The sequence below is a fragment of the Olea europaea genome, chromosome 1 (assembly GCF_002742605.1).
Source record: "Olea europaea var. sylvestris chromosome 1, O_europaea_v1, whole genome shotgun sequence".
Taxonomy (NCBI): domain Eukaryota; kingdom Viridiplantae; phylum Streptophyta; class Magnoliopsida; order Lamiales; family Oleaceae; genus Olea; species Olea europaea.
In genome coordinates, this window is record NC_036237.1 from 6,875,929 (window position 1) to 6,936,876 (window position 60,948).

General features: G+C 33.9%; 3 protein-coding genes across 7 annotated transcripts; all 3 read left to right on the top strand.

Moving 5' to 3' along the window:
• The first annotated feature begins 5,713 nt into the window (after nt 1-5,713).
• Nucleotides 5,714-12,618, top strand: LOC111403718. Its single transcript, XM_023032325.1, has 5 exons — nt 5,714-5,896; nt 6,996-7,011; nt 7,971-8,041; nt 12,376-12,431; nt 12,546-12,618. Exons 1-5 carry the CDS (start codon nt 5,714-5,716, stop codon nt 12,616-12,618), a joined length of 399 nt encoding a protein of 132 aa, XP_022888093.1.
• Nucleotides 12,619-15,901: 3,283 nt separating this feature from the next.
• LOC111391548 (BAG family molecular chaperone regulator 7-like) lies at nt 15,902-20,772 on the top strand. The gene is made up of 3 exons (XM_023016816.1): nt 15,902-16,799; nt 19,226-19,507; nt 20,345-20,772. The coding sequence occupies exons 1-3, from the start codon at nt 16,059-16,061 to the stop codon at nt 20,573-20,575; spliced, it is 1,254 nt and encodes a 417-aa protein (XP_022872584.1). The 5' UTR covers nt 15,902-16,058; the 3' UTR covers nt 20,576-20,772.
• Nucleotides 20,773-32,736: 11,964 nt separating this feature from the next.
• On the top strand, nt 32,737-58,572 carry LOC111391631 (trehalose-phosphate phosphatase A-like). 5 transcript variants are annotated; one of them, XM_023016963.1, is made up of 10 exons: nt 32,737-33,098; nt 33,657-33,713; nt 34,399-36,526; nt 37,668-37,777; nt 37,949-38,388; nt 38,727-38,781; nt 38,866-38,961; nt 39,064-39,120; nt 39,220-39,321; nt 58,051-58,572. In XM_023016963.1, exons 5-10 carry the CDS (start codon nt 38,369-38,371, stop codon nt 58,102-58,104), a joined length of 384 nt encoding a protein of 127 aa, XP_022872731.1. In that variant the 5' UTR covers nt 32,737-33,098; nt 33,657-33,713; nt 34,399-36,526; nt 37,668-37,777; nt 37,949-38,368; the 3' UTR covers nt 58,105-58,572. The 5 variants fall into 5 exon arrangements, 3 of the variants coding, with proteins under 3 accessions (XP_022872731.1, XP_022872794.1, XP_022872678.1); XM_023017026.1 differs by having other exon boundaries at nt 38,216-38,388; XM_023016910.1 differs by having other exon boundaries at nt 37,668-38,388.
• Nucleotides 58,573-60,948: the final 2,376 nt, after the last annotated feature.

The following is a 60,948-nucleotide window of genomic DNA, read 5'->3' on the forward strand; positions in this document are numbered from 1 at the left end:
TAGGCGGAGTTCACTTTTTCCAACAAATATGGCATTTCGTAGGACTATGATTTACTTCAAAACTTTCAATAATAATTAACTTTTATCTTTCTAATTGTTTTTTCACTTCAAATATACATTTCATAAGGACTAAAATTAAAAATAAAAATTGAAAAAAAAATTCCACTTACCAGCCGACAAATAGGTCAAAAGCTTTGTCGGCGAAAGATAAACCTTGCCCATCAAAATTTTTGTCTAGAAATTAACTTTTATCTTCCTCATTATCTTTTCACTTCAAATATACATTTTATAAGGACTAAATTTAAAAAAAAAAATTGAAGAATTTTCCCTCTCATTATTAGCCTACAGATAGGTCAAAAGTTTTGCCAACAAAAAATATATCTTGCCCATTAAATTTTTTGTGGGGAAAAGTACAAATTTTTGTAAGCACGAGTCTTCCCATTATTGAAAATTTTGAAATAAATCATAGCCCTGCGAAACATCATATTTGTGGGGAAAAGTGAACTTTGCCTTCAAATTTTAATTTGTCAATGAAAATTTTGTAGGAAAAAAGATAAATTTCTTGTAGTGATTATAGTACCAAATGCACTTTTAGGAGCTTAACAAAGTAAATATATTCAATGAATAAGATATTGTATAATAGTGCTAATTGAAATATTTGGAGAGTTTTAAATTATTATTAATTATTAAAAGATTAGGAAAACGATTAATTTAATAAACAACTATTTATATAATGGTACAATACACTACAGCTAAATTAGATGAACAATACAATATAGCCAAATTAAAGGTACAATGTATTACAGTCAAATCAAATAGATTCTTATTCCACATCAAAAGTTTATAATAAAATGCTTGGAGATGTCTTCTATAAATAAGTGAGTCAATAAATGGGCAAGCAATTTTTTGGGCCATTCAATCTAATTGGCTAAAAGTTAAAAAAGATGATTTTTTTTTTTTTTAATTGGAATAAAGCTACTCAAACAAGAATAGGAATAGGGTTTGGTGACAGTTACTATGTGGCAGCGCCTATCTCGTTGATTTTTTTTTCTTTTTTTTTTTCAAATTGTCCAATAAAAAAATGACACGTGTCTCCTTGTTTTGAATTATGTCATTGACCCAATTTCATTTAGCAGGTTGTTTTAATTATTAAACTTGTTTAAGAGTTGAGGAAAAAAGTTAATTTCAACATTGATTTTATTTTTCTAATTTTTTAAATTTTGGATCGGATATTAGATAATATAGCAAATTAGATATGAATTTAACAATAAAATATTTGTTGGATTATCAAAATGGAACGAATCAAATAATTATTCTCATTGGATTGAATTGGATATTGACAAATCCAGTTTACATCCGATCCAATTTACCGCCATACTTATATCTTGATTTTGAGTAATCCTTTGGCAGACAAGTCAAAATATTGAAATAACACTTTAACTCATAATTACCTAGAATTGGCCAAATATGCAGAAAGCACTCAATTATTTAAAGCAAAAATAAATCCCTAACCATACCTGACAGTGAACTTTTAATTCTAATCCTAATTGCGCACTTAGTCCCTTGTCTTTTCTAAAAATAAATAAAATAAAACTGAAAATGATAGGAATAGAAACATCCCAAAATTGACAAGCAACTACACGAGAATTTGTTTCGTTGTAATTTATGCATGTATAAATTAACGTTATGTGTATGTATTACTTATCAAGATCGAGAATACAAAGAGTTATCGTGTGCATTTTATAGTTATCAAATATGTGAATGTCAATATTTAATCAATAAAGCTTGAAAATTTTGTCTATAATAAAGGACACGAATTTGAAGTGGGATGATGGGAGTTATCATATTGAGTAATGTTATTCGACACCACCTGTATAAAGCAACAGTCTAGATGGCAATTGCACGATATTAAATAATATATTTACTTAAATGTAATGTCACATATTCAATGTCGTCACTTAGATTGATATTCTAGCACCGTTAGTGTTAAATATTATTATTCTATCATATTTCCTTCCATTTGTCGAAATATGTGAATGATAAGTTTCAATTTAAAGCAAATCTTTTGATATCCCAAAATTTCAAATTTTGTTATTAGTGCAAAATAGGAAGAATAAATTCTATACCACAAGGGTATATATTAAAATTTGTAATATAAGTAATGATATTATGATCAAAAAGTGTTTTTCCAGCCTATGCATAGTGATGGCAATGGGTCGAGTCTCGACTCGACCCTTTAACCCACGAGCTAGGCTTAGGCTCGTGGTTCGTGAAAAACAAGCCAAGCCCACGAACCCCTCGCGAGCTCGTGTTTTTTTTTTTTTTTTTTTTTTTGGCACAATTTTTGCACTTTTTTTAAAAAAAAAAATTCATATTTTTGGGTTCGTCAAAATGGCTCGTGGGCCTTGTGCCCAGGCTCAACTCGTGGGATCGAGCCCCCTGCTCGGCTCGGGCTCATCATCCGAGCCGCCCACGAGTCGAGTTTTAACGAGCCAACGAGCCGCTCGACCCCTTTGACATCCCTTCCTATGCATTTTTAAATATTTTACAAATTAAATCCTGTTTGATGTAGATTAATATCAGATTTTGACAAAAGTTGTGAGTCTTATGAAATATGTGATTAAAATTAATTATTGACTTTTACTTTAAATTTTAATTTGACAACAGTCTACTCCAAAAAGAGACTAAAAGGTGTATATATTTGGGATCTTTGAAAACTTTTGAAGATTTAAAAAGTTTAAGTATATTCAATCGAGGTTTTCAAATATTTTTTAAAAGTTAGGTGTATTCAATTGAGATTTGCATAAACTTTTAAAAAGCCTCTAAAAATTATGGGGTAGTTAATTGAAAGTTTTTAGAAGTTTCCGTAAGTTATGATGTATTCAAATAAACAATGATTTTGTGGAGAATTCTATTGAACTTTTGGAGACTTTTTGTTGAAAAATATAGATAGCAAATTTTAGAGAAAAACTCTCATATACTCTGAGATTTGTGAAGATTCCAAGGTAGAGAATATAACGCCTTTTTTTTTTTTTTTTTAATTGTAGGATTTTCTCATATCTCTTCAATTCATTACTATAATTATTCTATGATTATTTTATGAGCATGTTTGACCCCCATTTTTTTTACAAAAATGCACTTTGGAATATTAATTTGATAGAAAAAGTGTGGTAATAAAATAAAAATAAGTTTTGAATTTACAAGTAATATTAGTTTATTAAAAATAAGTGATTGAAAATAAGAGATAGAAAAATGTATTTTGAAAATAATGGGAACCAAACAATGACTATATGTACATTATTATTTTTGAATTGAAATTATATGCAATTGATTCAAAATGTAAAATTCCATGTAATCTATCAATTCTTTTTTTTTTTTTTTTTTTTGTTAAAAAAAATTTATTTTTTTTAAATTTTTTTTTTTTTTTTTTTTTTTGGTCAAGAACAATTAGTGTTCTTAGAATTTTTTGTTAATTTCGTAAAAAAAAAAATGTTTATGTTATTATGTAAACGTTTTTATTACTTTATTTACACCAAAATTGAATGACTGAAATGTAACTAGTGACCTTACCCAAAAAATAAAAAAATAAAAATTGTGGGCATCATGTAGTAGAGATATTGTAAATTTTCATGTATATAATGAAATTATAGGATGAAAAACCTTTTAAAATCCCCAAAAATCTTTAATCATACTATACATAAGTCCATGAAAGTTTTTTTTATTAATTTTAACAAATTCATAGAAATCACTTAAAAGTTCATAAAATTCACAAAAGTCACCCACTTTGAAAAGTCTATAGAAGTCTTTAAAAGTCTCAATTGAAAACATTGTATATGTAGTAAATACTTATTAGTAATTACTAATTTTTTTCTTTCCTTTTGCTATTTTTTAATTTAAAAAGAGTTTTTTTTTTTTTCAAAATAATCTTTACTTCACAATCAAAATAAGCAATTGTTGTAAATGGAAAGTCCATTAAAGTTTATTGGCGAATAACATTTGTACCCCTGTAGCCCTAGAAATTATTACCATTGTATCCCTAATTCTTATCTATAAATATAGGGTTTTGATTTTCAATAATAGACATAAAAAGTTTATTAAGTTTTCTCTATTCTCTTTTCCTCTCATTTTATAACACGTTATCAACATGAAACTTTTAGAAGGTAGTAATTTTTTTCATAATCATCTATCACGTATATCGAAATTAATTTGATAATGCGTGAATTTTACATATACATATGTTGAATCTGCAATACGTGATCTCATCTTTCTCGATCATTATGTTTTCTTTGTACCTCTCTTTGAATTAATTAATATTTTTTTCCTTTACATCAATCCATGTGCATTTTTATGGAGATATATTTATGTTAAATCAATTGATATGCATTAATTTATGTTCATATACCCTCCTTATATTTGGATTAGCCCTTTACGTTCTACACATGCTTATAATTTTTTTGGTTTAATTGGTCAATGTTCTTTGTAAGCAAGTTTCAATTCCAGATCTCTATTTTGGCTGATTCCATATATATATATAATATACAATTAACAAATAACTGTACTCAACTCATCTTTTCTCTCAAATCCATTGGTTTCTGCAAATTTCATGCCTTAATTGGTTAATACTAATTTAATTCTTTTAATTGTACATAATTAGAATTTCGTGCCATAATATGTGAATAGGTTTCTACATGTCACCATTTTTTTTTATTTTACTCGACTCACGTTATTAATTCAAAATAATATTACATGTGTTTGTATATTAATTAATGGCGAGCAATTGGATGTATTATCATTTTTTTATATTTAGTTATGAAACATTACATTAAATTTATTTTTAATCATTGTTGCTCCTGAAGTAACACGACATTATAATTAATATTCCAGAAAAATATTAATCATAGATCTATTCGTTGTTGCTCCAGAAGTAGTACAACATTATAAAAATATTATTTGATCCCGAAGAGCATAAATTATAACTCTCAATATTCCAGAAGAATATTGACATATTGCACTTGAAAAAATAATAGCAAAATATAATGTGCTCCAAAAGTAACATATGTTTTGAAAAACATATTATTTCAAATTAGTGTTTATCCCTAAAGGAAAACATGTAACTTAAAGTTATGTTGATATTGACTATTTGATTGACATGTGATGACTAATCATATTCTTCGAAACTAATTATATTTTTTTATTCTGTAGTTAAACAAATGGCAAACATTACGAAACTTGAGTTTGCTGCACTTGACATATCTGGTAAAAATTATCTGTCATAGATACTGGATGATGATATCCATCTCGTCTTAAAGGATCTGGGAGAGACAATAAAAGAAGGAAACAATGAATCCCTGCAGGATCGTGCAAAAGCACTCATTTCCCTCCGTCACCATCTTCACGATGGATTAAAAATTGAATATCTCACTGAGAAAGATCCACAAGTTCTTTGAAAAAAGTTAACTGAAAGATTTGATCATCAGAGGACTAAGTCCTCCCCAAAACTCGTTATGAGTGGATGCACCTTCGTTTGCAAAACTTTAAAACGGTTAGTGAGTACAATTCTGAATTATTCAGAATATGTTCAAAGTTGACTTTGTATGGAGAAAAAATCGCCGATGAAGATATGTTGGAAAAAACTTTCTCCACCTTTCATACCTCGAATATGCTCCTGCAGCAGTAATATCGTGAGCGTGGTTTCAAAAAGTACTCAGAACTTATGTCTTGCCTACTAGTTGCTGAACAAAATAATGAATTGTTGATGAAAAATCATGGATTACGTCCAACTGATTCTGTACCATTACCTGAAGCAAATGGTACTACATTGTCTGAAGCAAATATAATATCAAAACAAGGATGCGGACGTGGACGTGGACACGGATTTGGACACGGACACGAATATGTACGTGGAATAAATCATGGAAGAAATAATCAACAAAGTTATCAACAACAAGACAATAAATTCAAAAGGCACAAAACAAACGAGAGTGACAAATCTAAAAAGGAGCATGGAGAAAGTTGCTTTAGATGTGGAATGAAAGGGTATTAGGCACGTACGTGTCGTACCTCAAAACATCTTGTGGATTTCTACCAGAGATCAATCAAGGGAAAAGAAAATTTGGAGACTAATTTTACTGATTATGATGATCCAATTGATGTGACTCATTTGGATGTGTCCGATTTCTTTACTGATCTAAATAGAAATATTGATCATTTGGTTGGGGGTGGTGTGATAAAAGATATAGATTAATTTACTAGTATTTCTTTCGTTTTAAAAATTCAGTTTGAAATATGTTTTTACTTTTCCGCACAAGAAATAAAATAAAACTCTATTATACACCATTTATTTCATAATATTAAGTAATGTTTACTTCTTTAAATCTAAATTTAAGTTTTTTTTTTAAAATTTTGTTTATTTTGCTATATTTATAGATTCATGATGGATAGTCAAGACAACTGCTTAATTGATAGTGCAACTACACATACTGTTTTTCAAGACAAAAAATACTTTTTTGACTCAATATTAGCTGAAAATAATGTTAACACGATATCGGGTGCGTCGAATATCGTTGAAGGCTCCGGAAGAGCTTGTATTATTTTACCAAATAATACAAAATTATATATTGACGATACATTTTATTCTAGTAAATCGAGAAGAAATTTTCTTAGTTTTAAAGATATTCGCTGCAATGAATATCACATTGAGATGATGCAAGAAAATAATGTTGAATATCTTTGCATCACTTCTTTTGTATCTGGTAAGAAGCAGATAAAAGAAAAATTTCATACACTCTCGTCTGGCATGTATTTTACATTTATAAAAATGGTCGAATTAAATAATGTTACGAACCAAAAGTTCGTTGATTAAAAAAGTTTTGTACTTTGGCATGATCGATTTGGACATCTAGGAGCCATAATGACGCGTCGAATAATAAACAACTCACACGGACATCCTTTAAAGAACCAGAAGATTCTTTTATCTAATGATTATCCATGTATAGTTTGTTCACAAGGCAAGTTAGTCATTAGACCTTCAACTACAAAGGTCAATATTGAATCTCCAACTTTCTTGAAAAGAATACATGGAGATATATATGGGCCAATACACCCATCATGTGGACCATTTCGTTACTTTATGGTATTAATTGATTCTTCTACAAGATGGTCACATGTTTGCCGACTTTCAACTAGGAATGTAGCATTTGCTAAACTACTTGCTCAAATCATAAAATTGCGAGAACAATTCCCCGATTACTCAATCAAGACTATTCGTCTTGACAATGCTGGTGAATTTAGATCACAAGCATTTGATAATTATTGTATGTCAATTGGGATTGAAATTGAACATTCAGTTGCACATGTTCATACACAATGGTTTAGCGGAATCGTTTATTAAACGTCTACAACTTATTGTTAGACCATTACTTATGAAAACAAAACTCCCAACTTCTGTTTGGGGTCATGCCATATTACATACTATATCATTGGTTCGTATAAGACCAACTGCCTATCATCAATATTCACCTTTGCAACTTGCATTTGGTCATGAACCTAATATTTCTCACCTACGGGTTTTTGATTGTGCTATCTAATTTCCTATTTCACCCTCACAATATACTAAAATGGGTCCCCAACGAAAATTTGGGATTTATGTGGGTTTTGATTCACCGTCTATTATTAGATATCTTGAACCTTTAACGGATGACTTATTTACTGCACGTTTTGCAGATTGTCATTTTGATGAAATGACTTTCTTAACTTTGGAAGGAGAAAAACTACATCCTGAAAAACAAGATAAAATTTCTTGGAATGAGACAACTCTATCTCATTTTGATCCTTGCAGCAATCAATGTGAACAAGAGGTTGAAAAAAATCATTCATTTGCAAAGAGTTGCAATTCAACTACTTGATGTATTTGTTGACACGAGAAAAGTGATAAAGTCATATATTCCAGCAAAAAATTAATGTCCCTGCAGGACAATCTGCTGTGGCAAATGAATCTCAAATACACCAGAAGCGTGTTCGACCAGTTGGTTCAAAAGACTCTGTACCTCGAAAAAGAAGAGTACAGGAGAAAAATCAACAAAAAACTTCAAAAGAAATCACATTATAAAATATTGATCAATCAAATATTAAATGTATGGTTCCTGAAGAACCAGAGGTGTCCGAAAATAATGAGATCTCGATAAATTATATGATATCTCATAAATTATGGGAACGAAATAATATTGTTATAGACAATATTTTCGCCCTTAACATGGTTATTGATATTATGCAAAATGAGGATCCTGAACCACAGTCTGTTATTGACTGTCGAAATAGAAATGATTGGCCAAAATGGAAAGAAGTCATACAGGCAGAATTGAATTCTTTGGAGAAACGAAAAGTGTTTGGACTAGTAGTTCGAACACTTGAAAATGTAATCCCTGTTGGATACAAATGAGTTTTTGTACGAAAGAGAAATGAGAATAATGAAATTACAATTTACAAAACTCGACTAGTGGCTCAAGGTTTCTCCCAAAGACCGGGAATTGATTATGAGGAAACATATTCTCCCGTAATGGATACCATCACTTTTAGGTTCTTAATTAGTTTGACCGTGTCACAAGGACTCGATATGCGCCTTATGGATGTAGTAACTACCTACCTAAATGGTTCACTTGACAGTGACATATATATGAAAGTTCCTGAAGGATTTAAGGTGCCAAGAATAAATGATACATGTCTGAGAACTATGTTCTCAATTAAATTGTAAAAATCATTATATGGATTGAAACAATCCGGACGCATGTGGTATAATCGCCTTAGCAAATATTTGCTAAAAGAGGGTTATAAAAATGACAATATCTGCCCATGTGTTTTCATAAAGAAAATAAATATTGGATTTGCAATTATGGCAGTTTATGTTGATGATTTAAATTTAATTGGAACTCCTGAAGAGCTCAACAGAATTGCAGATTATTTGAAAAATGAATTTGAGATGAAAGATTTGGGGAAAACCAAAATTTGTCTTGGATTACAAATTGAACATTTTCCAGAGGGATTATTTGTTCATCAATCTATTTATACAGAAAAAGTCTTGAAACACTTTTATATGGATAATGCACATCCATTGCCATCACCTATGGTTGTTCGATCACTTAATGTGAAAAAAAATCAATTTCGTCCACTTGAAGATGAAGAAAAGATTATTGGTCCTGAAGTACCATACCTTAGTGCAATTGGAGCATTAACTTATCTTACAAATTGCACTCGACCTGATATAGCTTTTTCTGTAAATCTTCTTGCAAGATATAGCTCTACACCAACTCAAAGGTATTGGAATGGTGTTAAACATATTTTTCGTTACTTAAAAGGTACTATTGATATGAGACTATTTTATTCTCAAAAGTCAGGATCTGCTTTAGTGGGATATGCAGATGTAGGTTATCTCTTTGATCCACATAAAGTTAAATCACAAACAGGATATGTGTTTACACGTAGAGGAACAGCTATATCATGGAGATATGTGAAGCAATCATTGACAACAACATCCTCAAATCATTCTGAAATTATTGCAATCCATGAAGTAGGGCGAGAATGTGTATGATTGAGGAATATGACCCATCATATCCAATCATCATGTGGATTGATTTCAACAAAAGATAATCCAACAATTTTGTTTGAAAATAATGCAGCTTGTATCGCACAACTCAAGGGAGGCTATATCAAAGGCGACAGGATAAAACATATTTCTCCAAAATTCTTTCATATACATGATTTTCAGATGAATGGTGACATTGATATTCAACAAATTCGCTCAAGTGACAATGTGGCCGATCTATTCACAAAAGCGCTGCCAACATCTACATTCAAAAAATTAGTTCATGAGATTAGAATGTATCGACTCAAAGATTCTCAGTGATTAATATTAGGGGGAGTAGCTGTACTCTTTTTCCTTCGCTTAGGTTTTGTCCCATTGGGTTTTCCTAGTAAGGTTTTAATGAGGCAGCATTTAATTTTAATACTCCAAAATAGCTGTATTATTTTTTCTTCATTTGAATTTTTTTCTCACTGGGCTTTTATCAAACAAAATTTTAATGAGGCAGATATTTTGTAATATGTTATTAAAGGGGGAGTGTTGTAAATGGAAAGTCCGTTAAAGTTTATTGGTGAATGACATTTGTACCCCTATAGCCTTAGAAATTATTACTATTGTAACCTTGATTCTTACCTATAAATATAGGGCTTTGGTTTTCAATAATACACACAAAAGTTTATTGAGTTTTCTCTATTATCTTTTCTTCTCATTTTATAACAATATATATATATATATATATATATTTTTTTTTTTTCATATTACTTATAAGTAAATACATTAAGTTTTTATACTTAGTTAAGCATAAAATAAGATTTTATTTTAAAGTAAGTAATTAATTTTATTTTAAAGTAAGAAAAGTATTTTTTTTTTTCGAAATTGTGGGAAAAAATAACTATTTTGAATTTTACTTACTCGCACTAATGAAAATGCCCGTTGAGAGAACACATCTAGAGCATGTTTTGTAGAGATTTTAATTCAATTAACATCAATTTTTTACGCGTTATTTCACCATTTCAGCCATCATTTTTGAATTCTTCTCTCACAGGTAGGACCAACTTTATCTCTAGCAGTCAAAGAATCAATTAACAAAATCTCTATCAAACAAGCACCTAATTAGATAGGGGTCATGTTCCCACGACATTTTGGAGCCCTCGTTTGATGTCCATTAAAAATAGTGTGTTGGGAAAAAACAAGTTTTGAAATTGTGATTTTTTTTAGAATGAATGTTTTAAAAATAGAAAAAAATTTAAATTTTTTGTTCGGTAGTGATTATAAGAATTAATTTTTGATTGTTAGAAAGAAAGTGGATTCCACCTGTGAGTGAGGAAGTAAAAAATAACGATTAAAAATTTAATTTTTTAGAATGAAAAATTACTATCAAACGGGGTTAAAAATAGAGCCCTGTTACAGCAACAAAGCTGGGGACAGGTGGCCGAGGTGTCGCGACAGGGGCCCTTGATCTGATCAAAATATCAGATTAAGGGCCAAGGTGGTGCCACCTCGACTCCTATCCCAAGTCCTATTACAAGGCCCTGTCGCTTTAGTGTAAGCCTTACAAATATATGATTGAAAATATTTTTTTTTAAAATAATGATAGACAAACAAGATTTAGGTTTCGTTTGGTACACATTAATGTAAAAATGAAAATAAAAAATATAGTCGTTACGGACTCCACATAAGAGATAAAAATTCAAATTTGATGGTTTGATATGATGAATAACGGTTATATTTTTTATTTTAACCCCCGTTTGACCCCCATTACCTGAAAATAAAAATGGGGGGAATATTATTTTTTAGAAAAATGAGTGGTTGAAAAAGAAGGAAAAGTTTTTGATTTACGTGTAATATTATTTTATGGAAGATTGTGTGGTTGAAAATAGGAGAGAGAAAAATGAAATGTAATGTAATTAAGCCCCTGTTTGATCCCCATTAAATTACATTCCATTACATTCTATTTTTCTCTCTCCTATTTTCAACCACATAATCTTTCATAAAATAATATTACACGTAAATCAATAATTTTTTTTTTTCAATCACTTATTTTTTCAACAAAATACTAGTTCTCCTATTTTCATTACAAAAAATGAGGGCCAAATAAGGGCTAAATTTAATGGGATAAAACGGGGGCTTAACGAGGAAATAATGAAAACAAACGGTGGCTTAGATTCTCCTCGGGTCACTTTTTATTGAAACTTTTTTATTGAAAAAGACATGCTCTGTGATTAACATCACGTGATGTCAAATCTTTACCTGATTTTAGACAAAGCTGAGACCGAATCCAAAGCAAGTCCCATCCTTTTTTTAGACTTTGTTTGTCTATCATTATACCATATTTTATCACATAATTCTTTCATAGAACTCATTTTTAATCCCATATTTTTTATTAAAATAATATTATATATAAATCGAAAAACTCTTCTTCTTTTTCGAACATATATTTTAACATTAATCACTATTCCATAATACATTACTCGCAAATAATGAGACAAAGACACCCCTTAATCAATCCTCAATCTCTTGGACTTTAAAACAATTAAAATAATGATTTTCTGCGCAAATTACTCTAGTACGTGAAAATAAAGACAAAAATTTTGTTTATTGTGCCTCTAATCCTTGTCAAATAGAGTTTTTTTAAGAATAATTTTTGTAGAAAGTATTTTTTTGAATAATGAGTAATTGAAAAATAAGAAAATATTATGAGTTATGTAAAAAATTATTTTAAGAAAATAATGTGTATTTCATAATAAATTTTAAAAAAACGAGTCTTAGAAATTTACGAACAAACACAAGCTTAATAACAGGCAAAAGCTTGGGAGCTTCTTTTGCCCCTTATGTGGTGTCCGAGTTGGTGGAATAGGTGAGCGCAGATATCTTTGATCACGAGTTCAATTCCTCCTACCAATACTTTCTCGATAGAGCTTGTTGCTCCAGACTTGTCTAGTGCGATTTATCTGACTGGCATGATTTGCAGGTTATTGTGTCGGCCTGAGGGTTTACCCAGTGCGCACTTGAAGGATAGTGATTACGAGTTTTTCTGTCATTAAAAAAAAAATGCCTTGGGAGGACTTGTAACATTGCACATGTTTCATGATATTTCTTAACTACTTTGAAAAATAATTGAAAAGTCACGTTCAAGCAAGATCAAACATCTTTTAAATAACAATTTAGCCCTTGTTTGAACCACATTATATTATTAAGAATGCAATTTTGAATAGTGTATTAATGAATATTGTGTGGTTAAAAAATTTAAAAAAAAGTTTTGAATTTGTAATATTCTTTTATTGAAAAATGTGTCATTGAAATGATATCAAATAACTATTTAAGAATGTATTTTTTTGAAAAAATGGAGCTCAAACATAGCCATAAATTTGTCATGAAAAGCGTTTAGTGTTGGATTGATAAAAATTCATCAATTTTTATTGAGAATTAGATAGCAATCAATTCAAAGAGAATAAAACATTCAACAACATGCAAAATTTATAGAGATTCGCTTCAATATGGAATTACGTCATCTCCTATCGCCAAAATAATTTGTTATGATGAAAAAAGAGTTTGTAGAAGAATATTACACTACCATTTTCTCTAACATCTCTTTATCTCTTTTTGATTATAATAATAAGACCTAAGAACGGTTCCTTATTTTATAATATATATTAGGGTAAAATCGAATTTTACAAGCAATCCAATTTCTTAATAGAGTTCTACAAGGACTCCGGCCCACGACCAGCTCCGCGAAATTATAATAATCAGGATTGACAATAATTATACTCCTCGGTTTAACAGTTCCACATTAAAAAAACTTCAATTTTAACCACACAATTTATGAGACCTTAATTTTCAATCGCATTTTCATTAACTTCTATCAAAATTACTTAAAAATGATAATTTTAAGTTCAATTTTACATAATGTGCTCGTTTGAGAATATATTGATAATATAAATATATTTTAAATTAATATTTGACTTCAAATTATGAACTCAAAGAAGCACATATACTCATATAGTGAATAAATTACTTACTTCGTGTTTGGTTCCACTAAAATGTGAATAAATTCAAAGCCAACACTTATTAATTTTAATTGCACATTTTATATAGACTCCGTTTGATTTTCATCTTTATCAAAATATATTTTTCTCTCTTTTTTTTTAATCACATATTTTTCATTAACATAATGTTACACGTAAATAAAAAAATTCTTTATTTTTGATCTACATATTTTCCATCAATTTATATTTTAAAATTCATTTTCCTCATAATTTAAAAATTTTCAATCATATATTTTTATCAATTTTTATCGAAAGACGATCCAACATTTAGTAGACCATTTCAACACCACCAAAATGTTTTATATTTGTCAGGCAATAACTAGTGAGAATGATGCACCCACGTGCCTTGCAATAAATCTAAAAGATTCTTTCGTCTCTGTGCTTTTTCGTCTTCTCTTCAAACACAGTGCAACCCACCAAGTCAAGCAGGTTCCAGCTGGTTCAATTTACCCGTGTTCCAACATCACTCCTCACCCTGCATTTCTGAAGTCCGATAAAAGATTAATAATATAAAGCCAATGCCTGGTTTGAACCTAGAGTTCGTTTGATTGCAATGATGAAATTTAAATGAAAAGAAAATAAATTTCAAGAAATTGAATTGCTTAAAACTTATGTTCTTATAAATTGTCAATTAATGTGTTTAATTGATATATTTTTTCATCTGAAAATGTTGGAAATTTCTATCTTTTGATATTCGTTTGACTTAATTTTTCATAGAAATTGTCAATTAAAGGGACAAAATTTGTTGCAATTGAAAGTAAAATTTATTCCGATTCACCAAAAAAAAAAAAAAAGGCTGGAAAACCAATTCTCACCAAAATGGTGAAATTTGATTTTCCACAAAACCATTGAAATGACATGTGTGGAGGAAAGTTGGAAAATATATTCAATGGAAATTTCTTGTAATCAAACACAAAAAAATGGTGGATTTCCATGTTAAAGATAATAATTAATTTTAATTACATAATTTATTGATTTTATATTTCATCAATGATTATTGAAATACACTAAAAAAAAAAAAAATAGTGAATAAGTTGACAATTGACTTATCCACCTGAGCCCATTATCTCCGTTTGGTAAATTGTAGCGGCAATAGTTTGTAGGGCTTCGTGATTCCATCTTATGGATTATTCTTATTAAAAGGAGTAATTTAAATTTTTATAAATTGATCTATATTTTTATTTTTATTTGATGTGAAATTATATCCTTAACATGTCCCAATATGAGTAGGTCAATCTTGAAATCTGCATACTTATTTCTTTAGTGGTAATCGGATTGAATCGTTTGTTGTAACTGAATGGACTCTAGTACACTTAAAATTTTATTTTAAAATGTCAACCTTATTAAAATGAGTAATTTAATGACAAAAACAATAAAAGCAAATCACATTAGGATGTATCAAGCCAAGTCAGGACAAATAGCACAATCTAATTGACATCTACGCTTCATAGTGAAAATAAATTACTAAGAAGCAAGAGATGGATTACCTTTTGCTGAAATTGTGAAATTTAGCCCATCGAGCACAAGTGTTCAAGGTTCAAATTTCGACAGTATAACCTTTTAAATGGTTATATTTGAAATTTTCAAATGCAAGCTTAACGCAATTCTCAACTTAAGTAGTGTAAAAAAAAGACCGAACTATCTTGAATTTAGATGATCCAATCACATTTGCACCCCAAATTACTATGATTTGTAAATTTCACCGTCATCTTGATTGGTATCATGCACCATGTTATGTTGCATAACATTATTTGATATCAAAAAGTAAAAAATAAAAAAAGTGAGATCCCGTTCAATTATTATGAGCATGTTCGGTACTGTTAGCCGTCATTTTTGAATTCTTCTCATGCGGTTATATTTGAAATTTTCAAATGCAAGCTAAACGCAATTCTCAACTTAAGTAGTGTAAAAAAAAGACCGAACTATCTTGAATTTAGATGATCCAATCACATTTGCACCCCAAATTACTATGATTTGTAAATTTCACCCTCATGTTGATTGGTATCAAGTACCATGTTATGTTGCATAACATTATTTGATATCAAAAAATAAAAAATAAAAAAAGTGAGATCCCGTTCAATTATTATGAGCATGTTCGGTACTGTTAGCCGTCATTTTTGAATTCTTCTCATGCTAAAACAAAATTCACTATATTTCCATCGATAAAAAAATCAATTAACAAAATCTCAACTAAACAAGTTACTGTGCCCACCGAAAACATTTTTTCTAACCACAATCATCCTCGTCTTATTTAAAACCAAATCCACTTTAATATTTCGGCATTATTATTTTTGTTGCAGTCACACCTTCATCATTCCTTCTCTTTTTGACTCCCAGTCTCAAAAAGTTCCTTTATATTCGTCTTGTCACTCTTCAAATTCACACATCAGTTAGCATAAGCAATATCTCACTGGATTTTCTTAGTGAAGAAGCTAAAAATGAGCAGATTCAGGAGATTCGAGCTTGTTGAACGCTCACCATCCTACTTTGTTGAAGAAACCTCCATTTTCGATCACCCAAAAACCCTTAAAATGAGCCCACGTTTTTCTTCATTTCCTGTCTTTGAAGAAGATGAGCTTGACTTGACTCAGGACCTTTTAAACACTGTCCCATCCCCAATTTTTGATCTCCTTTCACCATTCAGTCATTTTGAGAGTATTACTGATCTGATCCAGATCGAAAAAACCCCGTTCTACACCTCAACTCGCCAAGTCAAGCGCAGAGCTGGGCTTGGCTCGGATTTCTACTTGCACTCGCTTTGTGATCGGGTTTCAGCTTTGGAGCTGGGGTTTGGACGGCGGGTGAAGGCGGAGGAGAAGAAGAAGAAAATCGGGGAGAGGAAGTACACATGGACGGCGGAGATTAAGAGTCCGGAGAAGGAAGGAGTTGATAGGAAGTATAAATGGATGGCGGAGATCAAGGACTCGAAGGATCAGAAGAAGGGTTTGGAGAAGAGTTACAAATGGACGGCGGACATCAAGGGGAAGGGCGAGGACTCCCCAATTGATCGGACGTACACGATTAAAGTGTCAAATGCAGGCGACAGTGATGGATCGGAGAAGAAAGAGACGAAGAAGAAGGATGAGAAAGCGAAAGAGAAGGCAAAATCGGCGGCGCCCAGAGCTCGCATTGTTGAAATTGAAGAACCATCTGATCATGGGGCCGTTGTTTTAAGGCAGGTCCGTATAATCAATCCTATGATAATGACAATAATACATTAATAAATTCATATACTTTTTAGGGTTTGTTTGAAGGACATTATTTTCAAAAAAATACATTTTTGATTTGATATCAGTTCAATCACACATTCTTCAATAAAATAATATTATACACGAATATAAAGCTTTTTCTCATTTTTAATCACACATTTCTCGTTAATTTGACATGAACAATGTATTTTTTTTCTAAAATGTGGCTCAAGAAAGGCTTAATAGATTATCATCCATTGTTAGGCTTATTTTTGGGTTTTCACTTTTGACTTGTTGATGCTAATTTATTTATTATTATTATTATTGTTATTGTTATTGGGCCATCCACATTTTTTATAAATATATCTCACTCTAACTCTAAATTCGTCCCTAATAAAATTTTAAAAATTTTAAAAAATATTATTTACACGTCATATTCCAATATGGTTTTTATTAAATTCATTCATTAAAATACTATATATCCACGAAAATTTTATATATTCATCCTACTTTAAACACATTTGTATCACTGTAGATTCGATCAATCCTAAGACCACAAGCTCTTAAACCAAACGTATTAAATGTATGAAATATGATCGAAGGTGAACTTATTGAACATTAATTTAACATTAAACTAATTCTTTGTATATTGAAGTTCTGAATATTAGAATGCTTCAAACATCAAAAGCTATAGAAAGAAAGAAGAAAGTTCGATTAATCAAGCTGAATTTTACTAACTTTGTTGGCTACAATTATTCTTCTTTCTTGATTAACTGATGAAACTGCATCAGATTTTGTTTTGCGTTCTTTGAAATTCGATATGATTACCGGCACAGAAATCACATTTATGGCCACCATCACCTATAATAATATTCATGTATTTTTCTCTATCTATTAGGATTCTTTTTAAGCATAAATGAAAATAAAAATTAATGGATCAATTTAGAGTTATGTATTTTTATTTAAATTTGTTTTTAATGTGTATTTAAGTAAATTTTCATAGGATTTAAAATGTAACAAAATTTAATTTTAAAAAGTGGATGTATATATAAAAAGTATGGATGGAAATAGTGGTACCCTTATTATTTTTAGTGGTATTCAACAGTTCTTGAATGTGGCTTTTGCATAGATTTGAGTAAATTTATGCTGCGAAATTTTTTGAGTGTCTTTTAGAGCACTAGATCTCAGCAGAATGGCTGGTAAAATTTGATTCTTTGGTATATGAATCATTTATTGTTGAGAATGTTGTACAGTTTTGATTTCTTAAAGATTAGAAAAATACTAGATGTGGCAATTTGATTTGTGCTAAAAAAAGTTGGAATTATTGGTGGTGACAAAATGTTATGTTGGAGCCATTGAGGAATTTCAAATAGAGAATGAGTGGCTGTTGTGCTTTACAGAAGTTGAAGTTCATCCTATGACAGACAAACCAGTTCTTTCAGCATTATTGCAGATAATAATAATTTCTTAATACAAAAAACCTATCAAATGCCTCATTTGTGCCTGTAACAGAAGTTTCTCAGCATAATGTACTCTGGATGTATGGTTCCGAATGTCATCATCAGGCAATAATGTTTACTTTTTAGGAAACTACATGTTTAGAAGAACCATGTAATTGAAGAATAACTCCTTTGTGTATTATAGGATTTTTTAGGATAACTTTTCGGGTTCTTGTGTTTGTATTTTATAAAATTCTGTTATGTTTTTCATTTCCTTTCTCTCGTGTGCATTCATATCTTTTAAGCTACGGATTATGGTAACGATTTTAGATTGAATGCAAGGTCAAGAACTTCAGCTGAAATTATGTCAAGAATATTGTCTGTGCTCGCTCCAATAAACAGCAACAAACTATCCGATAGTTACAATAAACATCATTCAGACTTCCGTATAAATTTTGCAGCTTTATTCAATCCATCTCTATCATCTATCAAATTCTCCAGGAATCCTTTCAACCTTTTGATGCTATGTTATTACTTCCTCCCTCATGAAATAAAAAGCCAGAGTAGTTCTCAATTGGGGATTCCGGTCTTTTGTCTTCTTCTTTTTTTTCCCTTTCAGATTATCTCTTTTGTATTGATTTTGTGTAGATTCCATACCTCTTTACGATGTTATACTCGTCTTATAAGAGCAGATTATTGTATTTTAAGCTTTCACCCATGGGAGACGTGTGATTATTTCATGCCTTTTCAAAAAGAATGGAGTCCCCGAACAGAGACTCTTGAGTTGGAAGAAAGCAGAGTACAAGATTGCATTCCGCCTATCCCATTCAGAATAGACTTTTTTCAATTTAAGTTTTCAATAAAATTCCTTGGATGATTTATCTGTCTGTTTACAAAGTCATATGCATTTTGGTTTTAAATTGATCCTGATCCACGTTTAGTTTAACAATAGCATATTCTTGATTTTTGTGGTCACAGGCATTTGCCAAGAGAGTGGAAAAAAGCAAGGGGAAGAGGAAGGTATTGTCTCCACTGGATGCAGCGGCATTGATACAGTTGAGCTTCAGGGCTTACCTTATTCGTAGGTCACAGGCTCTGCGTGCGCTTCGGGAACTGGCCATTGCCAAGACCAAGTTGAAGGAGATTAGGGCCTTGTTCAACAACTTCTCTTATCGTCGTCGCATTTCCCACGATGCAGAAGAGCGCCAGAGGTTCTCGGAGAAGATCATTGTGCTGCTTCTCACTGTTGATGCTATTGAGGTAGCATAGATTGACAACTTATTTGTTATTCAGAAATTTAAGAATGGATACGGTGTTCACATTTCTTGTACTCAAAAGTATGTTTGAGTAAGCTTAAGAAGTTCACTTGCAAGTAATTAAATTAATTTTAATATAACAAATTGTTTTGTTAGGTCAGTTGGAAATAAAGAAGTTACTTATTGTGACTGTAAGGTAAAAATCACTTTTAAGGTAAGTTACTTATCTTTAATTAAAAATTAGAAAATAGTAAGTTAACATATTTGGTAACTTGTACTTCTTTTTAAGCTTAGCCAAATATACCCACAGACATTATTTGGTTTAGAGTAGTCCAACACTTTTGGCTGACTAGTTACCATGCATGTGGTTGACAACAAGACTGATAATTAGGAAGCTGAGATCGTGAGTTCATCATTGTTTGTTGTTTGGGTATAATGTGCAAAACAATTAAATTTACTTTACAACTTTTTGACAGTAAAAAAGAGTCATTTTTTGGAATTCACAGGGTTCAGTTCTATGCTTAGATCTTCTTCGTGCCCATTTATGAGTTATTTGTGCACTTGAGTGATGAACCTCATCATTGATAAATGCCATTTTAGTTTCTGTGTAAAATGCCTTTCTCAATATAAACCGACTATGCTATCTTAGTTGTTAGCATGTATACTGTTTGTGCAAATGACACTGGCAGATGGCTTTCTTGCTCCTGGAAACTGCAACGTTTGTCATTTGCTTCTTTTTACACAGGTTTATATGCGTTGCCCTAATTTATTGCACTAGATTTCTTGTGTGCTTATTTCCGGATATGCAATGTTGACAAGTAACTTGTTCTGTGTCTATTAGGGAGCTGATCTGATGGTTCGATCTGCAAAGAAGTCTATGGTGGACGAGCTGGAAGCAATGCTCGATGTTGTCGACCCCCATCCTCCTGGAAAGTCTCTGTCCATGAGGAGGAGGACATTTGATATGCCTGATGGTGCCATTAATAAGGAACTTGCAGCAGGCGTTGCGCAGGTGGTTCAAATGATCGATCAAGACATGAATGGCCCTGAAAAATTTGAAGCGTGCTTGTAAGTCCAGGTTTAATGTTGGTGAGTCTGTTGTGGTAGGAAGACATATGTTTATTAAGTATCAGTACTATGTTATTCGGGCAACGGATTTTATCTGATGAGATTTTCTTTACCACCTGAGAGAGTTTATAGTCTTCCTCCGTTTGTCTTTGTGTCTGTGGATGCTATAATTAATAACTATGTTTTCCTTTTTATCGTTTACTTTGCACTGATGGATTCTTCAATTTCTATTATGAGATGCATCAAGTTGTTTGGTCATTGAAATTCAATTTCATTGCAAAACTGATTGCTGTGTTATGTCCCTTAATAATTTAAATATTAGACGACCCTTTGAAAAATTAGCTTTAAGATTTAAGGGCACTAGTCTCCCACCTCAGAAAAAGCAGAAAAGTTTTTCTCCCGTAAATACTCGATATTTTTTTTTCATAATCTCATTATTTATCTCCTGTAAAACCGATATTTTGAAGCACTTTTTCAACAATATTTCATTTGTACAATATGTTGTCTATCTTCTTTAAGGTCTCGTTTGGTACCCATTTTTTCAAAATATTTTTTTTTCTCTCTTCTTTCAACTACACATTTGCGGCTGCTGCTATTAGATGATTGTAGTTTTATTCCAAAAGGGTAACATATTAGGTCTAGTAGAAAACTCCTCGTAAGCCCATCATTTACCAAATGTCTTGATGAATGTGAGACTTTGTCAAGTCTCTATGTAAATTTCTGACAACTTAAGTTGAGAAAGTTGCTACACGTACAAGATATGGATGACAAGTGGGAAGTCTATTGAAAACCTAAATCCATGCATTGAGGGAACCGCAAACTTTCTTTTCGACTAGAAACCCTTATGTAAACCTTCGAATTAAAGAAGATACATTTATATAGGAGTTTTAGATGAGCCATAGGCTCAGGCAATACAGCCAAGTTGAAGTCGCCAAATTGTGAGAGGCTACTTTCAAATATACTGAATAAGACTCTATGTTTCTTATTGTGAGAGGTTCTCTTATTAAATAGAACCAAATCAAACTAAATATGGTAAATGAATAAATTTATATGGTACAATATAATTATAATATAACCGTAATATTTTGTAATCTTTGATGATCGTCACAATCTTTTATTTAACCTCATTAACACCCCCTCAAATTGATGCTATTAATTTTCAATCTTGAACTACGACGATGACAATACTTATATCCACTAAAAAGAAATTCAAATCAGAGCAACCAACTATGAAAACTAACTACGGCGAGAAACCAAGAACAACAAAAATAGTGCAGAAATAACCAAAAACAATTTCAAAGCCATTCCAGAGAGCTCAGTCCTCAAGAAGAATTTTCAAAACAAATTGAAGAAGTGTGCCAACACACACAATGAGCTCTATCTGTAGGGAGAACTCAGTCGAATACATAATTTGCGTTCCGACAAAAGCTCTAATACCAATACACCGGCCAAAAATCTAGCAATATATCGCTGACTAAGATACAGCAATTGGAAGAAATTTCACCAAAGCCTACACCAAAAACTCAAAGTTGATCCTTTTTCGAGAATCCAAAATGCTAGCTCATCAGTTGAGCAACCAAAATCCAATGATTTGCACCATCATGTCTCTCTCATCCCTTCACGTTTTTTTATATAAAATTGTACTTTATCCCATGTTATCCAAGGAAGAAATTTCAACCCACAATAAACTTAATCAACCAACTTAACTAAAGTCACCCGAATTATGCTAATAAATCAGCCCAGATAATGCACCAAACGATCATCAAACTAACGTTAATAAAGCAATCCAAAACTGGCTAAGCAATGCAGCCCAAATATGAAAAAACCCAAAAATTAACCAAAAACGAACAGCCCAAATTAAGAAATTAAAAGCCTCAACTCAAACTCAATTATATTGTTCTTATGGCCAAATAAAAATTCCAACCCACCAAACCATATTCAGTCCTTTAATCCCAGCCCCATTATCACTTCAAACCCTAGCCCAAGATGCCCGCACAAACTTAAAATTTATAACCTACACTCAGCCTAAAATCAAATCAACTAAGTAACCATAAGTTAGCGGAGTTATTCTAAAGTCCATTAACACGATATAACCCAAGCCCATTACACAATATTTTCAGCCCAAACAAAAATCACCCCACCTTCAACATAAGCTGACCCATTAACCAATCCAATCCATTACCTATTAACCCAGCCCATATCCACCATCTGCAACCTCCAAACCATATTCCAATCTAACCCGCCACCAACCACATCTGCTAACTCTCCACACCGGTTGCTACTGTATTAAGCACAGTCGCCTTCTCAACCCCACTTGTTGTCACCAATCCGCCACCACCTCTGCCACTCCAACAACCACCACCAAGCCTCTACTGTGTAATATGTTGGAAAAAATGAATAAATGACTCACTTTTGACAGAATTTTTTGTGGGATCTGTTGATCCAATTTGGAAGATCAAACTTGATCCGTGTTCTTCTCCGTGAGAGCATCAAAATCATATATTTACTTGTCAAAATTGATGAATGGATGAATGAGAAATTTGAGCTCAAAGATTACCACTGAAAGATAATTTATGTGGGAAAATAATGTTTGTCCCACATAGGAAAAATATGAAAGTAAGAACTACTTTAAATATGGTTGCATATTGGAATGACGTAATCATGTGTAGTATAGAGGCTCTCTCCACGTGCGCCCGCAGGGGGTGCAAATCACGGATCGAAATAACCTTCGGACCTTGAACTTGTGTACGGGCGCGACTTGCGTACATGAATATTGGACCGAACGGAGCAAAAATTGACCCGTTTGGAATGTCCACGTTTTGTAATTTTTTTCTTGCTTTCTCCACTGACTCTTGAGTTTTTGAAACTGCAGACACTGATGTAACTCCAATGGTTAATAGACAGATTAAATCTATATAATTAAACTCAGTTTCCAGCAATTTTCACAGATGAAAATCGTCCTCTACCTCTCTGCACTGTTCATAAAAATCACAAGCACTTTCTGTCCCTGTCCAATAAGGTCGTTGTGATGATATTGTTCAGGCGCTAAATCAGTTCGATGGAGTAGTTTCTGTAGTGCTCAGATTCTACGAATTTTACCGTTGTATCCTGAAAAACAGACGCTCGGACCAAACTTCAAGCACTTACGATGAGGGGGCGAATCTATTTTAATGAAACTGTGCTCGCACAGGCCTCGAGTTGAAAATTTATTTATCTTCTACAATTTACATATTTGCAATTTATCTGAAATTTAATCCTATGTTTCGTATATTTTGCAGTTTATTTTGTTATCTGTGATTCATGTAATTTATAGATTATTGTCTATTCGTCAAAAGAAAAAGAATCGAAAAAAAGTTATTTTGCTAACAGTTTAATAAGTGCAAATTCGGTATATTTAAGATACATATATGATATTTTTATTTGTAAGTGCAAATTCTGTGTTATTTTAGTTATGAATATAAACAGTATATGCACAATCTGTATGTGAAAATACGGCATATATGAAAAGGATAAAGAAAATATGTACACATATGGTCAAATGCATATACAGTAAGGTACAAATATGGTAAGTTACCTGCAAATACGGTAAGCTGCATATATGGTATGCTTAAAATCGGTATCTAAACTACATATACGGTATATGATAATTCGGTTTCATTAACACTACCATATTCTAACAAAACTAAAACAGATTCTTAAGAAAAAAATTGGTTTCTTATATTGTTAATTTAAGAAACTAATTTTTTTGTTTGACTTTTAGAAATGGCAACCGAATCGATCAATATAGATTTGACCCAAAATGTGCCTACTGAAAATCAAGTTGTGGGCTCTGCTGTGGCTCAAGGGCCAATCTCTGTTGTGGGTCAAACTGTGGCTAAATTGTCAAGTCATGTTATGAGTCAAACTGTGGCTCCAACAACTGGCCATACCGTGAATGTTCCGGTTAATCATGGAGAAAAATCGAAGAAATTCAATGACTTGAATTTCAAAAGTTGGCAGCAGAAAATGCTATTTAACTGAGTACTTTGAATCTTGTGAGATTCTTGACTGAGACTGCTCCAAAACTCAATAAGGGTGAGGGAGATGTTCAAGCAATCAGTGCACTTGATACTTGGAATCATTCGAATTTTCTGTGTCGAAACTATATTATGAACATCTTAGTAGACACACTATACAATGTGTATAATATTATGAAAACTGCTAAGAAGGTGTGGGAGTTTCTGGAACGAAAATATAAAATTGAGGATGCTGAAGCTAAAAAGTTCATTGTCGGCAGATTCTTAAATTATAAAATGGTGAACTCCAAAACAGTTATCAGTCAAGTGCAAGAACTTCAAGTGATTCTTCATGAAATTCATGCCGAATGGATGATGTTGAGCGAAACTTTTCAAGTGGCTGCAATTATTGAAAATTTTTCCCCCGCATGGAAAGATTTCAAGAATTAATTAAAGCACAAATAAAAGGAAATGAACGTCGAAAAACTAATTGTTAGACTTCAAATTGAAGAAGATAACAAGAGTTCTGAAAAGAAGTATTTTAATCCTGGTATGGCTAAAGTCAATGTTGTGGAGTTTGGTCAAAGTAGTAAGATCTACAAAAATAAGTCTGGGTCATCCGGTGGCAAAAGGACCAAGCAAGGACCGAAATGTGGAATTTCTAAAGACGAAATTTCAAGGAAAATGCTTTAATTGTGACAAAGTGGGACATAAGTTTTCGGACTGCAGATTGCCAAAGAAGAAGAAAAAATCAAATATGGTTGACTAAATGGCACAAGATGTGTCGGAGCTAAATTTGTCAGCCGTCATTTCTGAAGTGAACATGATGGGTTCAAACCCTAAAAAGTGATGGATTGACACTGGTGCTACGAGGCATGTGTGCTCTGATAAGGAGTTACTTGCAACGTTTGAAGCAATTGAGAATGGGAAAAGTTGTTAATGGAAAATTCAACGACTTCTGAAATCAAGGGTCAAGGAAAAGTGATTCTGAAGATGACCTCGGGAAAGAAGCTGATACTTAACAATGTACTATATGTGCCGAAAATTCGCAAGAACCTAGTGTCCAGCCGCTTTTGAATAAGCATGGTTTTTGCATTGTATTTGAGTCAGACAAAGTTATTTTGTCGAAAAGTTAAATGTTTTTCAGAAAAGTTATGTTTTCGATGGTATGTTTAAATTGAATGTAATGGTTGTTAAACTAAAAATGAATGAATCTTCTAATTTGTGGCATGATAGGCTAGGACATGTTAACTATGATATTTTACGAAAACTAGTTAACTTGAATTGCATACTTGAATTCCACATCGACTCCAAACATAAGTTTGAAACTTGTGTTGAGACAAATTGATAAGGTCATTATTTAAATCAATTGAATGGAGCACAAAACTACTTGATTTAATTCACAGTGACGTATGTGATTTAAAATTGGTACAAACAAGAAGTGGCAACAAGTATTTCATTACTTTTGTCGACGATAGCACCAAATACTGTTATGTATATTTGCTAAAAAGTAAAAATAAAGTCATAGAGATTTATTCTCTATAAGAATGAAGTTGAAACTCAACTCAATAAGAAAATTAAGGTACTAAGAAGCGATCGAGGTGGTGAGTATGAAGCAATATTTGTTGAATTCTATGTACAACACGGAATTATATATGAAACCATTGCACCTTATTCATCGCAACAAAACGGTATTGCTGAATGAAAAAATCGTACTTTAAAGAAAATGATGAATGTAATGCTAGTAAGTTTTGGGTTACCTCAGAATATATGGGGGGAAGATGTGCTGTCAGCAAATTACCTTTTAAATAAGGTGCCCTGAAAGAAAATGGAAAAGACTCCTTATGAGTTATGGAAAGGAAGATATAGTCTTCCTATAAATACTTACGAGTGTGGGGATGTTTTGCTAAAGTGGTCGTTCCGATACCAAAAAAGGTAAGGATATGACAAAAAACAGTAGATTGCATCTTCATTGGCTATGCACACAATATTAGTGCTTATTGATTTCTTGTGTATGATTCTAAAATCCCAGACATACACAAAAACACGATATTGGAATCAAGAAATACTTCATTCTTTGAACATGTATTTCCATACAAATCCAAAGAGGAAGCAAGTTCCTCCAAACGAATATATAGATTATGACCGAACATAGTCATGACGACGAACTAGAAGAGGAGATTGATGTTAGACGTAACAAATGGGTAAGGACAGAAAAATCGTATGGTCCTAATTTTTTGACCTATATGCTATAAAGTGAATATCATAATTATCAATGAGCTGTGAATTTCTCGGTAGGATATCAATGGAAGGATGCCATTAAAAGTGAAATAGATTTCATATTGCAAAATCATACATGGGAGCTAGTAGATCTTCCTTTAGGAAGTAAACCACTAAACTATAAATGAATTTTCAAAAAGAAAATGAGAGCATATGAAACTATCGAAAAATACAAGACCATGTTAGTAATAAATGGTTACAAATAAATAGAAGACCTTGATTACTTTGATACATATTCTCCAGTGACAAGAATAATATCTATTAGGGTGATACTTGCGATTGTCGCTTTGCGAAATCTTAAAGTACATCAAATGGATGTTAAAACTGTCTTTTTAAATGGAGATTTAGAAGAAGAAATCTATATAGAACAATCCGAGGGTTTTCATCACTAGGGTAGGAAAAGAAAGTTTGTAAATTGGTGAAGTCACTATATGACTTGAAATAAGCACACAGACAATGGCATGAAACATTTGATAATGTCATGATAGATGGTGAATTTTAAATCAATGAGCGTGACCAATGTGTTTTCGTCAAAGACACTAAAGATGGTTATATCATTTTATATTTTTACGTTGACGACATGCTTATTGTTGGTAGTTACAATAAGATGATTGAATCCACTAAAAATATGTTAAATTCGAGATTTAACCTGAAAGATATGAGTTTAGTTGATATTATACTTAGAGTCAAAATCTCAAGAACATCAGATGAGCTTGTTCTAAATCAGTCACATTATGTGGATAAAATTCTAGAAAAGTTCAATAAGGATGATACTGGCTTGGCTAGAACACCGATAGATACAAGTCAGCATCTATCTAAAAACAAAGGTGAAAGTATCTCTCAAGTAGAATACTCGAGAGTTATTGAAAGTCTAATGTACTCGATGTGCTGTACAAGATTAGATATAGCCTACACGATCAGTAAACTGAGTAGATACACAGGTAATCTAGGAGCTGATCACTGGAGAATAATAGTAAGAACACTAAGGTATTTAAGATATATTCGTGACTATGGACTACATTATACTAGATATCCAGCGGTCATCGAAGGATACGGTGATGCTAATTGGATATCTAATATAAAAGACTCAAAATCCACCAGTGGATTTGTATTTACATTGGGAGGTGCTGCCATATCGTGAAAATTCTCTAAGCAAACAGTTGTAGTCAGATCTATGATGAAATTTGAGTTTATAGCTTTAGATAAATGTGTGAAGAGGCCGAATGGTTGCGCAACTTCTTAGAGGATATTTCAAAATGGTTAAAACATGTGGTAGCAATTTGCATATATTGTGACAATCAATCAACAATAGGAAGGACACAGAGTAACATGTACAATGGTAAGTCCATACATATATATCGTAGACACAATACCATAAGACAACTACTCTCAATTGGAGTTATCACTATTGACTATGTAAGGTCAAAATATAATATTATGGACCCGCTAACCAAAGGGTTAAATAGAGAGTTAGTTGGGAAACTATCAAAAGGAATGAGATTTAAGCCTTTGAATGGATAAGTAATTACAAAGGAAACCCAACCTAGTTGACTGGAGATCTCAAAATCTAGGTTCAAAAGGACAACCTAATTGTAAAGACTTAATAAAATTACTGTGGGGGTGTTACCTTCTGTCCATTCCTATAATGTAACAGTGATGCCCATAAGAATGAAGAATAAGCAATAGGTTTTTAATGATTCTTATGTGTCGAAAATTGAGCAAAGTAATGCGGGTTATTTGTAATAAGAAATCACCTATGTGAGAGAGAAGTGAGGCCGCTTCTAAGAGAATTGTGTGGGACTCAATTCTTAAGAACTCTCATAGAACCAGACATACGTTCATTGTCAAAACAAATATAATAATGATAACTGAATTGTGTTAGGAAGAATCATGCGTGGAGTATATCATCGTTTACATAAACAGCAGAATAATTCAAGGACAACACATCTACTGGTCAGCTAGTTAGGTAAATATACTTTCACAAGGGAAGGTTCAAAGGGTAATACCTACCTATCCTATACAGGCTTCAACCGTTGAATTTTATCACCAAGTCTTGTGTCTCTCCAAATTTTCATTCATGTAGGGGATTGATGGAAAAATGAATAAATGGCTCACTTTTGGCAAAATTTTTTGTGGGACCCGTTGGTCCAATTTGGAAGATTAAATTTGATCTGTGTTCTCCTCCGTGAGAATATCAAAACCATATATTTGCTTGTTAAAATTGATAAATGAGAAATTGGAGCTCAAAGATGACCATTGAAAGATGATTTATGTGAGAAAATAAGGTTTGTCCCACATAGGAAAAATATGAAAGCAATAACCACTTTAAATTTGGTTGCACATTGAAATGATGTAATCATGTGTAGTATAGAGACTTTCTTCACGTGGTGCATAGGGGGGTGCAAATTATGATCCGAAATAGCTTTCGGACCTTGAACTTGTGTGCGGGCGCGATCTGCGTACACGAATGTCGGACCAAACTGAGCAATAATTGGTCCATTTGGAATGTCCACGTTTTATAATTTTTTTCTTACTTTCTCCATTAACTCTTGAGTTTTTGAAACTGCAGAAATGATGTAACTCCAATGGTTAATAGACAGATTAAGTCTATATAATTAAACTCAGTTTCCGATAATTTTCACATATGAAAATTGTCCTTTTCCTCTCTGCACTGTTCATAAAAATCACAAGCACTTTCTGTCCCTGTCCAATAAGGTCGTTGTGGTGATATTGTTCAGGCGCTAGATCAGTTCGCTAGAGTAGTTTCTATAGTGCTTAGATTTTACGAATTTTATCGTTGTATCCTGAAAAACAGACGTTTGGACTAGACCTCAAGCACTTATAGTGAGGGAACGAATCTATTTTAAGAAAACTGTGCTCGCACAAGCTCGGGTTGAAAATTTATTTATTTTCTGCAATTTACATATTTGCAATTTATTTGAAGTTTAATTCTATGTTTCGTATATTTTGTAGTTTATTTTGTTATTTGAGATTCATGTAATTTATAGATTGTTGTCTGTTCGTCAAAAGAAAAAAAATAAAAAAAAAGTAATTTTGCTAACAGTTTAATAAGTGCAAATTCGGAATATGTAAGATGTATATATGGTATTTCTATTTCTAAGTGCAAATTCTGTGCTATTTTAGTTATTGTATGAATTTAAATAGTATGTGCAAAATCGGTATGTGAAAATACGGTATATATGAAAAGGGTAAAGAAAATATGTGCAAATACAGTCAAATGCATATACGGTAGACTGTAAATATGGTAAGTTGCCTACAAATACGGTAAACTGTATAAACGGTATATTGCATATATGATATGCTTAAAATCGGTATCTAAACTATATATACAGTATGTGATAATCCGTTTCATTCACACCACCATATTCCAACATAATAATCGCAGAACGTTTCTTCCTCACCACACCAAGAATCACATATCCTTCAACGGACACTACACCCAAAATCACAACCTCCCCATTCTTCAACTGAAGGAGAAAGAGAAGGCATGGTGGAAGGAATCGCTGCAAAAGCTTTGAAACTTTGGAATATTCACTCGCTGTCAATTCCAGCAAAACGACACCAACGGAGGCCACTGCACAACAAAATTCAATAGGTGATGCCTTCGCTTTAGTTAGTGGGACTAATACTGAGACCAAACCGATGAATACTCCTTTGGGTACTAGAATCAGAACTTTGGCGAGAGAATCACACACTATTTCTACCTTCTGTTGTCGATTTTGATTTTGACTCTCTCTCCAGCAGTTTGATTTTTGATAGCGGGCTATTCGATGCATCACATTATGCATTTTCGAAAAAGATATAGTGGACGAGGTGGAGATATTTATTGACTTGTAAAACTGTAAATTGAAAAACAAATTTACCAAGAGAAAGATCGTGTTTATTAAAAAAAAAAATTAGGCTGAGCGAGTAGCACAATGCTGCTCGCCGAGAACAAAATTCAAGGGTTAGTTTGTTTAGGATTGGAATGGCTTTGATACCATGTCAATTATACTGAATAATACTCAATAAGACTCGAAGCCTCTCATTGTGAGAGGTTCTCTCATTAAACAGAACCAAATCTAACTAAATATGGTAAAAGCAATATATTTATATATGGTACAATATAATTATAATATAACCGTAATATTTTGTAATCTTCGATGATATTTGTAATCTTTATTTAACCTCATTAATAGCTAAAACCGAATACAAGTATGGCAGCCCAAGTAGGGAAGAAGCGTGCAGTTGTTAGGGACTAGGCAGGCTTGATAATTGATTGACGATTTTCGCATTCCAAGTGGACTCCACTTAGCCAAAAATCAAAATTTATTTATTGTCATTGCAAAAGTTCAATGACTAATGAAATATTAATTCGAAATAGTTTGTTATTATCAAATGACAAAAATATCCTAATATAATTTGTCATTCTGCGATAAAAAATTAAATGTTATTTTGAAAAATTTTCCAATAAAAGAATAAATTTTAAATGTCAATTAGATGGTTCGTGGACATTTGTGGCTCTCCATTGAACTTTTAGATGAATAGATTTCTTGGTACGTCAATTTGGGACTCCTAAAATAGGCTGGATACCACATTGCAACTCCATCAATAGACTGGGGACAAATGGTGAAGTTTCCTTCTCTTTTATACTTTAATTAAGGGCGTGTTTGATTACATTTATTTTTCGTGAAAAATATTAGTTTTCCATCCAAATTTTCACTTGGAGTGTTTGATTGTTATTTTTTTCCATGGAAAACATTTTCCAACTTTTGAAAATATGCCTAATTTTCCTTGTTTTTAAGGAAAATATTTTCCTTGGGTAGAGGTGGTTTTTATTTTCCACAAAAGATGGAAAATATTTTCTCTTCTAGGTAATATTTTCCATGTCAATTAAACACACTCTAAAGAATTTTGCTACTTGTACATTAAAAAAATGTACATAATGGTTTACATAATATAATGTGAAGAAAAAATTGATTGTATTTTAAAATCGACAAATGATAAAGTGTCATGTGATATTATGCAATTCATTATTTAAATCTTGATGTACATGTAGTAAAGACATTTCTTGAGGGAGAGAGAGCGCTTTATTCACTAAACTTTAAAATGTTTTTGAATGATCACTGAGTCCTGTTTGGTAAGTCAAAGTCAAAAGCATTTTTAACAACGTTTTTATGACTCAAACAACTTTTCAATCATATATTTTATCAATTTTTATCAAAATTTATTAAATATTTAATTTTAATCACCACCAAACAAAAGCTGAATTTTAATATGTTAAACTTCAGCATCTACTAATCGTGTTTCATTAGTCAATGAACTTTAACACGGTATACTTCATCAATCACTCACTATTTTCATTAGTCACTGAATTTATACTTATGACACACTTTAATCATTGAAATTAAAATGCCTTCGAGTGGTCACTGAATTTCATAATGTTCTCGAATAAAATTGATTTTACGTGAGATCCGACCTAACTCAAGAAAATAAATATCGACTAAATAATGAGATTCTCAATCTAAGACGAAAATATTGATATTGGACAAGAAAATATAAGTTCTTTAATAGTCAAAAGCTATGTTCAAGGGAAAAGAAGAATTCTAGCTTCAAATTAACATAAATTTTAATTTCGATCACTCTTTTTTTTACGTCGAAAAAATAAAATATGAAAATTATTTCTTTATTTCGATTGAGATTGCAGAGCCAAAGCAAGAAAATACAAAATTATATCCCAAATAAGTAGTGAAATTTTTGATTTAGAATTAATATTAATCAAAACTAATAAAATATAATTTTTAGAATCTCACTGTTACAACCCACATTTTTATCTAGTCAAAGTCAATAGTGGAATTTTCAAAGTCAAGTCCAATGAGGACTAGTATAAAATAAATCATTTTTATTGGGACTTGATTGACCAAATCATTTTATTTGGGTTTATTTCGCAATTGGCAAAATATGAAGGTTGAATTGGATATATTTAAAAGTTTGGAATTTATATATATACTTTTGGAAGTTTAAGGATTAAAGGTTACTAAAAAGTAAAGTTAAGGGACTTAATTTGCAATTATGGGATTGTGGACAATTAATTCAACCTTTGACCCATTTTTTTTCTCATTTTCACACCAAAACACACACACCACCTACGAGAAGCAGAACCAGCCGAGAAAGAAGAGAAAAAGAGGAAAAGAAAAAGGGAAAAAAGGAAAAGAAAAAGGAAGAAGAAGGGGAAAAAGAAAAGGAAAGGAGGTAAGGTTGATATCTTCAAGTTGGGTTTAATTTTTCCATTTGTCTTAGATGATTAAGTATGGTTTATATTAAAATTTTTAGGGTTTTATCATGTAATAATAAAATGTTAAATTTATGTGATATATGTACGATTTGGAGCTCAAGCTTAGGGATTAATTATGTTTCAATTTTAACAAGGTGTTTAGGCAATGAAAATTTTGGAAACCCTAGAATCCGATTTTGGGGATTTTAATTAATTAATTGTGGAAGTGATTATATAAATGGAATATTTCATTTTGGAGTTGATTTTAAGGAGTAAATGTATATTAGATGGGTGGAAATTATGGTTACTAGTTTCATTAAATTGGAAAGTAAAATTAGTTTTAACTTGGGAAGAAGGTTTTGTTGATAAATTAGTTATTAGAAAAGGGATTAGAAAGTGGGATTAGCTCCATTGATCAAAAGAATATTTGGGAATTCATTCGAGCATCGACCAATTTTGGTTAAGTATTATAGAAGTAAATTTTAAAGTTTCTTAATTTAATAGTAGTTGATTAGCCATCTTGTTATGTATTCCAGGTGGTGACGAGGAAGTTGGAAGAGCCTATCGACCAGTTTAGGTTCAGCTTGTGTTATGTGAGTGGATAAATTTAATTATTTTTTTAGAAATAAGTATTTATTTAATTTTGAAGTTACGTATTTTACAGTTAAATCATTTCATTAGCATGTTTTATCGATATTACGTATTTCAGAATATTTCAAGTTATTTTTAAAAACCACCAAAAAGTACCCATGTGATTTTACCTCGTCTGCACTGGTGTGAATGTGTTTCCACAGTGTATGACTTCATATGGTTATTTTACCCACTCTGCGCTAGTGTGAATGTGTTTCCACAGCGTATGATCAGTATAGTGATTTTACCCGCTCTGCACTATTGTGAATGTGTTTCCATAGTGTATGACCATTTTATAGCTCTGCGCGCGAATTTCAGAATTTCAGAATTTCAGAATTACAGAATTTCAGAATTTAATGACCTTGCTATGTATATCGAGATTAATCGATACACGAGTATGGTTATTCAGGGTACATTTTTGGTGTGATGTTTCAGTATTACATAGCTTATCAGATTTTAGAAATAGATTTTACAGTATTTAGTTGATTCAGTTGAAAGAATGAAGATTTTAATTTAACGTATTGTGAAAGGAAATTTTTACTATATACTAGTATTTAGAAAGGTGTTATAAATGTTAAAGTATGACCTTTACAAATATCCACTCACTGAGTCGCTAGCTCATATTTTTGTCACCTCATTTCTTATCAGATAGAAGCTGCGTTGAGCCATATCAGAGCCTGTCGTTCGACGAGTTGAGCTTCATCGTGTCCTTGTTTGTATGTCTCATTTTGTTAATTCATACAACATATATTTTGGGGGTTAATGTATTTTGTATCAAAAATGTATTAAGTCTCATACCCATTGCATATTTTGTGTATGTTTTGAAATGGTAAATTTCTTTTTCAGTACAACTCCTTGAAGAATTAGTATTTTGATGGGCTAGTGTACCCTATTTTAAAGTATGTGTATATGTTTGGGATTTTTGGTTTTATTCTCAGGTGGTTTTAGTCCATTTTTCAGAGGAAACTCTGCCGAAATTTTTATAAAATTATTACAGTCAAAGCATGTCAAGTTTGCCTTGGTGGTGGGTCCGACATTTAGCTGGTATCTACCATCGACGCACGACACGTGTCGGATCCATTAGGGTGATCAGGACGGGTCGTGTCACTCACTTTGTAAGGAAAGAAGAGTGTTATCTTGTGCACGTTAGTTTACCAACATTTACATCTCTACAAAACCAAGTAATGAAACATTTTACTGAACATATACGTATTTTTTCTTCATATTCTACATTTTCCTCGTTTTCTCCAAATAATTTCTTCTAATAGGGTTCAGTGTTTTCTCCATGTAGCTACGGCTAAGGTGACGTCATCCCATTTTTATATACTTGTTCTTTGAGCCTTGACCTTGTTAATGTTGCTTCTTTTTTTTTTTTCGCCCTCGTTTTCTCGTGAAGATTATTTTGTTTTGTTTTATTTGGTTATTTTCTTGAAAGGTTTTAATCTGAATTTACGATATATTTCTTCTTCAAATGCTGTCTATTTTGAGTTCAAGAAAAATCAGGTAAGCAGCCCAGATTTTGATGGCATGCAATGTATAATATTTATGAATAAGTCTGCATTTTGTCTGTTGAAATCTTTTCTGTGAAAGTTTCTGTATGCTTACTTTTTGGGATTTATTTACTTCATTGCCTTTGAAATTTTGAATATATTTATCGACTTATCTTGTGATCTTGAAAAATACGTACATTTTGAAAGATTCTTGTTGATTTTTTGATTAGCAGAGTTAAATAAAGGAAGAATGAAGGAGTGCAATATATCAATTCATAATTTTGTGATGTGCTCCTTTATATTGAACCTAATATTTAGATTTTTAACTCTGCTTCTTGTAGAAACATTTTAGTGTTTTTTTAGCCCAAAAATTGCCATCTACAATGATTTTTGAAGCTAATTTTGAGACTTCTCTTTTGATCTATTGAAACAAATTCCTTTTTATGGTTACATTTTTTGTATGTAAATGTAAATATGAAATATGTGCACATAGATGGATAAGTATCTATGTATTTCTCTACATATATTTACTCCAGTGTGCACGGGGACATAAATTTTTTGTCCATAAACATTTATATGAACCTATGTATTTACTATGTGGTGATTCTTTTTGTTTTTCAAGATTTGATTAGAAATGAATTTAAGTTTGTGGTTTTGATTCGACACTGACAGAGTTTTGGTTATTTCAAATTTCCTCCCAACTGACAACAGAGCAATTGAACATTTATTTTTGATATGCTAGCCATGGAGCTGCATCTGTATTCTCTTATGTGATGCACATCAAATGCTTTCACCTCCATTTCAATTTTTAGTCCTTTTCAGGTCTATTATTTGTCGGCCGATTCACCCTCGTATACAACTTAAATACAATAACAGTTTGTTGCTTTCATACTTTAAATCCACACAAAAATTACTCATTCTTGAAATCTGGTAAGATATTGTTTTAGGAGCATAATTAATCTTGTGGTCACCGATGATTCTGTGATAGCAACAAGAGTATGGGGACACCAAAATTTTTTCATAGTTTTTTTCTGAATGTCATGGTTTTGTTGCATTTCTGAATATTAATGCGTGGGTCCATATGTTTAATGCTTCCCATGCTGCTGTCTAGGACCATTATATATGGTTGCATATTGTATTGTACCTCTGCATTTTGTTGGCTACGAATATGTTTTTACAGATACCGAAAGTTTTCTCTATTCATATTATTAATTATTAACGTGAATCATTCTATTCTGTTCCACCTTTGTAGTTCAATATGCAAGCAAAAGCATTCTAATATGCAGGTTCTAAGTAAATCTCTGTTCAAGTAATTCTTTATTATTACTTTCACTACTCCTGATCTTGTTCTTGTTTGAATCTCCCTTCCCAAAAGACTTGTACATTTTGCAGGGTTCAGTATATACCACGAGATAATAGTCTTGAATTATCATGTTTACTTTCCATTTCTTAAGATTGTTTTGAATTCATCTGTTTTACCATCAACTGGTAGGCTATTTCCAATCCCTTGATTTACAAAGGGTTATTTTATACCCTTTTTTGGCTAAAATTCTCATCTTTCACTTAAAAATTCGCATATTATTCTAGATCTTATTCTTTAGATCATGTAATGTCATCTGAAGCAGATGTACGTGTGTTCCCAATTAACAACGACCACTTCTAGTATTGGAAATCATAAGCCATGAACTGTGTAACCAAATTATTGAGTTACAAATACCGAAGATTGAGTTACAACTACTGAGTACTGAATATCAACCCTGATTCACCCTTAAATTGTTATTATGTTGGTGTATTATACCTTCTGACTTCCGTTGATTAGATTCTCAAGAATTTCTTTATTTTCATTTTTATTAGATATATATCTGATTTTCGTTTTCTTGTTTTAGTGTATAGCTTTCTTCCTCTCTTGTTCATGATGTGTGACGTGTTTATAAGAGTTAGTTATCATCACAAATTAGTTGACCAGTTCATATTATTAGCTTATTCCTTTCTGGTTTTTATATGTTGAATTTTCTTGATATCACGTTACAAAACTTTTTGAAACTTTTGGTGAGATGCAGACTATTATATAAAATTTGTAATATGCTTGCCAACTTCTCAAACACACTATTTACAGTTATTTTTGTTGGCTGATCGAAATAATTTGATAAAAAAGAGAGGATGCAAAGGTAAGATGTCACCTGGATTCTCATACCTGTTTTGGTAGTCAATTTTCTTTTGGCTATTAAGATCATGTTTGGCAAAGCTTAAAATTATGCAAAGTAAACATGTTTGAGGTTTTTATAAGTTTCTTCTCTTTTGGATTTTCAGTACAAAATCTAATTTTTAGGAAGTCTTTTTTTACTGTCAGAAAAAGTAGATTTACTTTATTTTTCTTAAGTTTAACCAAACATGCTACAATTAATGCCTTCCTATGAATGTATTCAGGAATCTTCTGCTTGATGTTGATGGACTGCTTCCAAGCCAGCAGTGACAAAAATACTCTGAAGAGCTGGTTTTTCATTGACAAAATGGTTGTTGCAAAGAAAGAGATTCAGGTTTCAATTTGAGTAGTTTGCAATTATCTGTATTAGCTGCACTTAGTATTTGAAGGTTTATAGTCGGCGTAGGTCTGTATACGATGGACCTCAAATCAAATAATTCATCTCCTTTTTTGACCGATCCCGCTCCTATTCCCTTGAATAATACACAATTAGGCATCCACTCAGGTCTGCTGCCTTATTCACTGAATGGCTCTGCTTTCTCTACCACACTCCTTCTTACGATCCCGAGGAGAAAGTCTGTAATACTCGATGATCTTCGATCGAGCTTGTTGGATGCTATGATATTATCATCTCCTACTCATAAAAAATTAACTAAAGATTCTAGCACAGAGCTAACGGCGAGTGATAGTGATTTTGCTTATCGCAATTGGATGGTAATGTTCCATTTCTTCTCTTTTTGTATAGTCTCAAGTATTAAATTTATTATTGTAGGAGACATGTGTTCTTATTCCGTCTTGGTTTAGCTCAAGTATCCATCAGCGCTTGCGTCCTTTGGGAAAATAGCAAATGATGCAAAGGCAAAGAGAATAGCATTGTTCTTGGACTATGATGGGACTTTATCCCCTATTGTAGATAATCCAGATCATGCCTTCATGTCAAATGCTGTGAGAATCAATCTCTTGACTTTTTTGACATGTTTGGTAAGGAAGTTTAGACAGTACTGGACATGTCTAAGAAAGGAAATAAGCTAATATCTTTCCTATTGTAGTGTCAAGTCCTATGAAATGTCCTATGACATGCTAATACCAAACATGTCCTAGGCATTGAGGATACAAATTATTATAGTGTCAAGTCCTATGAAATGTCCTATGACATGCTAATACCAAACATGTCCTAGGCATTGAGGATACAAATTATTATAAATATGTCAGTTTTGTTCCCTTTCCCTTGACTTCTTTTTGAAAAACCTGATAAATTGCTTCCATATGCGTGACGCTGTTAGAAATGTGGCAAAATATTTTCCAACGGCAATAATTAGTGGGAGAAGCGGTGATAAGGTAATTATTTGACTTCTACTTCATTGTCATTGCGTCAATGTCAATTAGGTCCTGTGTGTGTCTTCTGACATGTCATTCTTTCAGGTCTTCGAGTTTGTAGGACTAACAGAACTTTATTATGCTGGAAGTCATGGTATGGACATCATGGGCCCTGCTGGGCACATTTCCAATGACATGCAGGTAATGCCATGAGATATCTTTCTGCTCGAATGCATGAGCTCCAGTTATTTTATATAGATAAATTTAATGTGCCCCTTATGAATTTACTCATGGTGAATGTAGGGTAAGGAGGTTAGTTTATTCCAGCCTGCGAGTGAATTCTTACCTATGATTGACGAGGTGTGTAAAATCTTCTCTTCGTTAGCATACAATGCATTAATGCAAGAAAATAACTTTTTATTCAGCATTGTAATTTCATTCCATTTATGCTCAATACAGGTTTTCAAATCTCTTGTCGAGGTCACAAAAGATGTAGTCAGGGCAAAAGTTGAGAACAACAGATTCTGCATTTCTGTACACTATTGTAATGTGGATGAGAAGGTATATCATTTTGTTTTTGCGTATTATTAGCTTGTTCGGTGAGGTGGACCATACAACACTTGTTGATATTAAGGCCCCGTTTGTTTCCCATTTTTGTGAGAATAAGAATGAAAAATATATTCGTTATGGGCTCCACACAAAAGATAGAAATTCAAATTTTGTAACTTGATGTGATGAATAACGGTCATATTTTTCATTTTAATGGTGTTTCGCGCTGATTAGTCGCTAACAATTAAAAAGGATCAGACGATTGTGTAAGGGACAAACTTCTTGAGATAAAGTCCCAAAAAGGGATTTTTTTTATTGGCGATGACTTTACAATTGGAAATTAAAAACAAAGTGCCTCCAAGGGCGCAAGCACATGAGTTACTGAAAAAAGTATTTTAGTCTAAGTTAAGGAAATTAAAATTACATGTTCTCTGTTCGAGAGTTTTTGATTCGATCTTTTGCTCTATGTCTTTTCTCCCTTTTATACTTCATGGATGATCTCTTTGTGATCAACCGCCTAAAAAACTGCTTAATCGTCCTATAACTGCCCACTTTCCTTGTAATGGCCAACTTGTCATGAAAACTGCCTTTTTTAACTGCTGCCATTACTCTTCGTCGTTCAACTGCTTTCGATTGAATTCTTTGAATCGTGGAACGTGATAGGGCTGCTTTAATAACTGCTTTAATAACTGCACTTCTTGATAACCACGACGCTTTATGTTTGTTAAGACCTTGGGCGACTTGAAGGTTTGGGCGAGAATAGAGTAACAGCTCTGGGCGACTGTATGGCACTCCATTCGCTCAGATTCTGGGCGACTTGCAAGCTTGGGCGATGGCGTTACCGCATTCTTGGGCCTCCCTATTTGGGCCTTCATCTTGATTTGTTTGATTGGGCTTCGTACTTTGGGCTATCTGATTTGGGGATCTTCCAATTGGGCTTCACTCTTTGGGCCGTTCGAATTGGGCTGAATTTTTATGTGTCAACAATTACCCCCCAATATGGCAGAATTAATAATAATTATTAAATTTTACCATATATACTTTGTATTTCCAGCAACATTCGAAATTCCCAAGAATTCATTGTTTTCTTCTATAACTTGAAAAGGTGCGTCGTTTTGCAAACCCTTATAACCCCCAAACACGTCATTTCACTGCACCACTAAATCACACCTCAAATTTTTTGCGTCTCTCCCACGATTTACTGTTCATCTTTTGCTTCCCTACTACGTAACCCTGAAAAACTTCGTTCCATCTCAAATGGCTACTTCACAATCTCAAATTGGCGACTCCTTTAGTTTTGATGACTTTCAGAAACTCTTGAGTCGTCCATACATAACTCCGAGTTTTCTCGTGCCCGTCGATGTTGAACGCAATGAGTTCTACTTAGGTCATTTTTCAACAATGCAGAGGCAGTTGAACAGGCGGCGGTGGGTCAGCTGTTTCCTTGTACTCAAGGCCCTCCATTTCTAAACTCTCTGCCACTGGGGCCACTTCGCAAAAGAGGTATTCGCACTTGGCCTAAATCTGATGTAGCTTTCCGTAGGTGGCATGCTCGCCTTGTGGGTCATGGTCCTACTAAGGCACTTTTTGATAGAGCTAGGATTTCTGATTTATTAGAAATCTCTATTCGCCCCCCTACTTTTGATTTAACACTCTTTTCAGTTGCTTTAAGTTTTTGGTCTTCCGAGTATAATACCTTTATTTTCCCTCTTGGCCCCATGTCTATTACCTTAAGGGATGTTGGGGCCCTGATGAATCTACCACCTTTGGGCGATACCATTTTTCCTAGTATCTTGATTTCTGGTGGCGCTCCAAAGTTTGGTAAAAACTACACCGAATCTTATTCAAGCCTGCAAACCCTTCACAATCATTCGAGCGCTGAGCCTTCCCATACTGAGTGAGTGACCTTCCTTCTAGTTTGGCTTTGTAAATATGTTTTGTGTGTGCCAAGCATAAAGCCCTCCCTGAGTTACTTACCTATAGTGCACGAATTGGCGCGTGGCAGGCCTTTGAATTTATGTTCTTTGTTTTTGGCTGCCCTTTATAGAGGCATGGTCTCTCTTCAAACTCAATTGAAGAATGATGCATCTCCCACTGGTAGTGGACCTCTTTGGTTCACTCAACTGTGGTTGAGATCCTATTTTCCATTGCTTGGTGCTCCATCAATTTCTCGCTCCTCTGCTAGCTGTTATGGGCTAGCCATGGAGCCCTTGGCTCCTGTAAATATGTCCAGAAGGGACATTTTTTCATTCTTTTATTCTTTGGATCCAATCTCTTCCTTTTTTCCTTTTCCTCATTTTTTGACTCCAAACTATGTACACCCCCCTTCACTATAGACAGCGCGAGCACCTCCCTGCTTATTTGGATCCAGTTTTTAACCGGAAGGGAGCTATTTCATGATATTTTAACTGGGACCAATGCCAAGGCGGGGGTAGAAATTTATGCGCCCCAATTTTTTGCTCGCTAACTTGGTTTCGGCCAAACTTGGCCTGTTCCTCCTTGCTATTCAAGGAACTTAATTGACCGTTTTCATACTATTAATAAGGCGGAGGCAGATGCTATAAATGCTCGCAATCTTCTTTTAACCAGCCATTTTTTATTAGCCCCTTTCAATTCTAGCCACGCCATTCACCCTCTTTTTAAACAGCTCTGACCGTCAGTGAAGCGCAGACTATTTGCGACTGACGCCAATCGTGCCTTTCATTCACTAGACCAGCCGAGCATTTCTTTCCCTCTTCCTGTTTTAGTCACTCCCTTGTCCATTCGGAGTCCTTCTCCTTCTTGTCGCACTAAACAGTCTGCTAGTCCATCTTCTTCTCTCCCTGCCAAGCCTACTACAGCCAAGAGTGCCCCAAACTGCAAACGGCCAGCCTCAACATCTCCCATTCTGGAGGATGTTGTTGATGATGATGATGATGCCCCTCTTATCGTCAGGAGGAATGTAATTAAATTGGTTTACTCACAAGCATACTTTTCCTTACTTGAAACTTTTCTTTGTGCTGATGATCTTTTGGACTTCTCAGAAAAGCTCAGCCTCTCCTTCAAAGGCTTTGGCATCGACAGCTCCTGCTCGATCATCCTTCGCTGAGGCTGCTTCATCCAAACCGGTTGATGAGGGGGCTATGCTTAAAGAGACATCTTCAGTCCCAGAGTCCTCATCACAACCCATGGATGAGCCACCTTCTTACCAGGGCGTCAACCCCCCAAACATCGAAGCAGAAGGTAATTCAGTGTTTTGGTGTCTTACCTTTGCTTGTGCCATTGGTTTCTGATTTGTTGCTCTTGAGTTTTGCAGATACTCCTATGAGTCCGCCCGTTGTGGCAACATCTTCTTGCTCAGACAAGGGGAAGTCCCCACGAATGGAGGAGTCGTTCGTGGCAGACTTGGCTGAGGACATGCCATCTTCCACGATTGTTGATGAGGTAATCTTTGCTTCACTTCTATTTCCATCTTGTTCGTTGTAGTGAGAATCTTTAATATTGGCAATTTTCTTTGCAGGATGCTGACAAGATTGTGCGTTCTATCCAAGACTTTTTCGCTTCCTAGGGGTAAGTCCAGACATTTCGCCCTGCTCCATCTGATCGTCCTGCTGCTTCTTCAGAGGAAGATTTGAAGTTCCTTAAGGAGTCGATATTTGAGTACGTGTCCTTCATGGATATGGACATTGGAAGGGCTAGTGCTGCCAGACACAAGGATAAACTTGAGCATTTGAATGCGAAGTTGGAGCAAGCACTGACGCTTCCGTCGCTCAATCTTTCTGCTGATTTTAAAGTAACGTTGAAGGTTATCCACTCCGAGGTCCTTTCTTTGCTGGCCAAGAATGTTGAACTAAAGGCCAAAAGTACTCAATATCTTCGAGCCGTATCTGAGAAATAGTCTTTGCATATGGAGATTAACAAGGCTGAGGACGAGTTGAAAGAAATCTCTTCCGAAGTCATGGTTGAAGACTCTTTGATGGTTAATTTGGCTGCTCAGATGAAGGAACTTCAAGCCAAAATGGACGACTGCAGGGTGAGAATGGCTGCTAAAAAGTGTAACGCCTCCCAGGGAATTGAGCGAACTAAGTCCTTGGTCGAGTAGTACAAGAATTTGGAAGTTGATGATGATGCCGCGGCCGAATTGAACATCACTTCCTCTCGGCAGAACGAGGATTGGGAAAAATTTAGGGAACGAATTCGTTCAGTATGGGGTGGACTGTAGTTAAGACATATGATGTCTTTTTTCTTTTGTAATTTGATTTTTCCTTTGTAACTTTGTTCATCATTAATGAACATTAACTTCTTGTGCATTTATTTGACGTTTATTTATTTTTATTTTTTTAGTCGTCAATTCTTCAAGCATTTAACTGCTTCGTGCCAAAATCTTGCCCATTTGCTTTTGATATTTTCACCACTTTTCCTAAGACTTTGGGCTATTTAATTCCATTTACTAGGCAGAAATGTGGCTGTTCATATTCTGTCTCTTCATCTCCACCCCCTATAAATGCTTCGCATTTTCTATCTTCCATCTTCATCTTCATTTTCTTCTTCGATACTAATTTGCTGCCATTGCTTGGCATTCTGACAATCAATCCAATTCGAAAATGGACTGTTTAGTCCGCCCATTTTACTATTTGCCTTGATGTCAACTTTGGTGTGGGAGGTATAGGAAATATTTTCTGGCCAGCAGCGAAGTTTTTACCATCGAAGTTCTTCCCATCGTCTCTTTGTCCTTTACAAGAAGTCGATGATAGAAGGCAATTTTTGGGATGCTTGCAGGCTACCTTGCTTGCTGAGAATGCTTCTCAGCCTCTTTGCTCGCCATTGCAGCGATACATTTAGGAAGGTGGTGAGGCCAGTCCACCCTTTTACTCGGCGATCCCACCATTGCAGCGATGCATTTAGGAAGGCGGTGTGAGGCTCACTCAGCGATCAACCGGGAGATTAGCTTACTTTTAATTGTATTTTGTAGAGCATCCATTATTTGTATTTTTGCATTTTTGTAATGAACGTTTGATAATAAAGGATTTCATTTGAACGTATTTTGCTCTGACCTTGTTATCCTTTAATCGTTCAACATATTTTGATTATGTTCTTATCTGTTCACATTCCCATAAAGAAGGAACATATTTTTTCAAATATTTGTCGTTAATGAATCTTACGTGCTTGGTGTCATCTAAATCTTCCAAGTGATACGCTCCATTGGGCAACACACTGTTTATTTTGTATGATCCTTCCCAATTGGCGACCACTTCCCGTACTTTGGATCCTTGCTATCAAAAGGGAGTATCGTCTTCCACACTAGTTCACCCAGGCTGAACGATTTGGCTATGACTTTTTTATTATAAAACTTAGCCATTCTTTATTTTTGAACTTGCAATCTATCTAAAACGTCCAACTTTAATTCGTCTAACTCCAATAAATTTTGAACTAGTGATTCGGCATACTCATCATCATTCAACTTATGTTGCAAGCACATTCTAATCGATTGCACGTTAATTTTCATAGGCAAAACGACCTCCTACCCATAAACAAGTTGGAAAGGAGTAACTTTGGTACTTGACCGAGGTGATGTTCTATAAGCCCATAAGACTTTGTTCAGACATTCGTGCCAGTTTCTGGCATTTTCATCTATCATCTTTCTGATGATATTTTTTAGAATCTTATTAGAAGATTCTGCTTGTCCGTTGGATTGAACCTAGTATGGTGTGTAGTTTACTAATTTAACCCCAAACTCGCTCAAAAATTTGTTCACTTGATCCCCATTCAAAGATGTTCCGTGATCTACCATTAACGTTTGTGGAATTCCAAACCTATAAATAATGTGATCACGGATAAACTCTATAACATTCTTCTGGGTGATCTCTTTCAAAGGTACCGCCTCTATCCATTTGGTGAAATAGTCGGTTGCAACTATAACAAAAGTATGTTGCTTGGACGATGGAGAATAAATCTTCCCTATCAGGTCTATCGCCCAACCCTTGAACGTCCAAGGTTTAATAATAGGTGCCATCTCTCGTGCTGGCGCCCTTTGTATTGGACCATGTTTTTGACATGCTAAACAACTCTTTGCATATTGAACGCATAATTCTCCCATCTTTGGCCAAAAATATCCACTCCTAATAATTAACCATCTCATCCTTTGGCCAGCTTGATGAGCTCCACATATCCCTTCGTGCACCTCAGCCATGATCGTCTTGGCTTCTTGCAAATTTACACACTTTAGTAATACACCATCAGAGCGTTTCTTAAACAACTCTTCATCTATTAGTGTATAGTTCAGCAAACACAGCTTCATTTTCTTACTAATCCCTCCATTAGGTTTTTTAAGGAACCCTTTAATCTCTGTTCTCCAATTCATTGCATCTCCATCTTGTATGCAGTGAAATTCAATCTCTCGCCCTTCTATGAGTCACAAGCAATATGATTCCATACTCACAAGTAGACTTCCAATTCAAAACCTTTGAGTACCCTGAGGCCATTTGGGCTAACTCATTTGCCATGTCGTTATATATCCTATTAACGCATTGAAGTTCTACTTGATCGAATTCTTCTAATAATTCTTGGGCGATCTCATATTGACTTATAATGGAATCACTTTGGCATTTAAAATCACCAATCAATTGATGGATCACCAATTGAGAATCGCCCCTAACGATCACATTTCTTACTCCCATATCTATCATTAGTTCTAGGCCTACAAGTAAGGCTTCATATTCGGCCTGATTGTTGGTGCACATTCTGTCTAAAGTGAATGCGAACTTGTAGCAAATCCCTAAAGAATTAATCAATGCTACTCCTACTCCTGCACCTTTAGAGGTTTTTGACCCATCGAAATACAACACCCAAGGTTTTAACTCGAACGAATTGATTTCTAGTTCGGTTTCTTTAGGCATGTCAAGGCATGGATGATCGGCTAGAAAGTTAGCCAAAGCCTGATTTTTGACTGCCTTTTGAGGTATATATTGTATTTCGAATTCTGATAAAGCTAGTGTCCAAAGGCCTACCATTTGGTATAAAATAGGGCGCGAGAACAAATACTTAACTAAATTTACTTTAGAAATTAAATAAACGGTTACGGGCCGTAAATAAGCCCTTAATTTTGTACATGTGAAATACAATGCAAGACATAATTTTTCGATAGCAGAGTAATTACATTCACATTTCGTTAACCGTCTACTTAAATAGTAAATTGTCCTTTCTTCACCAAATTGGTCTTCCTGTGCGACCATTCCAGCTATTGATTCTTTTTCAGCCGATACATACACTTTCATTGGCTGTCCTTCGATTGGTGACACCAACACTGGTGGACTTGATAGATATGTCTTCAGGCTTTCAAAAGCCTTTTGATGTTCTTCTTTCCAGACGAATTCGTCCTGATTTTTCAGCTTTAAGAGCGGCGAAAAGACTTTAGTTCGCCCTGCACAGTTAGAAATAAAGTGTCTTAAAAAGTTTACTTGGTCTAGAAACCTTTGCAATTCTTTTTTGTTGCTAGGTGGTTTGGCTTCTAAAATGGCTTTCGCTTTATTTTTATTAAGTTCAATCCCTCTCTTGTGTACTAAGAAACCAAGAAAATTCCCTGCATTAACACCGAATGCACACTTCAAGGGATTCAACTTTAGCTTATATTGCTTCATTCGCTCAAACGAACATCTTAACTGTTCGAAAATGGCCCTCTTCTTTAATGGACTTGACTACTATGTCATCTACATACACTTCAACAAACTTGCCTATCATATTATGAAAGATTAAATTCATTACCCTTTGATAAGTTGCCCCTGCATTTTTAGGCCGAAAGGCATAACCACCTATTCAAAACATCCTAGAGACCCAGGGCATCTAAAGGCAGTTTTGTATATGTCTTCTTCAGCTATATAAATTTGATTGTATCTTGAATATCCATCCATGAAAGAATACATGACATGTCCGACAGTCGAATCTACTAAAGAATCCACCGTGGGCATTGAATACTCATCTTTGTGTGTAGCTGATAAGTGTGTTTTTACACACTTATTTAACTTACAAACATGACTTAAATATGGACAAAGTAGTTGAATTGTGACTTAATCTTGCTAAATTCATGCAATATAGGTGTTTCTAGGGAAAAGATGGAATTCAGAAGAAAATAGCCGAAAAAGGACCAAAACGGAACAAAGCGATAGTTCGAGGACCAAGTTGCAAATAATCCATAGATGAGACGGGAAATGGAATGAAGATTCAAGAGTTTTAAAGTTCAATCGGATGAGGAAAGGAGTCAAGAGGTGAAATATGGTCGAAGTATTATCAAGTATCAAATTTCAAGCGAAAAAGTTATGCTCGTGATTTTGAGTCTCTACTTGAGATTCATTTTTGGCATAGTAAATATCAGAATTTGAGGAAGCCTATTTCTATCAAAAGTGTACATATTTGAGTTTTCTTCCCAATGCACTTTGAATCACTTCAATCAGAGATCGGGAGAGAAAGTTATGACCAAAATACTAAAAGCTGTCCGGAGGAAAAATTTTATAACCATACGGCCGCATGGTTATAATTCCTTGCGGCCGCACAGGGTATTGCAAGGATCCAAATGAGCTGAAAAATTGAACCATGCGACCGTATGGTTTAACACCATGCGGCCGCATGGCTTTAAGGTCGATAAAAAATTCTGAAATCCCGTTTTTAATTGAAACTCTTTTGGGGCTCCGTGGGGACATGATATAAAAGCCAAAATTCATCAGAAAAAGGGCAGAACATCCAGGGAGAAGAAGAATACAACTTTTGGAGACAAGGAACACAAACTTGAAGTCGATTTCACAAGGATTCAAAGGGGTTTTCAAGGTTTTGTTCAAGAATTCAGATTTCAAGAACTTTTATACGGGTGTTATTCCTTCTAGTCATTAATTTCATTTTGTTTTCTGTAATTATGAATCTTCTAGGCTAGGGTTTTAATTACTAGGTGATCGATGAACCGTTGTTTGTTATCTTGATTCTATATTTCATGAACTTGATATAAAGATTCGTTGGATATTTTGATTGATTTACATGCATTAATTTTCTTCCGCAATTAGTGGCCAATGATTGTGTGAGTATTGATGACTTGTTTCTTACATTCGAGAGAAGTGGAATAGGTTCGATAAGGTGTAAATTAACATAGGGTCCGATAGGGAATAGAGATATACCCCTATGCTTTATGTAATTCTTAAATTGTTCACAAAACTACATGCATTCTTGTATGTTTGCATCATCCATAGAGATATAGGCTGGTGGTGTGCAAGAATAGGTCTAATATATATCGAGAGAGTATATTGGATAGAATAGGAACATTGAATTGGCAAATTTTCATCGAATCATTAATTTTATGAAATTAGGGTTTTTATAACTTCAATTGGGGATTCGTGATCCTAGTGACTTTAATTTGATTCATTTTAATAAATTAGCTTTTAAACTTGCTTAATTTCATTTACTTGAGTGTTTAAGTCGTTTAATTAGAGAAATTTTGAAATTAGGGTTTTCAATTGAAATTAGGGTTTTGAAATTAGGGTTTTTAGTTGAAATTGGGGCTTTTTGCACTTAGATCACATTTTCACTCAATTAGATTCGGTTAAGGTTAGATTAAATAGAATTGAACTACTCAATCTCTGAGGGACGATATTCGGACTTTTAAAAATCCACTTTATTACTTGTTACAAACCGTACACTTGCGGTAGTTTTAAATCGAAAGAATTATTTCGTGAACAGTAGCTATGTTTAAATTTCTAAAGTCTATACACACCCTTATTTTACCATTCTTTTTTAGTATTGGCACGACACTGGACAACCATTCGACATATCTAGCTGTTCTAATAAAACCTGCTTTCAATAATCGCTCTATCTCTTTCTTGATTTCGGGGAGTACATTGGGAGCAAAACGTCTAGGAGGCTGCCTATGAGGTTTAAAGTTAGGCTTAGTTGGTAACTTATGTTCCACCAAGTCTCTATCTAAACCAGGTATTTGTTCATATTCCCAAGCAAAACAATCTCTGTACTCTTTTAGCAAAGCGATTAATTTGTTACTAACCTCTTGGTCGCGCATCTGGCTGATGAATGTTGGACGATCTTTTCTATCATTGCCAATATTTACTTTGATTAGAGGGTCTTGTGCTTGAGCGTATCTAGATTTGGCGATCCGCATCACTTCGTCGTCCAGTTCCCTTGTAAGTACTTCCTCTTCTAAACAGTTCACCTTGTCGACTTCTCGGCCAATGCTTTGCTCTAACTCGAATACTGCCAACTTGTCCTTCAGTGCTTTTAGGGCTGTCTCTTCCTTCGCCTTGTCATTGCATTCCTTATTGAAAGCCATTAGTCTGGCTTTGAAAGCCTGAATGTCGGCCATTTGCTTTCGTAACTTAGAATCCATTCAAGACTCCTTGATTATTCTTTTACCAATTACTGGCTCTTCCAGGGCCACTATATTTGGCCTCATCTGTTTGAACATTTCAGTGAGTGCGTCCACTGAAAATGGTTCTTCACTTTGCGTGACAACCTGAGTTTCTTTCCCGTCTTGTACTACCCTGACATGTCCATAGTTTCCTTCGTACATGAATTTTTCCACTGAGTTTGCTTCTGCGACAAAAGGCCTATGATCGGCCTGTACCACCTCTGCTTTTCCTTTGTTATTCCAAAAGATCAAGCATTGATGGAGCGATGAGGGTATACAGCGACTTCTGTGTATCCAATCTCTTCCTAGTAGCACATTGTAACTTGTAGGACCGTCTATTACAAAGAAGACAGTGGTCCTAGTAGTTGTCCCTATAGTTATGTCCAATGGCATAACTCCCTTGGCTAAAGTTGCTCCTCCATTGAAGCTCGTGAGGATGACTTCTGTAGGAATCATGTCACCCTCTGTCTTTGCAAACTTCCTCATCATCCTAGATGGAATGGTGTTTATAGTTGCTCCATTGTCGACAAGCACTTTTGTTACTGGGATGCCGTTAACTAAAGTTTTAACGTACAACGGCCTCAAATGTTTAGTCAATTTCATGGTTGGCCATTTAAAAATAACCTTTTCAGCAGCCTCTATTTCTACTTCCTGCTTGTTTTCTGTCGAATTATCCCCCTGTGATAAGTCGACGTGCAGTATATCGCGCTGATCCTCTGTCTTCTGAACTTCCTTCTTACTTTTTTCTAATGCTTCCTCATCAGTTATCCAACCTGTGGGAGGGGGCATTATTCTTGGAGGTGACCCATACTTTTCAGAGCGAGGCACTCTCTTCTTCCTTTTGAGTGTCCCGTACAGTATGTAGAAATCAAAAGGATGCCCAGATGGTTCCCTCAACAAGTCTACTTCGCGAACTCCCTCTCGATGTAGTTGTTTCAACAGAGTATTGCGCGATACTCCTCTCTTTCTTCTTTCTGCTTCTAGGTCGATTTCTTCTTCAATGTCTGTCATCCCGTCGTCCTCTTCATCGTTGTAGGCCTCTCTAGAAGTCTGGCCTTCTTCACATACCAGCACGCAAGCTTCTCCTCCCTCTCTTTTTCTTTTTCTTTATTCTTGAATTCATTGGCCAGTAAGTAATTATTGGCCACTACAGGAGGTAACGTACCAAACTGGATGGTAAGGGGCTGATCTTGATCTTCTCCATCCCTTCTGTCTCGCTCGAACTTTGATCTCCCAGAAGAAGTTTCTGGCAATTCCTTCATTGATTCATCTGTACCGGTCTCTTCACTGTTTTTGAAGACATTTCGATTGGCTACCTTGAGTAGTTCAGGCGCTTTAGGATGTGGCACTCCCTGTTGCTGCCTCATTATCCGTCCAGAATTTTGTTGGAAAAGCCTTTGTTGGGTTCTAGTCATCTCGTCGAAGGGTATTGCCCTTCCTGCATTACACTGGAATGAATGCCATACATTTGGTCGGCGAGGTTGCAGCCTAAATGTTCTTTCATTATCTGTTGGCTTGAACTGCCTCTCAAAAGGCGGTCCTCTATAGAATGATGTACCTCGCCCTCTACCAGACTGAGTGTTTGGGAAGAAAGTAGGGCGATGGGGATGCTGCCATGTCCTTGGTTTCTCCGTATTTTCATTCACTTCTCTTTTACACCTTGCACACAGGACGTCTTCGTCCTTTTTTGGTTCTTTCTCCTTGATTCGTTCAAAGATGCTGGGATGTGGTCTAGGATCCTCTTCTCCATCATCTACGACCAATTTGAATTTTGGCAACTTGTTTTTGAATCTAGATGTCACTATGTTTACTCCAAGTGGCTGTGGGAAAGGATTTTCGCCCACTGCCATCTTCTTCTTATTATCGAACGTAATTCGTCCTGATTTAATGGCATCCTGCAATACATGGCGGAAAACCAAGCAATTGTTAGTCAAATGTGACAATGCATTATGCCACTTACAATACTTTTTACCCTTAATTTGTTCAGGGTTTGGCAATTTGTGCTTATCGCTCAACTTTATCTACTTATCCCTATATAATTTATCAAATATAAGGTCAGCTTTGGTTACGTCGAACGAGAACGTTCTAGCCTTTATGTTTCCATCTTTTATGGGCTCATCTTTGCCTGATGGTCTAGGCTTGGCCATTATGGGACAACTATAAGTATCTCCTTTGACCAATTCGGCCAAACACATTTCGGTCTGGTCGTATGACTCGTCACTGATGGTATGAACATCAAAATTTGGGTCTTTGTAATAAGTCCCTTTACTAGAATTTTTCATCTGTTCTTCCTCTCTTATCAGTCGTTCATACCTAATCACATTCGCACTTAACTGGAAGAGGTCAGGAAATTCCTTGTCTTGAAATTTCTTCTTTAAATCAAAGCTCAAGCAGCCCTGAGCGATTTTGAGAAATTCTTTTTCGGGCAGAGGTACAAAACACTTGCTTCTTGCTGTCTTGAACCTTTGGAGAAAACTTTCTGCCCATTCGTTTGGCATTTGACGTAGATTCGCCAAATCAGCCAAAGTGACTTCAGACTCAGTTTTATAAAACTGAGCGTGAAATAACTGTTCCAATTGTTGCCATGTTTGAACAGAATTCGCTGGCAAGTTGATGAACCAAGAGAAAGCTACTCCTATTAATGAACTAGAAAAAAGCCTCATTTTATGGTAATCGGTTACATCACCACTTTGTAATGTGAATCGCCCTATGTGTTCTAGAGTAGACACCTCTCCTAAACCAGTAAACAGTGAGAATTCTGGCACCTTATACCCTCTAGGCCATGGGTATGCTTGGTTTACCCAATCAGGGTATGACTTTGTGTAAGTCGGCCTAATGACGGGACGCACCCCAAAAGCCAGTTGATCCTGTACGATTTCCATAATTCGATTCCTCAACATGACGTTGGGGTCATATGGAATTCCTACATGATGGTTAACCGGTTGATTTGCATGAGGTCTGATGTTTGGTCCTTGATTGGCAACAAAATTACCATGATTAGGTCCATTACCATTAGTCTGAACATCTATTCCCTCATTAACACGTGGAATATTCTGTCAATTGTTTAGGACATTATCTCTTATGTTTGGATTACCCCCAAGTTAGGCATACCACTACCATTGTTCTGATTTGGCACTGTAGTACTCCCTTGATTTGAAGTAGAGGGACCAGAAAGCGGTTCTACCCCTTGATTCGGATTTAGGACCGAGGGATTATGTCCCACAATTGTCCTAGTTTGAAAGTGATTTATAAGAGGTATAATCGGTTGACATATTTGGCCTACTAACTTATTCATTGTTTCATTCAAAGTATTTAGTTGTTTGGCCATATTGTCATAGTGTGTATTCCCATTTTGGGTAAATCTTTCCATATTATGAATATTTCGAAGATTTACCTGTTCAACAACGTCTTGTGTGAGTTCTCCAAGTAATGCACGCATGGTTCGAGGACTCAATTCCGTCATTGGTTCGTAACGACTCTTACTGCTTTGATTCTATCCATCTGTTCGTGGAGAGGCATGCTGCTCCTCATATCGCTCAATCACAGACTGGATTCCTCCCTAGCTTGCTGCTTCCTTATCGGATCTCTGAGGCATATTGTTTCACCTTTTGTACTTTCAACACCAAACACCACTGTCCCACCGGGTGTGCCAAATTGTTTCGCGCGGATTAGTTGCTAACAATTAAAAAGGATCAGACGATTGTGTAAGGGACAAACCTCTTGAGACAAAGTCCCAAAAAGAGGTGTTCTTTTATTGGCGATGACTTTACAATTGGAAATTAAAAACAAAGTGCCTCCAAGGGGCGCAAGCACACGAGTTACTGAAAAAAGTGTTTAAGTCTAAGCTAAGGAAATTAAAATTACATGTTCTCTATTCGAGAGTTTTTGATTCGATCTTTTGCTCTATGTCTTTTCTCCCTTTTATACTTCATGGATGATCTCTTTGTGATCAACCGCCTAAAAAACTGCTTGATCGTCCTATAACTGCCCACTCTCCTCATAATGGCCAACTTGTCATGAAAACTGCCGTTTTTAACTGCTGCCATTACTCTTCGTCGTTCAACCGCTTTCGATTGAATTTCTTGAATCGTGGAACGTGATAGGGCTGCTTTAATAACTGCACTTCTTGATAACGACGACGCTTTATGTTTGTTAAGACCTTGGGCGACTTAAAGGTTAGGGCGAGAATAGAGTAATAGATCTGGGCGACTGTATGGCACTCCATTCGCTCAGATTCTGGGCGACTTGCAAGCTTGGGCGATGGCGTTACCGCGTTCTTGGGCCTCCCTATTTGGGCCTTCATCTTGATTTGTTTGATTGGGCTTCGTACTTTGGGCTATCTGATTTGGAGATTTTCCAATTGGGCTTCACTCCTTGGGCCGTTCGATTTGAGCTGAATTTTTATGTGTCAACAAATGGGAAAAGAATGTGAAACAAACAGAGGCTAAAACATGAAAAAGAAGTTAAAACATTGTTCATAGAACTGTCAAATCCTGCATAACATTGCGTAGTCACGTACCAAACAAATTTCTTATGTGTTATTGTTCTTTGACTGATGAAAGGTGATCCCCCTTCTCATCTGTCTGGATTTAACGACAGAGTTGGACAACAATTGGTCAATACATCCAAGAAATTTTGAAACAGTATCCTTGTCTGCGGTTGACACATGGGTGGTAGGTATTGCCTCTCATCCAGCTTGGGAACTACTTTATTCCCTCTTTTCAAGTTTTGCTTTACACAATTTTCATTCCATCCATTCTTATTTGGTTTTAGGTTTTAGAAATCCGACCAGTGCTCAACTTGGACAAGGTTAAGGCTGTTGAGTTTCTGCTTGGGTCACTTGGTGAGTGAACTTTAGGCATACTCACGAGACTGTAGACTGCTACCAAAGTATTTATTGAAAATGATGGCTTTTCATGTAGTGATGAGATTTGATTAGATGGTTTAATATGTTTTGTATGGGATAATTTTGGAGGTAGAAAATAGTTGGTTTTTTGTTGGAAGTTAGTAGTATGGAAGATTTTGATAGAAAGTAATTTAGTAGACAAAGCAGGTAGGAGAAATAAACTTTATTAGAATGACAATAGCTTTTACTTACAATGGCTTTTTTTGCTTACATATAAATGAGAGACTCATGCCCTATTTATAGACCATAGCTAGCATATGATTTCTTCTAAATAATTCTACATGTGCCCTCAAACTACACAAACTTTTTTGGTGTCCAAGTTTCTTCGTGAATTCTAGATAATTCTGATTTTTTTTTATTATTCTTGTTTGTCAAGCAATTCTAGGATATTCTTGCCAAGCAATTCTAGGATCTTCTAGAAATTCCTAAAATATGTGTCAACCATCAATAGAAAATAATGCACATTGTATTGCAGGGATGATTAACTGTGAAGACGTTCTTTCCATATATGTCGGAGATGATTTAGCTGATGAAGATGTGTTTATGGTAATGTAACGTATCAAGACTAGAATTTCCTACTCATCGAACATTAATATACAAATTTAAACTAAATGACCTGTTAATAGGTTTTGAGAGAGGGTAAATAAGGTTATGGTATTGTGGTTTCTTCTGTGGCAAAGGAAACCACTGCTTTTTACTCTCTCAGGGATCCATCAGAGGTACTGCCAGTTTCTAACTTTATTGTTATTACGAATGACTGCTTCATTTTTCTTGTTCATAAGGGAATATTTGCATAAACAAATTTGTTTTATGCTGGTGTGAAAGTATGAATTTGCCCCAAGACTTGAACGAGCCAAAATAAATGCAAAAAGGAGAAAGGACGCCCCCCAGGGCACATCCCAACCGACAAAGATGAGGGCGCTTCAAGGTTGGCAGATCAGAGGTCGTGAGTTCGATTCCTGAAAGCCTCTTGGAAGGCAGATATTCTCCTGGAAGGCAGGAGCTCTACTGGAAGGTAAGGTGCAAAGATGGGAAATGACTTGTTTGGCACTTTGGCAGATCAGTTGGGGGTGCTTTTGAGCACTGGTCAGTTTGGGGCACAACCTGCGGTTTAACCTGTCTGCAGTTTGAGGGGCTAAGGTGTAGACTCCAGGATTTAGTCACTGTAAGGTGGACACCTGGATATCAAAAAAAAAAAACGGAGAAAGGACAAATTTTTGCAGCTTAACAAGATTTATTTCCTTTTTCTACATTGATACTGTACAGTCCATATTGTTCGAAAATAAAATGGATGGAGGTATTATATATAATATGATATGAAGTATATGAACGCAAACAAACAACTAGATAAAAGGTAAAATATCAATCGGCAGATGAACGAAATATTTTATTCAATTGATAATATATATATATATATATATAATAATTGTGCCTACACAATTATTCTATATTTTAGTAATACAAAACTTGTGAAAAAAGTCTAGTATTATAGGGGTGCATGCCAAATTCTAAAAATACCACAAATATGGAAATAAAATAAAAAATAATGTGAACTAAAAGGAAACAATATTTTTTCAATAAAAACGTGTGGAATAAAAGAAATAATATTTTTTCCAATAAAAGCACGTGTAATGAATGAAATAATATTTTCCCCAAAAAATTCCTAATTTAATTTGGGTAAAAAATTCAACAATCTCTACTTTAATACAAATTTCAATGCAATGAACGAGGCTCTAAAATTTCTCCAACTAGAAAATATATCTGACTGTAACGAAAAAATTCGAATTACCAATCAATGTCAAAGCACACACGGTAATAGAATCAACTTCCAATGTTTTCATAGAAGGCCCTCGGCTAGTTTCAACTCTTTAAAAAATGCTAAAAGCGTGTACAACTGAATTAACATCTACTTAGTCCAGTGGGTCTATTCCTAGCAATCAAATCCAATGGAACCATAAGTAATGGTGGCAAAACGAAATTATCCATATCTTCCAAACTCAACTGAGTAGTATTCTTCAGTGGACCATGAGCCGAATCCCAAAGATATAGTACTAAACTGAATCTCCACTATAATACTAATTCCTTGTTAACTTTTCTTCACAAATTCTGCCTAACATTGCAAGATATAACTAGGACCTCTTCCGCCCCTCTAATACAATATGAACGCCCTGTCGAATCCTCAAAACTTCACCTCCTCCAAAAAACGAGTACCATTTTGAATCAACTGTACTTAACGAAATGAGATTTTTCTTCAAGTCTGAAATATGTCCAACATGATCAAGTGTTTTACATGTTTCATCCACCAATTTCAACCTAACTCAACCAATACCTGTTACTCGATAAAGTTCGTTGTTATTCATGACAACAACATATTGTGTCGCCATTTCGTATGTTTCAAACAAATTTCGATTGGGACACATATGGAATGAATAAGGTGTATCCAAAATTCACTCCTCGTTAGGTTTAGATTCCATGATAGAAATGGTAAAAAAATCTCCATCACTCAAATAGTTCTTAGCTATGTTGGTCTCATATGAATTATTTGATTGCTTTTCATGATTTGCAATCAAATTACATTTGTTCTACAATCTTTTGCAATTCCTCTTAATGTGTCATTTCTTATTGCAATAATAACAAACCTGATTATTGAAATTCGAGCTCGACTTACACCTTCTCCGATCACCATGAACAACAAGGCCTTCTTCATCAATCCAACCAAATGCTTTATCTTGTTGAAAAAAAAGTCATTATACGTATCTTAAATGGTGAGAGTATCACGATTATACTATATCGTGTCTTTAAACGAAGCGAGCAACGACCACAAAGGATTAAAGCCAAATTTTCTTCATCACACTTCACCTCTAAAGTCTTTCAAATCAACGACAAATTTCATACTTTGTGGTTGTCATCAATAACAAATACCTTGAATAAATTGCAACCAATAGCTCTGATACTACTGTTAGGGAAATAAAATGGATGGAGGTAATATATATGACATGATATGAATTATATGATTGCAAACAAACAACAAGAAATAAGACAAGGAATTAATTGGCAGATGAACGAAATATTTTATTTAATTGATAATATGGAGAAAACAAATACAATAATTGTGTTTATTGTGTATTTCAGTATTACAAAACTTGTGAAAAGAATCTAATATTTATAGAGATGCATGCCAAACACTAGAAATATCACAAAGATGGAAACAAGATAAAAAATAATGTGGAATAAAGGAAAAAAAAATTTCAATAAAAATGCATGGAATGAAGGAAATAATATTTTTCCAATAAAAATGCATGTAATAAAGGAAAAAGTAATTTTTCCAAATAAATTCCAATTTACTTTGGGTAAAAAATCCAACACATTACAAAACTATCCATGAAAGTTTTGAAGATAGAACTCCATTCATATGAATTCTAGCCTCTCAAGAAACGATTTTTTGTTTCAATACATGCAGGTCATGGAGTTTCTAAAGACCTTGGTGTTATGGAAGAAGACAAGTGCAGTATAAAAGGAAACGGGAGAGGATCAAATTATATATCATTAAGTTCCAATTAATTGTTTATTATCGTGTTACCATAAAAGTTACAGAGAGGTTGAGGGAGCAGAGGTGCCTAATGAAGCTACTTTAAGCTGTGACAGGAAGTTTGTTCTTGCTTAGAAGTTTTTCTTGTAAGTTTTCTTCTTCTATCTTCTGCACCAAGGATGCCCTCACACTGGAGTCAATTCGTCTGTAACTGTAATTTTGTGTACATGATCTCCCAAAGGGAGAGATTATGCGGCTGTTTGAGCTCTATTCTTTTCCAATTTTTTCTTCACATCTCATTTGCTACAGTAGCAAAAATATTTAAAAATTAGAGTCTTCAAATTGTCAGAATTGAATGCATCTGACGGGGCTGTTGGAAATGAATATGGACTAATTTACCCTCATTGTCTCACTCGAACATCCTAAACAAAAATATATGGCAAGGGCATAGATGGAAATCAACATTTTATTTGTGGCTTTTCCGTGCACATGTCAGAAGGAAGTACTGATGAGGAATTAAATGTCGACTAAATTCAAACATGGGGGATCCACAAAAGTTGAAAATGAGAATTGGATGGAAAAGAATGGGGAGCAAACAGCCGCTATATTGATATTTTTCTTGATTTATTCAATGGAAATCAAAGAATTTAGTATTAATTTAAAAAAAAAAATTGGTACTTTTGAAACAGCTAATAAATGGAATGTGAAAGTAATTGCAACCAAATCACCTGCAAAGTTGGAGTATTGATATAAAATTAATGACATGTTTGGTTTTCTAGACACCAACACACATTGGCATCGCCAAAGAAGGGAAGCATGCAAGATATGATGTGATATGCTCTATCCTGTCAAGATGTACTCAAAGATATTGTATTGACTATGTTATGTTACATGAGAATGGAGGTTTCTCCATTTCTAAAGAAATGATTATATTAAATAATTTTAATTATTTTACAAACGAGTGCGTATCATAATATTGAAGTTTCTTACTAATGCAAGTTACACATATATTAGTTTTTAGAGTAAATATAATATTGCTCATCCCTTCGTGTATTTGACTATTACATACACACCCATGACATTTTCAAAAATCATAGAACGTTTATTTTTCACAAAATATTTCCCATTCGCATTCAAAAATAAATTTGTATTTTTCATTTTACTATTCTATATTTGTTTTCCTTTTCCTTTTACTTTTAAAACTATTATAAAACAAAAACTATATTTCTTTTCTCGTTTTTCTCATTCGTTAAAGAAACACTGTTTTAAAATGAATCAAATTGGTTCATTTGAAATATACCAGTTAATATATTATTTTTGTTCTTTTAAATTTATTTTTTAATATTCTTATATTTATGATCTGCATTATATATAAGTAGCATATTCCTTTAAATAAATTGTATAAGTAAAAAAACCATTCCCCCCCCCCCCTTTTGACATTTTCAAATGAGTGTCCGCCAGAGTACCAGCATGATTCTTGCAATCATTAGATAAGTCGACGAGGGTGGGGTGGGTTGTTTTTTACATTAACAAATTAGGGGTGAACGCGATTTGATTTGAACAATTTGAAACAAATTTTCAAATCAAACAATTTAAAGCGATTTGAAATTTTTTTCAAACCAAACCAAATTACTTCGATTTCTAAACCAAATCAATCCGAACCATTTTTTTCAGTTTAATTTAGTTTAAAACCACAGTTTAAATTAGTTAAATTATAAATATTAGTTTAAAAAATATTAGTTAAATTATATCTTTAAAAAAATAACAAATCAAAGTTATATAATCATAATCATTGTAATGCAATATCATAATATAAATATTTTAAACTCTTAGTTAATACTAATGGTGTCTATCTGTAATTATAATACATGATTCATTGTCTTCATAAATATAAAAATATAGTATATGAAATCATTAATTATAGTAAAAATGATATAATACAACTAATGAAAGAAAATGAATAAAAAAATTCAAATACAATAATGCATAGATACTGATTTTTTGTAAATCATCCAATGCTTCTACTTCATATAAATATTGGTGAATTATTTTAACGGTCCTCGGCAATTATTAGAACAAAACAACATAATCACCAATAAAAACATAGAAAAATTACCAAAAAAATAAAAGAATTTGGATAATCTAACTTGAATTTAGGCAAAATTTGAGCAAAATTATTAGTAGAAGGAAATGAAACGTGAAAATTTAAATTAAAATCTAGACTTAATTGTCTGCTCAATTGTAATGGAGGATCGATGAATATGGTTTACCAATAGTTGGCTGATGAGTATTTGGATATGATTTAATTAATTAATAAGATGTATAATTGTTGAACTAATTTTAATTAAATTATGTCTAATATGGATGTATATTTTAACTTAAATGTATTAAGTTTTAATAAAATTTAGACTATTTTATTTTCAAGTATTTATTTTTTAAACGAATCGACGGTTTTAAAGGGTTTGCAAAGATTGAAATCTAAACCAAACCGTATCGGTTCAAAACCAAAACCCTAACGGATCCACGTGGAATCAAACCGAAGTTTCAGAAAAACGGTTTTGATTCGATTTTGCATTTTGATGATTTCGTTGTTCAGCCAGCCCTACAACAAACTCCTTCATGAGCTACCTATCTGCGTAAAATACTGCTTCTCTTATGTTGGAAAAAAAAAACATCAAATTCTGTAAACCGGAAAAATAGAAAAGAATTTATTATTATTATTATTATTATTATTATTATTATTATTATTATTATTATCATCTATTTTGTACATAATAATTCTATCTTTTTTCTTGTATTTTATCTTCGTCGATGAGGCAGATATTGGCT

Bases quoted from the DNA above. Each gene is read 5' to 3' on its own strand.
- LOC111391631 (XM_023016910.1), top strand. From the start codon at position 38,369: ATGCCTTCATGTCAAATGCT. The intron at 38,389-38,726 runs GTGAGAATCAAT...TGACGCTGTTAG, and splicing joins ATGCCTTCATGTCAAATGCT to AAATGTGGCAAAATATTTTC. The intron at 39,121-39,219 runs GTGTGTAAAATC...TGCTCAATACAG, and splicing joins TCTTACCTATGATTGACGAG to GTTTTCAAATCTCTTGTCGA.
- LOC111391548 (XM_023016816.1), top strand. From the start codon at position 16,059: ATGAGCAGATTCAGGAGATTCGAGCTTGTTGAACGCTCACCATCCTAC. The intron at 16,800-19,225 runs GTCCGTATAATC...TTGTGGTCACAG, and splicing joins GGGCCGTTGTTTTAAGGCAG to GCATTTGCCAAGAGAGTGGA. The intron at 19,508-20,344 runs GTAGCATAGATT...TGTGTCTATTAG, and splicing joins TCACTGTTGATGCTATTGAG to GGAGCTGATCTGATGGTTCG.
- LOC111403718 (XM_023032325.1), top strand. From the start codon at position 5,714: ATGTCTTGCCTACTAGTTGCTGAACAAAATAATGAATTGTTGATGAAA. The intron at 8,042-12,375 runs GTACCTCGAAAA...GCTTAATAACAG, and splicing joins CAGTTGGTTCAAAAGACTCT to GCAAAAGCTTGGGAGCTTCT. The intron at 12,432-12,545 runs GTGAGCGCAGAT...CATGATTTGCAG, and splicing joins TGTCCGAGTTGGTGGAATAG to GTTATTGTGTCGGCCTGAGG.